The sequence below is a fragment of the Lycium ferocissimum genome, chromosome 7 (assembly GCF_029784015.1).
Source record: "Lycium ferocissimum isolate CSIRO_LF1 chromosome 7, AGI_CSIRO_Lferr_CH_V1, whole genome shotgun sequence".
Taxonomy (NCBI): domain Eukaryota; kingdom Viridiplantae; phylum Streptophyta; class Magnoliopsida; order Solanales; family Solanaceae; genus Lycium; species Lycium ferocissimum.
In genome coordinates this window covers 40,894,036-40,966,124 of record NC_081348.1, presented here as the reverse complement: position 1 = coordinate 40,966,124, position 72,089 = coordinate 40,894,036, and the positions used below count along the sequence as shown (strand labels likewise).

The window sequence follows — 72,089 nt, the reverse complement described above, 5'->3', positions numbered from 1 at the left end:
TATATAATGCCAACTGATTAACATTGGAAAATAAATATTACTAACACACTAATAAGAATAACTAAAACCCAGTACAATTTACCCAAATCAAGCAATGTAGATGAAATAAATCGAATTTAAAATGATCGAGATCAGTTAAGAATTAATATGGTAAAGAGATAAAAACAAAGAATAATGAAATTACAGAACAGAAAACACTGACACGAACTCGTCAATAAGAAAATCACAGATGGAGAGAGCGTAAAATTGTCAAAAGGACTAACCAACTTCGGCAGCCGGAGAACAAGCAACACTTTTGCTAGCACCCTTGAAACCAACATATTGTTACCTTATTAATGCTGTAAATCAAAGATGACACAAGGAAAATAAACTAAAAAAAAAAAAAAAAACAAGAATTCTACACAAGTTGCATCACAAGCACGCAAAAGAAACACATACCGAGGAAAACGAAGGGTGGCCAACGTAGGTATTTTGGTTCCTCGTCTTCTTAATTAACTTTTGGATTTTGCTTATACTATACCAAATTCACCCTACATAGGAAAAGATCTAATTCACTTTCAAAATTTCATTTTACCCAACCAAATCCAGCAAGAACTATATGACGTAGAAGAATCGAAATGTGCACCTAGAGGTTTATTTCTAAACATACAAGTGCAAAACAGAAATTATTGACATGTACGTATAATCACCGATCAGTAACCCAAAATACTATACAATTACATGCACCGAATATGGATGTGCAGATCAGATAGAGTTACTGATCTATGGAGTGAAAGAAATATGGAACCCGCTGGAAGAAGAAAAGTTTGGTCTGTTTACACGCGTCTTCACATGAGGGAACAAATAAGAACTCATAAAATTGTTATTACGGAACTGCCCTTGGTATAGTTAGACATTTACGGAACTACCCTTGATCGTACCAAGGGCTCACTCTTATTATGTACTCCCTCCGTTTAAAAGATTATCCTCTTTTGACTTGGCATAAAATTTAAGAAATAAAGGAAACTTTTGAAATGTGTGATTCAAAACAAGTCTTAGATATTTGTGTGGGTGTAAATTATCTCATAAAGTTAAATTATTTCTAAATATAAAAATAAAATAATCTTTTTGAGACAGATTAAAAAAAAAATGAGAATAATTTTTTTGGGACCGAGGGAGTAGTTAAAAACAGTTGGACATACATAATACGACCAGCCAAAGACAATATATCTTGTCAAATAAAGTCTTTGGAACTCAATAGATTCGAGTGTGGGGGAGATTCGACAATTCTGAAAGAATAAAGTTGGATACAAAAAAGACTGGTAGTTGAATATTTAACAGTCAGCTCTGACAACTTGGCACTAAAAATAGTCGATTTGTTTGACAAATAAAAGCTACAATACCCATGTCATTGCCAATACTAGAACACACATATATACACATATTGTACTGAGAACAAATTGTAGCAATCTCCTAGGAATATTTGAGTAGCAATAGTAGTCTTATATATCTATTTTGTAATGTCTGTACTCACATATAAACAGAGATAAATTAAAATCCTAAGCGAGTGAGCTTTTTTTCATTTCATGTAATTAATTATGAGTTTGGGTGCAGAGATAATTACAGCATTTATGCGATTATGGGCTGTTTTCTTGAGACCATGGTTACTCAGATTTGCAGTGGAGATGGCTGATTATGTAAGGGGATTCATAATATTCCACCCTTCTTCTCACCTCTCTGCATCGTCCATATCCATATACGGTACGCGTGCATATCTAATCCTGTCATATTAACAGTGGCATACGCAGAATCTTTCATAAGCGATGTCAATAGTTTTATTTTATGATGAAGAACATGCTCAATGGTGAGAACAGCGAAGAGAAGGTGTAGCCACTATTCATGACAAGCATTCAAGAGAGGAAAAAAAAAAAAAAAAAGCCAAGTTCTATGCATGAGTTGCCTTTTATCTATTGTTGCTTTTGAATATTTTCCTTGGAAAACATCTATCAATAAATTCAGTTTATATTGATATTCGGTCGTTACATGAAAATTCGTTTCAGTTGTTGTTCTTATTTTTAATAGACTTCTTTATAAATTGATAAACTCCCACTCCTTAAAAGTGGAGTAGTTGCCTTTACCACCAAAGGATGTGGTGGGGATGGGGTTGTTCCTCGCTTAACTAGAGGTCTCCGCTTCGAGTTTTGGGTATGGAAAAATTCTTTGTACGGAGAGCTTCTTCCAGAATTGAGCCCTCGCAGGGCGAATCCGAATATAGTTGAACTCCAATGCGGATATCTGACACCGGGTGAAACCCCACCCACCCCAAAAAAAAGAGTAGTTTGCCTTTTAATTAGGATTTAATTATATCCACAATTTGATCATTTTAAAAGAAATTGCAGTAACTATGATTAATGCATTGACTGATAATCTTGAACAAATGGCAAGTAATATCATAACAGGTTATATTTTGATATAAAAAAATTATTCTTAGTGTATACAACTTTAATCCTGTAATTTGTGCTCATTCAAGTCTTTTTCCTTTTTATATCTCAATTTTTAGTAACTAACAATTTTATTAATTATCCTTTTTATATCTCATTCCCTATTCTGGGATTGTCATTTAAAAAAAAATGATAAAACTAAATGCATTATATTTGTTTTTGAGGTGTAAACCTTAGTGTAGCCTCTAGTGTCATGACCTTTGAAAGACATTATTAACAATTGGTGTTATCCCACCTTAACCCCTTGGCGGTATCAATTTTCCCCTTCTTTATTATGGACGTATAATTGTTTCATTTTACTTGAATTTGTTTGTTATTTCTGTGAACATTTGAATAGCCAAAAAATCAAATCTTGTTCCTGGAAAAGAAGAAAAAGGAGAGCCACCATTCGGACAAATTTGCACTAATTCAAGGCCAAAATATCAAATCTTGTTCTTCTGAAAACTGACAAGAAAGAATAGAATGGAAAACTTGGAATATCATTAACTAATGTAATTAACTGAAACTTTAGCTCTTGACATAGAAAACTATTAACTGAAATTAATGTCTTAAGACGCTAGAAAGGAGAACATGAGGTTGCTTGTTAAACTTTCAAGTTTACTTGGAGAAGAATAACATGGCTAAACGTTAATATATATAGAAAGGAGTGACGATCACTTATTATAACCTCTTGCGACCATAGTACACATCTATCATGTACTATATTTATATAACCTGAGAAACGATCTTAGGTTATGCGTTGTTAACATAGTGGAGTTGTGAGGAACTTTAAGACAATTTGGTTAAGAGTTTATATATAATAGTTATTATATGGTTTAAACCTCTAATATAAATGTATGCTCGTAACTTATTGCTGTCTAGACTTATAATATACTGATTTGTGTTTATTTAATAGGACAACACAGTTCTTACCATAAACTTTATAGACCGTTATAGTTGCTATGTAACGTTGTATATATAATAACCAAATATATGGTTCATAACAGATTTGTTTATTTATATATATATATACATCACTTATTTAGTTGTGCTCACCTATGAATACAATGTTACCAAATATATAATAACCAAATATATGGTTCATGCGGGAAGCCTAGGCATTACTTATCCTAACATGCGATTGTATAATCTTCTGATGTAACGACCCATTTGGTCGTTTAGCACTTTTAGGCCTAATATCCCTAAAACACCATTTTCATGGTCTAATTTTTTTGTGTCTATAGCTTGCGATAACGGGTGATTCGATTATTTAATTGACGAGTAAATTTTAGAATATTTATGATATAATGTGTGTGAATAGTTTATTCATAGAAATAATATTTGCACACATATAAGATATAAATGGGTAAATATGGTATTTGATGACGGTGGTTTGAAATAGTATTTGATATATGTATAAATAGGCTATGGTTTAGAATTCTATCACATGATTTATGATGATGAGTATATGAAATGACCAATATTTAAGTAGATGGAGATAGGAATTAACTATGTGGACAATTAGTTAGTGGATAATTATTAATGTGGGAATCAGTACACGCGTGACAGCAGAAATGAAAAAAAAAAAAAAAGAGTTTTAGGAATGGGCAGCAGAGATAGATAATTCATTCACAAATTGACATAAAGGTTTTGTTGGAAGCAAGTGGAGGCTGCAACGTGGTTCATTATGTGGGTGAGTAGGGATTAAATAATGGTTTGTTAGTGGGAAACATGTAGTAATTAATAGTGTTAGTGGAATGTTAGTGGAAGACAATTAGTTAATTGCAAGAAGGTAGTGGTCCGTAAGGGTTTTAGAGGTGGCACATTTATATATTGGTGATAATTTATGATCAAGTCTTTTGCTAATTAAATAAGGATTAGGTGGGCCTTATAACACACTATGTAATGGCAATCCATGGGATTTCATTTCGAGTAAAAAGTCTTCTTCACAAAGTAGGAACAATATATTATGGATAAATGTACCACATCCACGTTTGGCCAAGAAAAGTGGGCGAACAACTTTTCATGGAATTTTGGTTCTTTTAAATGGAAAAGTCGTGAAACTCAGCAACTTTCCTTTGGAAACTAAATAAGTAATGAAGTGTACAGCAAATGATTACTACTTTGGAATTTTATATTCCTCAAGAGCTTGGCAGCAATATAAATTCGTTGTTGGAGCAACAACTAAGCAATTCACTTAATGGAAAGCTACAGCAACATGGATATAGTGGAGGGCCCCTCTTAAAACATTTATACCCTATTGTTGACTTCTTATCTGGAGAAAGAGAGTCATGCACGTTCTATATATGTATAGGATACTATATACATATTTCACCACATCCTAAATCAAGGAGAATTTCATTACAAAGCTGAGGGCAGCAACGTTATTTGTATGTTGAACAGCAACTTGTTCCATTATTTCTTCATAGAAACGTAAGGCTATAGGTAGAGGAATACACGCATATTCCGTTCTCAACTTGTTAACAATAGGCAGCTACGTGTGGAAGATAAAATCAGTTTCGCTGAAGCAAGAACGGGAGGGACGACATAGAGGTTATACCCACGTCGGTTTCCTCCGAATGATAGCAAATTGGAGACTTCTTTGTAGTAAAATAAGGAGGAAGATAAGGAGCTCTTGGCAAATAAGGTAAGAACTATTCTCTCCAAGATATATTTAAATTCGTCCAGGCCATAGGTAAATTGTGAGATGATAACTACCGGATTAATGGCAGGAAATCGTATAACTTGTTGTTGTTGTCATTGATTACGTGTTAAGAGTGAAGGAATCTTGATAGTTAAAGCGGTAGTTGTTTATATGAAATTGTTGAGATGTGAATTGGATTTTGTGGATTGTTATGGTGTTATGTTCTTATGGATTAGATGTGCATAAGGTTGTTGGTGGTGTTGTTGTGATTTGGAACTAATTTGGAGTTCGCATGGGGTGAAGTATTTAGAGGAGATGCCGCCCGAATTATATGATCCTTAGATAATGGGTGAAATTATTTTTCAATAAAATTCCAAATCTGCCCTTGTGGGCCCAAGGCCACTTTTTGGAGTGCGTTTTTGGGTTTTGAATATAGGTATAGCAATATGGGCGCTCTTGATTCGTATTCTAACGTAGATTATATATTTGATAGACTTTGTCCGTTCGGAAGCACTTCAGAAGGAAAAAGCTTTGGCGTGAAAGTTCGTGACACCTGTTCGGCATTGAGGTAGGTTACGGTTTACTTTATGTCTAGACTCCGGTTAGCGAAACGTATGTAAATAGTAGTGATTGACGGGGAAAGCATGATAGGTCTTCGGGCATGGTGTGGAGGTAAATTCCATCTAGGTTAGTATTGCCGAAATTTGTTATGTGGGCTTGTCGCCATTATTGTGATCTTGTTATGTGGGCTTGTCGCCATTATTGTGATCTTGTTATGTGGGCTCGTCGCCATTATTACGATATTGTTATGTGAGCTGTCATTGTATTGTGATTTCATGTATTTGATATAATTCTCTCTCTCTTGTTATCCCAATTTGGTCATATGGAAGAGGAAGGTTATTACTAAGAATTGAATATTGAATTGCAATTCCTAGTATGAATCTATGGAACCTATGATTGCGGTGATTATTGAGGTTGATTCCATGCGAGGCATGCATCCCATATTCTATGTGCTATGTGATGTAATTATCACCTAGTTGTATCTTTATCACATACTAGCTCCTCACCTTAAAAGGGAAGGGTAATATTGATGATTGAGCCGTGGGCAATAATATGACTTGTACTTGTTTATTGCATATTGGTGATATAGTTGAGGCCCGATATCATGCATGACATGCTTTCATATTACTCTTATGTTGTTATAATGGTGAGGAGAGTGATTGAGAGACTCCGAGGTTTTTGCCGGAGATTGAGAGTGACAGAGAGACTCCGAGGTTTCTGCCGGAGATTGAGAGTGACAGAGAGACTCCGTATTTTTATATTGTGTGAATACAATATGATGTATACTCTTAACTTATAATTATTCTTTCCAACTTAATGAAAACACAAGTCCAAAACAGTCCCTAACCAACAACACATCCAAAACAGTCCCTAACCGACAACATAACAATGTTCGGAATTCTTGCAAACGTTTACGAACATACTAAGCCAACCACATGCGATTTTTTATACATCATTTCATGTCTTCTTTTCATATAATTTCAGTAAGTTATGACCAGCTATCCACACGACAAGTACAACATCAATTCATACGCAACTACGGTCTATATCGTCATTTCTATAATCCTTATAACAACTCACAAATGACTTTAGTTTCAACTCCAATCATTAAACACCTTCATTTCCATCATAAATTTCATGATAATAACAATCAAAATATCAAGTAAAAATAGTTCACTAACTTCCTCACAAAAGCAGTCCTTTTCAACATGCTTCAACATCACTCACATAAAATCATAGATTCACTTTATTTTCATACTAACACAACTTCACCTTTAACCTCCCAATTCTTTTCATTCTTTTTACCTTGAGATCTATGATAGTAACAACCATAAGTACCAAAGAAAAATCAGTCCATCAATACCACCAAAACATGATAAAAACTTGTCACGACCCAAATCATGGATCATGCGGGCACCCACACTAACCCTCCATATGATAACTACCTTAATTTGATACAACATGCGGAATAAATACTTTTATTATAAGAAATTTCCAAAATCTGTCTAGACTCATACAAGAGCTTCACAGAAGTTTATATATATATAACATGTTCATTATATACGACTGTTTGGGATATAGAACAACGAAATCTAAGGAGAGACTTTTGCAATAGCTCACCCAAACGTCTTTGACGAATGCCTCGAAACGGTCGTGAGACTCAAACATCACACAAATAACTCTACACACTCCGGAAGGAGTGTAGCAAAAGTAGTATGAGCACGACACAAATGCTCGTAGGTATCATAGGCCGACAATGGTTAGTTCACGCATATAAACAAGAAGCAACTAACAAGTAATACGGATAAGTAATCAAACACGGTCACACATCTAGCACATAGAAAGTCTTGCATTAACGATAGTCAACAAGGATCTCGATATCTCGGATTATAAGCCTAGGGAGAATTCTATAAACCTCGATTCCATCCGGCCTTTAAAATAAATACTCACAAACAACAACTCATAGTAATTCACAAATATATATATATATATATATATATGACATGAATGACCATTCAAATGGAGTCTATGCAATGCAATGTCGTGCTATGTAAATGTTATGCAATGCGATGTAGTCACCTCTCACGCTCCATGGCTCAATACACACATACTATGGCAATGCCTCATAGTCATGACCCATGGGGGACCCGCAAGTCCATGTACCACTCGTGCTCTCCGATGAAACCTCGGGTCTCTCTCCACGTCACTCTCAATCTCCGGCGAAACCTCGGAGTCTCTCTGTATAATCTCCGGCAAATCCTTCTCGGAGTCTCTCTGTCACTCTCGATCTCCGGCAAAAACCTCGGAGTCTCTCGATCAACTCCTCCATTATTATGTCAACATAAAAGTAATATGCAAGCATGTCATGCATGATATCGGTCTTCAACTATATTACCAATATGCAATAAACAAGTACAAGTCATATTATTGTCCATGGCTCAATAATCAATATACAAATAATATATATATACATAAGGTGAGTGAGCTAATATGTGATAAAGATACAACTAGGTGATAATTACATCACATATTTTATAATATGGGATGCATGCCTCGCATGAAATCAACCTCAATAATCACCGCAATCATAGGTTCCATAGATTCATACTAGGAATTGCAATTCAATATTCAATTCTCGGTAATAACCTTCCTAAAATGACCGATGGGATAACAAGAGAGAGAGATTATATCAAATACATGAATTCACAATACAATGACGGGCCATAACAATATCGTAATAATGGCGACGAGCCCACATAACACATCACAATAATGGCAACAAGCCCAATTTAGATATCCAGAATGGCGACAAGCCTCTTATCACAATAATGGCGGTCAAGCCCACATAACCGTATATACCAACCTAGATGGAATTTACCTCCACGCGTGCCCGATAACAGCCTATCATGCTTTCCCCGAGTCAATCACTACTTTTACATACGTTTCGTTAACCGGATTAGACATAAAGTAAACCGTAACCTACCTCAATCAACACAACTTTCACGCCAAAGCTTTTTATAACAAGTGCTTCCGAACGGACAAAGTCTTAATTTAGTTAGGGCAGATCCTATAATCACTTGCACAAATATACATCTTAAATCCTCGATTTAAATCCTAATGTTCTTTATATTGTGGACAAATAGTTTTCCCATGGTTATTCATAATTCTTTCTCCAAATCAAGATGAAGATTAACAATTTAATTGTGTGGAGGAGGTTAGTCATGTGATCTTTCAAGAAGCGCCATGGTTGTGAGTTTAAGAGCTACCATGGCCGTGAGTTGCCATGGCTTAGGAGCTTTCTTGTCTCTTTAAAAATATTTCACATTAAATATGCTTAATCTTCTTAGGAACTAAATATATAGTCCAAGAACTAAAAGGTCATTAATATTGTAAAATAGATTCACTTGCCATAGGATTTCTTAAGTGAATGATTAATTTTTAAGAGAAGTTGCGGCAAATACATATGCTAGACGTGGAAGACTTAAAATGAAAAAGTGCTAACATATCATTATGGCTCCTTTATTTGGGCGTGGGGCCCACCACTTAAACATTCATAATAGTAAAGTTACTTTAAGATTGGCACCAAATCGTATATAATCAATTAGTCATTTCTACCTTATAGAATGGCTCCCACATGAAAAGGGGTCATTTCCCACTTATTCCATTAATTTATTAGCTAATTCCTTTTTGTCTCCCACTAACTCATACATTATTACTACAAGTTGCTTTATTCCCTTAACTCTCGTGCAAGGAGAAAAAAAAAGTTCTTCCTAAAATACCTTTTGTAAGTGAATTAGCTCACTTCTAATGAGATATGAAAAGGAATCTTCTCATAATGGAATTTGGGGTCTAATTCTTTAATTAATTTCAACAATACACCTATATTACTGAATGTGCCACCTAAATATATAATACATGAGTCAATTGTTGCTGCCATTCTAAGGATCCACGTGGGTCGACCACTATCACTTAGGTTACCCGGTTAATTCATTAATCCCACTACAAGAGCAATGTCTAGCCAATTGCACACCTAGCCACTTTATTTACTTATGGGTGTGTTGCGCGCCACCTTAATCATTAACCATAATAATTAAGGCTTATCTCCCGACATCTAGGATACCATATTTACCCATTACTTTCATATATTTCTATGAATAAACTATCACACACATTAAATACAAATTGGTATCTAGTTGATCCCAATCACCCGTTATCAGATTCTTAGACCACGAAAAGGTGTTTTACAATATTAGGCCGGATGATGGGAACTCATCCTTAAATTCTTCGTGACGGTTGTTTGATACAAATGTGGTACAAATGCATCATTGTGTTGTCTCTCCTTTAGATGCGTGACTAAGTTTCATATTTCCTAATTCAAAATGACCCGTCAGGTTTCGGCTACGTTTGTCAGTCGTGGTTAGGCTCGTTAATGTTATCGAGGTTGGTTGAAGAGATGGGAGAGACACCCATGATTGTCCATGATTTCCATACCACTTAATATCATAATTATCTCCAAATTATAGTATTGGGTTTTCTCGAAAGAAAATATATATATATATATATAATAAAGCGATTTGTTCGATGATATGATCGATTTTGTTGGAAGCGTATAGCAAAGTTTGAAGAGTTCTTATGGTATTTTGGTAATTAGTGTTATTGTGATGATGTGACAAAGGCGTAAAAATAAATATATATATATATATATATATATATTATAACAATAATATATACATTTAGTTAGATGTGCCTACGGTTCGGTATAGTTAAGTAAGGGTTGGTTATTCATATGTGAGCACCACACGAGGACTATTGAATAAGGCATGGGATTCAATGGAATTATTTACGATAACGTGAGAACTTGATGATGGTGTGATCTAGTACTAATGGTGAAATACTTTTAGATATCTCCCAAAGTGATCATGTTAAGTGAATACTTAATGGAAATAATTCCCCTTTCTCCTTAGTTCATAAGTTCACTAACATGATCCCCTTTTACCTTAAAAATTCACTAACGTGATCAACGATATCTAAAAGTATTTCACCATTAGTACTAGTCACACCATCATCATTCATTTCAACTAAATAATTCCATTGACCCATGCCTTATTCAATAGTCCTCGAAAGGTGCTCACATATGAATAACCAACCCTTACTTAACTATACCGAACCGTACACATCTAACTAACCGTGTATATATATATATATATATATATATATTTTATATATATATATATATATATATATATATATATATATATATATATATATTTACGTCACATCATCACAATAACACTCTTACCAAAATACCATAAGAACTCTTACTTTGCTATACGCTTCCCAAAACCGATCATATCATCGAACAAATCGCTCTTATTAAGCCATAAATGCATTCTTGCCTCTTTCGAGAAAACCCAATACTATAATTATGGAGATCCTATGACCCTATGAATCGCCTCTCCCATCTCTTCAACCAACCTCGCCATAACGAGCCTAACCACGACTCCGATGTGAAACCTTAGTCATATCTAGAAACCGAACTTAGTCACGCATCTAAATTAGGACAACACAATTGTAACTTGTACCATAACATGTGGAAACAACCGTTCGAAGAATTTAAGGATGAGTTCCCATCATCCGGGAGAAGGTAAAACGGAGAAGTTCTTTGGTACCAATTGGGATCAACTAGATACCAATTTGAATGAAGTAGCACGAAATAATGAAAGAATCTGAAGTTTCCTAGATGTCCCATAGCCTCCCAATTATAAGTGTGGCGCGCAACACACCCATAAGTAGGACTCTACTAGACATTGCTCTTGTACTTATAGACCGGGTAACCTAAGTGATAGGTGGCTGACCCACGTGGATCTTTTATTGCAGCGCACAATTGACTCATGTATTATATATTTAGGTGGCACATTCGGAATATATGTATTGTTGAAATTAATTAAAGAATTAGACCCCAAATTCCATTATGAGAAGATTCCTTTTCATATCTCATTAGAAATGAGCTAATTCATTACAAAAGGTATTATGCGTATGAACTTTTTTTCTCCTTGCACGTGTGGTTAAGGGAATAAAGCAACTTGTAGTAATAATGTATGAGTTAGTGAGACAAAAAGATTAGTAATAAATTAATGGAATAAGTGGGAAATGACCCCTTTTCATGTGGGAGCCATTCTATAAGGTAGAAATGACTAATTGATTATATACAGATTTGGTGCCAATCTTAAAGTAACTTTACTATTATGAATGTTTAAGTGGTGGGCCCCACGCCCAAATAAAGGAGCCATAATGATATGTTAGCACTTTGTTTTTAAGTCTGGAAAGCATATGTATTTGCTTAAGTCTCTTAAAAAATTAATCATTCACTTAAGAAATCCTGGATGGGCTGTTCTATTTTACAATATTAATGACCTTTTAGTTCTTGGACTATATATTTAGTTCCTAAGAAGATTCGAAGAGTATGTGAATCGTTATATTTTTAAAGAGACAAGTTGTTTAGAAGCCATGGCAACTCACGGCCATGGTAGCTCATAAACCTCATGTTGTATTGGTAGTATGTGGTTGATTTAGATCCAAGAGCCCTCCTCCACACAATTAAATTGTTAATCTTCATCTTGATTTGGAGAAAGAATTATGAATAACCATGGCGACCAAGCTTAACGGCCAGTTGTTGGGGCAGCAACATTAGGATTTAAATCGAGGAAGAAGATGTGGGGCAATTGGTGCAAGTGATTATAGGATCTGCCCTAACTAAATTAAGACTTTGTCCGTTCGGAAGCACTTCAGAAGGAAAAAGCTTTGGCGTGAAAGTTCGTGACACCTGTTCGGCATTGAGGTAGGTTACGGTTTACTTTATGTCTAGACTCCGGTTAGCGAAACGTATGTAAATAGTAGTGTTTGACGGGGAAAGCATTATAGGCCTTCGGGCATGGTGTGGAGGTAAATTCCATGTAGGTTGGTATTGCCGTGGGCTTGTCGCCATTATGTGGGTGGGCTTGTCGCCATTATTGTGATATCTTGTTATGTGGGCTTGTCGCCATTATTGTGATCTTGTTATGTGGGCTCGTCGCCATTATTACGATATTGTTATGTGAGCTGTCATTGTATTGTGATTTCATGTATTTGATATAATTCTCTCTCTCTTGTTATCCCACTGGGTCATATGGAAGAGGAAGGTTATTGCGAGAATTGAATATTGAATTGCAATTCCTAGTATGAATCTATGGAACCTATGATTGCGGTGATTATTGAGGTTGATTTCATGCGAGGCATGCATCCCATATTATATGTGCTATGTGATGTAATTATCACCTAGTTGTATCTTTATCACATATTAGCTCACTCACCTTATGAAAGGGAAGAGAGAGAGAGAGAGAGAGGAGAGAGAGAGAGAAGAGAGAGAGAGAGAGAGAGAGAGAGAGAGAGAGAGAGAGAGAGAGAGAGAGAGAGAGAGAGAGAGAGAGAGAGAGAGAGAGAGAGAGAGAGAGAGAGAGAGAGAGAGAGAGAGAGAGAGAGAGAGAGAGAGAGAGAGAGAGAGAGAGAGAGAGAGAGAGAGAGAGAGAGAGAGAGAGAGAGAGAGAGAGAGAGAGAGAGAGAGAGAGGGGGAAGGGTATTGATTATTGAGCCATGGACAATAATATGACTTGTACTTGTTTATTGCATATTGGTAATATAGTTGAGGCGATATCATGCATGACATGCTTGCATATTACTTTTATGTTGTTATAATGGTGAGGAGAGTGATTGAGAGACTCCGAGGTTTTTGCGGAGAGAGTGAGTGTGAGAGAGACTCGAGGTTTCTGCGGGAGATTGAGAGTGACAGAGAGACTCCGAGGTTTCTGCCGGAGATTGAGAGTGATTGAGAGACTCCGAGGTTTCGGAGATCGAGAGTGATTGATAGCCTCCGAGGGTTTAAGAGAAGCACGAGTGGTACATGGACTTCGCGGGTCCCCCATGGGTCATGACTATGAGGCATTGCCATAGCATGTGTGTACGGGAGTGGAGCGTGAGAGGTGACTACTTTGCGTATTGCATAACATTTACATAGCACGACATTGCATTGCATAGCACTCCATTTGAATGGTCATTCATGTCATTGCATGGCACATTCTCGATTGATTCTTGATTTGTGAATTCCGAGTTGTTGTTTGTGAGTATTTATTTTAAAGGTTTGGATGGAATCGAGGTTTATAGAATTCTCCCTAAGCTTATAATGCGAGATATTGAGATCCCTTGTGACTATCGTTAATGCAAGACTTTCTCATGTGCTAGATGTGTGATTTGTTTGATTACTTATCCGCTTACTTGTTAGTTGCTTCTTGTTTATATGCGTGAACTAACCATTGTCGGCCTATGATACCTACGAGCCTTGTGTTGTGCTCATACTACTCTTGCTACACTCATTTTCAGGTGTAGAGTTATTTTCGAGGTGATGTTCGGAGTCTCACGACCGTTTCGAGGCATTCGTCAAAGACGTTTGGGTGAGCTATTGCAACCCGAGTCTCTCCTTATATTTATGTTGTTCTCTATCCTTAAACAGAAGTCGTATCCAGTTTGAGTCTGTTATCTATTCAAATTGTAAACTTCTTAGAAGCTCTTGTATGAGTCTAGACCAGATTTTGGAAATTTCTTATAATAAAAGTATTTATTCCGCATGTTATATCAAATTAAGGTAGTTATCGGAAGGGTTCGCCCACCAGGGAGGGTTAGTGTGGGTGCCCGCATGATCCATGATTTGGGTCGTGACAAAACTATTAACTGAAATTAATGTCTTAAGACGCTAGAAAGGAGAACATGAGGTTGCTTGTTAAACTTTCAAGTTTACTTGGAGAAGAATAACATGGCTAAACGTTAATATATGATCGACAAAGAAGCTTGGAAATAGTTGGTCCACCTGTTCCAATTTATCTGACATAGTTTGACTGGACAAATTTCCTCTGTCCCATTTTAAGTCTCTTAGTTTGACTAGGCATGGAATCTAAGAAATAAAGAGAAACTTTTGAATCCCGTGGTCTTAAATTAAACGTGTATATAATGTACAAAAATGTCCTTTAATCTTGTGGTTATAAATTTGACATATAGAATGTTTGAATTGTCAACTTACCAAATATAGAAATATACACTTTTTTTGGGACAAACAAAAAGGAAAGTAAGACACTTAAATTGAGACTGGGGGAGTAGAATTTATGGAAGTAAATTGAACTTTTGAAACTTATGTCGTAAAACAAGCTTTAAATATTGTGCGGCTATAAATTATCTTGTTAAGAAGAAAATGAAAATTTTAAAAGTAAATTATTTGTAAAATAAAAAAATTATATTCTTTTTCGAAATACCAAAAAAAAAAAATATATATATATATATATATATATATATATATATATATATATATATATATATATGTGTGTGTGTGTGTGTGTGTGTGTGGGCGCGCGCACTACATAACTTTAGAAGTTCATTATGGATACAAAGAAAATGGAACATCCGTGGCTGTAGTTTAGTGGTGAGAATTCCACGTTGTGGCCGTGGAGACCTGGGCTCGAATCCCAGCAGCCACACATCCTTTTTATTGCAATACGAATTAATCTTTTGACATCTACATAGTATTATCTTTCTCTCTTTTTTCTTTTTTCCTATATATTTTGTTTCATTCACGAATATTTTTCTGTCCTTTCTTCTCTAACTCCTTGTATTAAGATTCACACAACTAAGTTCCCAAATCAAATGAATCTAGGAGAGAGGACATTACAAATTCAGTCACCTAACCAATAACTTGTGTTTTAATAAATTAATTAATAATCCAATAAATTATCTATCAATTAGGTATTTATGGAATGAATAACAATAATAATTATTCAAACCAAAGAAAAGAAACGGAACCGAAAGCACAATCTCTGAAATATACCATAATGTTATCTTCTTTCCCTTTTTATAATTTTCTGACTAAATACATTTTTACTTTTCTCAAGTATCATGTGGTTGGGACTTGGGATCCATCCACCTTTTAACTAAAGGTATTAGATTGAATATGTATGAATGAAGAATTCCTTAGTAGCTAGGGAGCCTTCACTCCTTTAGCGAGCTTATTCAACACACGTTCAAATTAGTCTGGCTAATGGTCTTGAGACTCATTTGTATAGTTTTTGAAAAACATTTCGATATGTTTACTCGAGGAAAAACTTTATGATATTGTTTTAATTTTGTTTGAAGGTTTATGTCTGGTTTATGAATGGAAGAAGAGCTTCTTAGTTCAATAATTACTTAAATGGTTAGAATCAAACATTTATTATCATGTTAACAATTATTGTTGTGAGTAATAGAACAATTTTATTCTTAACCAAATCTATCAAATTGTTGAGTAGGTCCCTCAGACATGTGGGGCCCACCAGAGTTGAATAGTAAATACGCGTGGTACTGTTCACGCGTATAAAACGCGGTTTACTGTTTGCAACTGTTCACGCGGTGATACTGTTCACGCGGTTTACTGTTCACGCAGTGTTACTGTTCACGCGTTTTCTGAAGCTTATAAATAGAATTCGAAGCTTCATTTGGAAGAGACACCTAGAAAATCTCAGACAATACATCTGAGTGAAAGCAAAGTGAGGTATTCCATAGACTGTAAGAAAATAGTCTGTGAAGAAAAATAGAGTGTGAGTGATATTGTAGTAAGGTGGGAAAAATCAAAGAGTGTTTTTCTTTTGTGGGTGTAGTGGTCTTAGGAGTATTTATACTCGTTACTACACAAAAGGTAAAATTCCTTGCTATAGTGATATCACCGCTCCTCTTGGCGTGGTTTTTTCCTTATTCGGAAAGGGTTTCCACGTAAAACCTTGGTGTCATTATTGTTGCATTTTATTCTTGCTAATTTAACCATAAATTAGTGTTCCGCGTTTATCACTAATACCGTGAATATTATTTTTGCGGGTCTATTTTATTCCCAACAAGTGGTATCAGAGCCAAGGTTCGTCGTCTCGAGTATGCTCGTGGTTGCGACATAGTCTCGAACTTCCACATCAGAAAAGAATTACTTTGGTCTTCGAATAAAATAGTATTTGTATTTGTGATAAACGATGGAAGCCAACACTAGTAAAATGGTTACTTTAAATGGCGTAAATTATGCCATTTGGAAGGGCAAAATGGAAGATTTGCTCTATGTCAAGAATTTTCATGAACCTGTCTTTGCAAATAAAAAGCCTGATAATAAATCAGATGAAGAGTGGAATTTGTTGCATCGGCAGGTTGCGGCTTTATTAGACAAAATGGGTTGACGATAATGTGTTGAACCATATTTCGGGAGACACATGCTGGACCCTATGGGAGCATCTTGAAAGTTTGTATGCTCGGAAAACTCGGTAACAACAAGATGTTTTTGATAAAGCAAATCTTTAGGGTTTAAAATACCACGATGGTTCCGCAATGACGATCATCCGAATATTTTTCGGGGATCATGAACCGCTTATTCGCTATGGGCATTAACTTTGATGAAGAAATTCAAGGCTTGTTTCTACTTGGTTCCCTACCGCATTCTTGGGAAATTATTAGAACTTCATTATCAAATTCGCTCCGATGGTGTGATCTCTATGGATCTTGCCAAGAGCGATCTTTTAAATGAAGAGATGAGAAGAAAATCTCAAGGTTCCTCCTCATCGATGTCTTGGTGATCGACACTAGGGAGAGGCAAGAATCGTGGTTCTCAAAATAGAGAGCATCATAGAAGCAAATCCGATGACTTAAAGATATTGAGTGCTATCACCAAGGCGGAAAAAAGGGCACACAAAGAAGTTCGCCGGATTTTGAAAAAGAGAATAGAGATAAGGAGGAAAAGAAAGAAGATGGCAATCGTGTTGCCACCGTCACTCTGAAGATCTTGTTACTTGTCCTTGATGCGGATCTCGATAAATATTGCTTGTGATGAGTCAAGGCGGGTTGTGGACAAGGGTGCCGCATCTCATGTGACATCAAGGAAGGAATTTTTCTCATCCTATACTCCGGTTGACTTTGGAACTTTGAGTATGGGTAATGAGACTGCATCTAGGGTGGCTGGTGTTGGAATGATTTGTTTGGAAACTAGTATTGGAACTAAACTAGTTTTAAACAATGTAAAGCATGCACCTGATGTTCGTTTGCACTTGATCTCTGTCGGTGTTTTGGATGATGAGGGATATGTCGGTACCAATGGTCTTCGGGAAAGTGGAAGCTCACTAAGGGTTCCATGATTGCGGCTCGGGGCTAAAAGCGTCGTGGTCTATACTGGACTACGGCCTCTACCTGTGTTGATATAGTGAATACAATTGAGAGCAATAGCTCTTCAACGTTATGGCATAAGAGGCTTAGCCACATTAGTGAGAAAGGACTAAATGTTCTAGCCAAAAAGAAATTATTGTCAAATTTCGACAGTGCTAAATTAGAAAAGTGTGAGCACTGCTTGGCTGGAAAACAAAATAGAGTTTCTTTCAAGTCTCATCCTCCTTCAAGAAAGACAGAGTTGCTTGAGTTGGTTCATTCAGATTTATGTGGTCCAATGAAGACAAGGACTTTGGGTGGTGCACTTTACTTCGCTACCTTTATTGATGATTGGTCAAGGAAACTTTGGGTCACGTCTTAAAGACTAAAGACCAAGTGTTGGGTGTCTTTAAGCGCTTTCGTGCCCTCGGTTGAAAGAGAAACCGGAAAGAAGGCGAAGTGTATTCGTACCGATAACGGTGGTGAATATTGTGGCCGTTTGACGAATACTTGCAAGCAACGGGTATCGTACACCGAAGACTCCTCGGACTTAATGGTTTAGCGAGAGGATGAACAGGACCTTGATGGAAAGAGTTAGATGTTTGCTTTCCAAGCAAAGTTGCCGAATTCCTTTTGGGGTGAGGCATTGTTGACCGCCGCACATGTTATTAATCTATCCCCTATGTTGCTTTGCAAAGTGATGTTCCAAACAGAGTTTGGTATGGCAAGGATGTTTCCTATGACCACTTGAAAGTGTTTGGTTGCAAAGCTTTTGTACATGTGCCTAAAGATGAGAGGTCAAAATTAATCGCAAGACAAGGCAGGCATCTTCATTGGTTATGGCCTTGATGAGTTTGGTTACGGGCTATATGATCCAATTGATAATAAGCTCATAAGAAGTCATGATGTTATCTTCATGGAGGATCAAACCATCAAGATATTAACAAAGCGAGAAGATAAAATCTTCAAGTTAAGGCTAAGTTAATCTTGATCAAGTTCCTCAAACAAATATTGATGAAGTTGGTGGGCTCGATGACGATGGTGATGCCCGCATGATGTTCCGATCAGCATGTTGATGATGATAACGATGTCGCTATTGATGAGGTAGATGCTTCTACTTATGAAGTCGTGGATGAGCGGATATTCCACTTAGAAGGTCTACTAGACAAGATGTTCCTTCTTCCCGTTATTCACCTAACGAGTATGTATTACTCAATCGATGGAGGAGAACTCGAATGTTATAAGGAGGCCATGGAAGATGAGCACAAGGATCAATGGATTGAAGCCATGCAAGATGAGATGAAATCTCTGACGAGAACCATACTTATGAGTTGGTGAAATTGCCTAAGGGCATGAGAGCTTTGAAGAACAAGTGGGTGTTCAAAGTTAAAACCGAAGAACACAGCTTGAAGCCCGTATACAAAGCTAGATTGGTTGTTAAGGGATTTGGTCAAAGGAAAGGTATTGACTTTGACGAAATATTTTCTCCTGTCGTGAAAATGTCCTCCATTCGGACAGTTCTTGGTTTGACTGCTAGTCTTGATTTGGAGATTGAGCGGATGGATGTGAAGACTGCGCTTTTCTTCATGGTGATTTAGAAGAGATTTATATATGGAACAACTTTGAGGGCTTCAAGGAAAAAGGTAAAGAAAATTTTGTATGCAAACTTAAGAAGAGTCTATATGGATTGAAGCAAGCTCCCGTACGATTGGTACAAGAGTTTGAGTCCGTTATATGAGCAAGGCTACAAGAAGACTTCTTCAGATCACTGTGTGTTTGTACAAAGATTTTCTCATGATGACTTTATCATCCTTCTGCTATATGTGGATGATATGTTGATTGTAGGCAAGAATGCTTCCAGGATTGACGAGTTGAAGAAACAGTTGAGTAAGTCTTTTGCAATGAAAGACTTGGGTCATGCTAAGCGAGATTTTGGGCATACGAGAATTACTCGTTCAAGAGATGAAAGAAAGCTTTATTTGTCACAAGAAAAGGTACATAGAACGTGTACTAGAGCGCTTCAATATGAAGAATGCTAAGTGGGTTAGCACACCTCTCCCCGGTCATCCGAAACCGAGCAAAGAGATGTGTCCTACAACAACGGAGGAAAAGAGAGAATGGCCAAGATTCCTTATTCCTCTCGCCGTCGGAATTTTGATGTATGCAATGGTATGCACTCGACCGATATTGCTCACGCAATTGTTGTTAGCAATTTCTCGAAAATCCGTGGAAAAAGCATTGGGAAGCTTTTAAGTGGATACTCGGTATCTAAGAGGAAGCTCGGATGAATGCTTGTGTTTTGGAGGATCAAATCCAACTTTGAAGGGCTATACTATTCGATATGGCAGGTGACCTTGATAACGAGAAAATCCACTCATGGATATTTGTTTACTTTTTCGGGGGAGCTATATCATGGCAAAAGTTGCGTAAGGTGTGTGTACCGTCTACAACGGAAGCGGAGTATATTGCGGCTACTGAAGCTGGCAAAGAAATGATATGGCTCAAGAGATTCCTTCAAGAACTTGGATTGCAGCAAATGGAGTATATTGTCTATTGCGACAGTCAGAGTGCAATAGACTTGAGCAAGAACTCGATGTACCATGCGAGAACAAAACACATTGATGTCGATATCATTTGGATTCGTGATGCTACGGAGACAAAAAGATTCCCGAAGAAAATCCACACGAGATGGAAATACGGCATATATAACAAAGGCGGTCTCAAGGCAAAAGCTTGAAGTTTGTTCCAAGCTAGTACGACTCTCGGTGATTCACAAGAACATTCTTCCCCATGTCGTCGGGAGGAGAATTGTCGAGTAGGTCCCTCGGTTATGTGGGGCCCACCGTAGTTGAATAGTAAATACGCGTGGTCATTTTCACGCGTATAAAACGCGGTTTACTTTGTTTGCAACCTTCACGCGATTTCATTCACGCGGTTTACTGTTCACGCGGTGATACTGTTCACGCAGTGTTACTGTTCACGCGTTTTCTGAAGCTTATAAATAGAGTTCTAAGCTTCATTTGGAAGAGACACCAAGAAAATCTCAGACAATACATCTGAGTGAGAGCAAAGTGAGGTATTCCATAGACTGTAAGAAAATAGTCGAAGAAAAATAGAGTGTGAGTGATATTGTAGTAAGGTGGGAAAAATCAAAAGAGTGTTTTTCTTTTGTGGGTGTAGTGGTCTTAGGAGTATTTATACTCGTTACTACACAATGTAAAATTCCTTGCTATAGTGATATCAGCTGCTCCTCTTGGCCGTGGTTTTTTCCCTTATTCAGAAGGGTTTTCACGTAAAACCTTGGTGTCATTATTGCGTATTTTATTCTTGCTAATTTAACCATAAATTAGTGTTCCGCGTTTATCACTAATACCGTGAATATTATTTTTGCGGGTCTATTTTATTCCCAACACAAATAAGTATTGTATTTGATCATGACTCCGACCCAAGCCATCCCCATCCATCACCTGGGTCTGGCCATAAACAGGAAGTTGGCGTTACCTAACACACCTCTTCAACCAAATAAATTTTCTCTGAGGAAAATACTCTCAAGGAGTTGGGAAAACTCATTACCTTCCCACTCTATTTTTTCTATGCTCTTTTTTCTATTTTGTACGTACGTATACTTCGATCATGAAGGCATCATGGCTTTGGATTTTGTAGAAGGACCAAATGAACATAACTCTTTACCAAAGAACACCATTAATCTCTAATGGCTTTATCTTTTTTCTACTCACTGTCAAAGAATCAGTTAACGCTCCCAACTAATAATGAAACTAGAAAAGTTTTGGAGTTTTTACAATTTGTTGTTCAGTTTCTTTCGGTTAAATATTGCTTAATTAAATACTAGTGAGGCAATTGTAAATATAGTACTATGAAAATATTTCTCCACTTCCCTTCATCTCAGTATCACTTTACCTTTTCTTATATTATTCGCTCTCTCAAGTCCTTTTCTTTACTTTATTTAAAGATATATAAAAGAAATTGATGATAAAAATTAGATTCCGGTCAATGATTCTCCATAACCTCAAGTAAACCTTCTGTGAATCAAGAAACATAGCTTTATATATCTTATTCTATTCTCAATATTACTGATCGAAGTTATTGTCATCAGTGTTTTAAAAGGCGTTTTCGGGGCGAGCCCTGGGGCGGGGCGTACCAAAAATGACTTGGGGCGATGGGTCGGGGCGAAAGTCTCCAAAGGCGTACGCCCAGCAATTCGGGGCGTACGTCCGAACGTTTGGGGCGAGTTTTTTTGGTTGGGGCGTGTTCAGAAAACTTCTTCAAACTAAAACGAAATTTGTTAAATAAGTCCTTAATATAATGCCCAAATTCTCAAAAGTCAACATGTAATTACTCAAATGTTTTAAAAAGGAACTGAAACATTAAATTTAAAAGTCAAGACCTTTTTTTATAACTAGAATGCCTAATATATATTCTTTTCCAATTATTTATCTTGTCTTCTACTATCTCAAAAAAGTAATGAGCAGTCACTTGTACTTGTAAGTAGCGTATAATAGATTGTTCTAATTAATTTTTTTGTGGGGGTGGAGCATATATATATCACTTATTTATAGTTTTCATCAATTTTTTACGCTATTTCACCTATTTAAAAGTATTTATTACAATTATATCGTTTTATAAAATACTAAAAATTAAAACCCCATGGGGCTTACGCCCCGTGCCTCGGGGCTTACGCCTCACTGAGATAGACGTAAAACGCCCCGCCTTATGCCCTGGCCTTTTTAAAACATTGATTGTCATTTAAAGGAAAACAGAACCAAGGGAGAATATTTTTTGGTTGATATGAATGTCAGAAAAAATGTTTTGTTTAGAGTGTTTTTGATACGAAAGAAACTAATTTTTCATGAAAAATGTGTTTTCTTAAATAATATTTTCTTTGAAAGTAAGTGATTTTTCTCCTAGTGTTTCATAAGTAAATAAAAAAAATAAAGAGTTTAACTAATATACACCAACGGTATAAGCTTTTTCTTACCCTGGTAATTTTAAAGCCTATTATAGGTAAACTCTCAAGTATTTTAAATGTTTCACTAGTTAAGTTATAAATAAGGTAAATAACGGTAGAAGATAATTTGGACTCTACAATCTGCCTTATTATGCGCTTGTTTACCAAAAATAAAAAGAATTCCCGTTTTCTTGGTTTTACCCATTCCTCTTAAACATATTTTATTTCCTCAACATCATTGAAGCAATGAACAACATGTATACACCATTGAACTAATCCAAAGCTATGTAACATGTGAAAACTCCTTTTATATTTGAGTTTTTTCTTTTCCAGATTTTAGAGATATATGGAGAAGTAATAAAAGTATCAACATGTTTCTTTATTTTGATAACTAGGCCAAAAAAATTATTTCATCTCACTTTTCAAATTGATGGTCAGATGTTTAATATGATCAACTCGATAGCCGTTAAAATTATATCAAAACTTCAAGGCAAGTATGGGCCAAATTTCATCAGATAAGTGATACAGTTTTCTTCAAATTGAAAAAGATTAAATTACAATTTCTCAATGCAAAACTTCTGATTTTCTTAATTGCCCTTAAAATTGCATCAAAAGTTTTAAAATTCTTACACTAAGCTTCTAGAGTTTAAAAATAACTTGAATCTGTTGTGAACTTAGGGGGGCGGCGTAGAGAGGACTAGGATGGAGGAGGTCGAAGAATTAGAACGGAAGAGAGAAAGGGAGGAGCAAATAATGAGGCTTGTTAAGAAAATAAAAAGAGAAATTGCATATTAACTAGGATGGTAGCTGACTATCACCAGTTAATAATATCTGACCGTGTAAAAAATTACTTACACTGTCGGTGTATATTAAGTTAAACTCAAAAAATATTGCCCCAAGAACATTCATATGCAATCTCGAAATACATTAAGGGGTTCGATCCTAAAAGTTAGTTCACATATTTTGAAATAATTTCCTTTTCCATTTTCAAATTTATCCTTCAATTTTCTGAGAAGGACGTTGAAGAATTTCCGTGTACAAAATGGATACTGATGGAATCAAATTACAAACAAAAAAAAAAAATAATAAGTTGGATGAAAAAGAAAGGATAAAAATTATGAAATGGAGAGAGTATCAAATTCGAGGTAGATGAATGAGGTTATCAGCTCAGTCACTCCCTCCGTCCAGTTTTACTTGTCCATTATACTACAAATAAATGTCCAATTTTACTTGTTCATTTTAGCAAATCAAGAAATAATTTACCACTTTTTTCATATTTTACCTTGAGTATTAACAAGTCAAAATTTTCAATTCCTTTTTCCAACACTTTGAAATATACTAGTCAAACTTGGCTTAATATGAAAATTTTGGCTCCAAAACTAACTTTTTATGGGGAATATATGAATATTTGGAACCCATTACTTAATTAGTTGGTTGCACATTTTTTTTTGTAAGCTATAATTGATTTCAATCATTAGTGATTAGCAATAATTAGGGGTAATATGGTAAACTTTCCATTCTATTTTTGGCTTAGACGTGTCAAGTCAATATGTGAGAAGTAAAATTGGACGGAGGGAGTAGATAGTAGCATTAAGTACTGGCTATTGGATTTTTCTAAATAAATTATTTGGTATTCAAAATTCTCTAATTTGAATTCAAGTTTATAGTGGATTTTAATTATTTTAATGATGAAAATAATTTTATAATTTTACCAATATAAATAATTAAATGTGTCACAAAACTGTCCTCCGGTCACAAGTACTGGTGCTCTCATAGATTATAACAAAATTGATATTTTCAATTTCTATGCAACTTCAGTTCATTGAGGGAGGTGACATTAAATATGAAAGCATGACGGTTGAGGATTAGGGTGCTCTCTCCGGTTCAAAATAAGTGCCTACTTAATCTCTTTCACATCTTTAAGAAAACATTAACTCCTATAAGAAAACACTAACTCCGAGAAGGAAAAAAAAAGGTAGTTTGACTAAACTACTCTTAATTAATAAGACTTTTGCTTCTTTATTGCCTTGAGTAAATAGTGACAAATCTGAAAAATAAAGTTAATTCCTTCTTGATTATGTAAGTGGACAATTATTTTGAACCAAAATAATAAGGATATGTGAACACTTATTATAAACCGAAGAGAGTAGAAGATTGGTAGAAAATCGAGTGATTTCTTTCTTTTTGGTGAGGGGCATGGGTCTAGTTTAAAATAATTTAGCTACTCTCTCTTCTACTAACCAATATTAATATTACTATTCAACCACTGCCTTTTTTCTTCCGAGGCCCCACCGTCTTAGGGATTGTAAGGATAATATCACGTAGGAATTTGAGCGAAAGTCGGTTTGTATATATTCGTTTATTATTAGGAATCGACTTAAAAAAGTTGTGTAATTGTTATAACATTAGGAGTCCTTAGCAATGACAACTTTGGAGTCTTACTCTCTAAGAAACTCATGTATATATTTATGATGTATTCACGTAATGTACAACAAGAGTTGAGAAGTATTTTTCACACGGTATCAGAGCTTCTCCTTCGAGAAATTGGATGCTTCACCACCTCTCTTCCCGCTGTCTGGTGTGATAATCATAGTGCCACCTACTTAAATGCTAATCCCATTTTTTATTCCTGAACGAAACATATAAAAATCGATTTTCATTTTGTCTGTGACAAGGTTCGTGCGAATTCCTTATCAGTCATGTGAGTTCCCATGATCAAGTGGCTGATACTCTTAACAAGCCTTTGTCCAATGTCTGATTTCTAGATTTGAAGCGCAAGTTAACAGTTGTTCCACTCCCTACTCAAATTGAGGGTGTGTGGAAGGATTATGTCACGTAGGAGTTTTAGTGAAAGTCGGTCTGTATATATTCGTTGATTGTTAGGAATCGACTTTAAAAAATTGTGTAATTGTTATCACATTAGGAGTCCTCAGCAAGTGACAACTTTGAAGTCTTATTCTTCAAGAAACTCATGTATATATTTATGATGCATTCACGTAATGTACAACAAGAGTTGAGAAGTGCTTTTCATAACTTTGGCTGCATTGCAACATTCGGTTAACAATGACGATCTGATAGAATTTGTTCTTGTGGGACTAAGAACTTCCTATTGTCATTTTACCAGGTCACTTGAATCACGTCAAGAGGAAATTACTCTTGATGTATTTTATGGATTGTTGTTGAATGAAGAACGACAATTAAAATGGATGAAACTCTTACTGTCGTTCCACCTAAAACACAGTATACTCAAAGTTCTTATTCTACCACCCATGGACGTGGTAGAGGTCGAGGAGGTCTTGTGGGTGCTCCTCCAATCAAAGATTTATCCAATTGTCTCAAATCGTGGGTTTCAGAACTCTGCTCATGCCAATTCTGCTTCATCTCCAGCTTCAAATTTGTCTAGAATCATTTGCCATAATTGTGAAGGTAAAGGTCATATTGCACGTGTGTGTCCATCTCCTAGGATTAACAATGGCAACAAAGTTTCTGGACCACCTGTTTCCAATTTAGCAAGAACTCCATATCTATAAAATTGGCTAATGAACAATGGCATGATAACGTCCAAATCTACTCCTCAAAGAGAAAGTGTACACGGTCGTCGCAATATAATTTATCCAACTATGAGTCAGGGTCGAATTCACAGGGAACAATATAAAGGCGATTTAAACAAGTAAGGAATTATCACTTTCTACGCTAAGGCAATTTTTTTTTTTTTCAATATTTGGGTTTTTGATTTAACAACTAACAAAGATAAAACTCTAACAAAGATAAAACTAACTAGAAAGCAAGTAAAATGATCAGTGGCCACAAGCATGGATACAAGGGAATTTACTCTCAAGTAACTGTAACGCCCCAAAACCCACCCTAGACGTGACCGGCATCCGACGTCATGAACAACATCGGAAGAACCTAAAAGATGCAATAACAATATTTGAACCCGCCAGGTTCAATATTCACCTCCAACAGTTTATAAAATAAATGTAACAAATCATGAATATATGAATTAAATCAGCGGAAGTCTTTATTCATCAAATACTTAGTCAAACGTAATAACGTGCCCAAAAGTTAATCAATAACTCAACAACTACCCACAAGAATGTATCCTAAGGAGCTTCTAAGATAATGAGCAATGTCTAAATCATCGGGACGCAGCCCGAAACTAAAAGACGAAAATTAAAGATAGAATGGTGCCCTACGAAAAATCATGTGGGCTCACCGAATAGTCTCGAAAGCAGCAAGTTCTCTTAAGTCGTAGGCGTATCACGAACCTGCTCCTCAATGATACCTAACATACCATAAAAAACGACAATGGTATGCCTGAGTACTAGGTACTCAGTGAGTATCTAAGGGGAAATAAAATAAAATCAATAAAATCATATCAATGAAAATAACAATTCAAATCCAGGAATAAAGTGAGTCAACAACAATAAAGAGTCATCAAAGAATCCAACAATGACAGACACATTAACTTAACTCCTTACCATTTACCAAGCCAAGTATTTCACTGATGAATTCAAATCACCACAAGCCACCTGGTGTGCAACAAGATATGAAACAAGCCACTCACAGGCAGATCAATCAATCGATACTCCGGGTTAGGAAATCGCGGAGGCTAATCGTCCTCTGGACTAGCGCAACAATAGATACTCCGGGCTTGGAAGCAACGGAGGCTAATCGTCCTCTGGACTAGCACAACCATATATACTCCGGTCTAGGAAGATACGGAGGCTAATCGTCCTCTGGACTAGCACAGCAATAGATACTCCGCGCTAGGAAGCAACGGAGGTCAATCGTCCTCGGACCGACACGGCGAATACTCGTATCGATACGTTAGGATCCATAACGGCTAATCGTCCTCTCGGATTAGCACGAATGCCCATACAGGCCCAAACACCAACAAAATACAAATCATGGCATATTACCGAATCATCAATCATGGCTTAAAGCTGAATCTCACTTCTCAAGTCATCATCTGAAAATAGAGACATTTCAAGTCATAACCGATTTAGAATCTTATTCAAATCTCTTATTCAATGTCAAGTTCAAGAAACCCATTCAACAACAAAACAAGTTTAAGGTCCAACCTTTAGAAGATTAAGTTCAATCATCCAATAATGGGAAAAGCGAGTTTCACAAAGTAGTATAGTTCGTATAAGGTTCGATGCGGGCTTGACCCTACACACACATGACCTTCTCTAAAAGAAATCATCTTTAATTCCACAATAAATTCCACCAAACAAGAGTTATAACTTATACAAACAATTAAGGAAGGATTCTCAAATACGATTCATGCTTTCACAATATAAGCGTACTTCACAAGTAGACATAGTTGAAAAGATGATTTTTGGAATATTGACATACTTCAAGAAAGATTTTGGGAAAATCTAGACATACATGAAAAGACGAATTTTGAAATATAGACATACAAATCACCTTCATAGTCAAAAAGGATTTTTAAAATAGGCATACAAATCATCTTTATAGTCAACTTGTCATTACGGTTCATTATGCCATATTGAAAGAATAAGTCATTCCAACCAATGTTTTTGAAAACGTATAACTTCTTTACGAAAGATTTCCATGTCCTAATTCATCAATGAGAATATCATTACCAACCCTTAACAATCATTATTAAGCATCTCTTATGGAGAAAAACATCCATAATATCACATACATATATAGGGTTTTTGCAATCTAGGTTTAATGTGGGTTTGTCCCCTCACACACATTAAAACCCATTTAGATATGAATTGGAGTTCAAGAAACATAAAAAAAAAATTACTTTTCCTTTCATTCATTAAAGAATCTTGAATAAAATTATTCTTCCAACAATAGTTTCAAAAGTGATTTTCATTCAAAATAAGTTTTCAAAAGAGAGACATACCTTAATACGTTAAACAAAGTTTAACAATTCACTTTCGTGATGAAGAACACCCAAATCACTTTAGGAAGAATTATGCTGCAAACCCTAGGTTTTGGTCACAAGAATCATGTTAAGAATCATGGGTTTGATGTTAAAATGGATTAGTAATGTTAAGGGGTTCTTACCTTTGATTTGAAGACTTGGAGGAATGATTTTTTCGTCCTGTGGTTTGGGAGGATGAAAAAAATGGGAACAAAATAAGACCATACCCATTTTAAACCCAATTTTCTCAGAAAACGGAAGAAGTACGTCCTAAAAGGACGTTCCGTACTTTTCCGGCGTACTTTGGCGAAATCTCCAAAATTTTTGTGCCCTTCAAGAAACGGATTATAACTTTTTGGACATAACTTTGCTCGGGCTGGGCGACCTACCATTGGAAATCTATTTCAAAGATATACAACTGTCATCGAGGAAGTTTTTCCAAATTCGCAACACATTTTCATGAAAATCGCTCAGAAGACAGACCTACCAAAACTTAGGCAAATTTAAGAGCCCTTAAGAACTTCAATTGTTGGTTTAACTTCAAAACGACCATCTTCCACCCGAATTCATCAAGAATGGATTCGTATAGGTATAATATCATCTTAACACTAGATTTTTACATATTCAGACCTAACCCGAATTTACGGAGTGCTACAGTAACGATCCAATGTATTTCACGATTTCACAACTAAGAGCGGATTTATGTTAATAGATAATGATTTCTAAAATCTCATCGAAAGTCTTTTAACCAAATCAATGAATTTCACTCTAAGCTTTTTCAAGCCTTAGAGTGTGATATTAAGCACAATCAATTTAACCTCAAGTTAACTTTCCTATCTCTAGCTCAAGCTATTAGATGAGATTTAATTACCCAAATCCTTGCTATCTAACTCTTTTCCTAACTTTCACTTTCTTTTTCAAGCAATGTAAAAGTACTTAGGCACAAGTAATGTTTGCAATCATTAAGACACATTAAAGCATGAAGTGTTAATCGAAAAACATTGACCCACTTCATTAGAAATAAAATCATTCAATACATAAGCATAACAAGAGATTTAATCCAACTTTGCAAATGAATATTTCCATAAACAAGATTGTGATGGAATAAAATTCTACACACTTAGATCTACAATACAAGGCAAGGAATTGAAGAAAGGGTTAAGAAATTTCTCATTAAAGTGCTCCAATTTTCTCCTCCAATGGTGTGGTTGATGAACCCTAGCTTCCAACTCTTGTAAAAATGGCCAAAGCTGAAAAATGATGTCTTCAAGTCTTGCCTTTGTAGTAACCCATTTTTCCAAGTCAAAATATGACAAAATAAACCCACAGTTTCAGTTTTGCAACTCTGTCCCGTTTTTGCAGTTTTAGCCACTTTTTTGTTTTCTTCAATTTGATCTTTTTTTAACGTGTTTTTCAACGGTTTCTTCCAAAGCTCTTCTCAATCATATAAACCTATAAAATGGAAGTAAACGACATTAAATGCACTATTTTCTCAATCAAAACATAACAAAAATCTAAGATTAAAGAAGAAATAAATTGGTAAAATACCAACTTATCATGGCACCGCACATCATCTTACATCTGATCTTGATAACTTGGGTATTCATTCTGAATACCAAGGCCCCAAGGAAGTTACGATGGGTGACGTTTCCAAATTTCCTATTTCCAATGTTAGTAAAAGTTCGTTGGTTATATCTGATTCAATCTTGATGATATCCTACATGGTCCAACTGCAACTCAAAATTTATTGTTTATTAGTTCCTTTGCAACTCTAACCAAGTTTCAATTGAATTCTCTCCTTACCATTTTTCGATTAAGGACTCCTAATGTGAAAATAATTACACAACTTCTTTAAATCGATTCGTAACAATAAGCGAATATATACAAACCGACTCTCACTCAAACTCCTACCTGACATCCTTACGGGGATCACACTTGGTATATTTTTGTTGCATAAACAATTTTCAGTTCACAAAATGGAATATTGGAAAAGATGAAACGGTGGACACCACCACATCATATATGTCATTTGAAACGGAAAGTAGCTGACATCCTCGTTTTATATTCTATGCATCTTATTCTGTTCTTCTCCTGTCGTTATCTTCATATTGACACTTCGACTAACACACCAACCGTTAGATCAAACTGGTGTCACGTTAGAACTTTGCAATGTGTCAATAATTTTTATTTAACAAGCAAATAAGTTTTTTATTCTATTTTTCAGATTAACAAATTACGCTTACTAATTACTATACAATACTATCTTAGTTCCTACTAGTATAAAGAGGTTATACTCCTTTTCTAAAATAAGTATCGTTTTAGCTCATTTCACATTATTTAAAAAATTGATAAATACAATGTATATTTTACTATATTAACCTTCTTTGATAAAAATAAATTATTTTTTCCCACTTGAATATTATGCATCTTATCAATCATTTTTGCCATTCTTCACATATTCCAACAATACCAAATTGAATAAATAATCGAATATTGAAAAAAATCCTTATAGTGTGAATGGCATTGTATCTTCAATAATTGTTGTAATTCTAATATTTTAATTATTAAATGTTTCTTGAGAATTGAACACTAGTAAGAAGAAGAAGAGGTTCTTCAATAGTACTCAATCCGGTCCAAAATAATTGAGGAAAAATGTTATGCAATTTTCCTTTTTAATTTTAATTATCATCCTCCTTTTTATTCTTTTCTAACGAGTACTTTTACCATGTCGAATAGAATTTGAGGCTATAACTGGGTAAACATCCCTAAATGATGTGTGATTAAGGTTTAACTTTTTTTTGCATATTCAATAGAATATGAAAATTTTAACTGGAAAATTTTGTAATTGCATTTACACGTGATTTGTTATGTAAATATTTTTTGGAACGTCAATACGTAGAACTGTCCTATACCTTTTTTAGAAATTGTTAAGCCTTTTAGAAAATTATAATAAGTAGAACATATAACTTCTAGTAGTACTTTAATTCATTTTTACTATTATTTTTATTTTATATAATATTATCTATGGATTCATATAGCGTATCGAACTTGCCAAAAATGACTCAAATATAAATTTTGTTTGTCATTGTTGTCCATACATACATAGTACTAGCAGAAAAATAGAAAATTAAATCATTTGTCATACTCAATTCGTATTTAATTAACTCACTAAACTTTTTTTAAAAAAAAAAAAAAAAGTTGAAAGAAAATGAGAAGAATTTTACGGTAGTTACAGAAAGTTGAGACGTCGTTACATTTGTTGGTGTGTTCCTTCACTTTTAATTCTCTCGAATAATACTTTTCATCTTTATTACTTACTCTTCTTCTTCATTACTCAAAGGCTTTTATTACATGTATATAGGCAGAAAGTGAAACTGAAACAACATAATATAACAGAGAGAAACATAGAAATCTTCTTGTGTTTTATTTTTCTGGGAATAAAATTCTTTCAATTTGATTCTCTATGGCTTCGAAGTTGTTAATGATCACTGTCTTCGTTTTGGATTTAATTGCTTTTGCTTTGGCTGTTGCTGCAGAGCAGAGAAGGAGCACCGTATGTACCTATTTTCCTCTGTTATTTTCATTTTCACATGCTCACTCTTTGTATGTTTTAGATCCATTATAGATTACATATGTCACTTGCGTTTTGGTTTTGATCTGTTCAATTCTTGAATATTTGATTTTGTTAGAAAGCAATTGCTTTGAGAAAGATTTTCTCCAACGCTCTTCTCTCTAAATTTAGCCATCTGTTGGCCCAAAGTACGTAATTAATATAATATTATCTTAGATGTTAAAAAATGGGGTGTAAGCGAAACCAAAAATTTTAGTTTAAGGATTCTACATCAATTTTTTTTATTTTTTTTTGTCTAAGTTCTGAATAGATTATTTGTACAAATAAATGAGTTTGAGTCAAAAGTACGGAAACTTTGCCGAACTTATAGCTACTACTGTGGCTCTGCTAGTGCAAAAGTGGAGTTAGGATATTTAATTTATGAGTTCGGAACTTGTCATTGAATCCATTACACATTTTAGTTATTTGATTTAAAATTAAATATTTATACATAACTAATGAATTTTCTAATACATGATCTAAGCAAAAGCTTATTAGCTAGGTTTGTCCAAATCGTACATGATGCTGTAGCTCCGCTCCTGTCTTTTGCTACATAAACATCTATTTGATTACCGATACCCAGGTGTAGGTTCCCACTGCCAGAGAATTATAATTTAAGTGAGCCTTCAGTATGATGATTTCATGAGTAGGCAGGACACATGTTCTTAGCATTTATTTGATTTGTGATATTTGAAAGTCATACCATATTTCTTTAATTATGATTTTCTAAAGACATGCTTTTAATAGTTTTGACTATATATATATATGTGTGTGTAACTCCCAAATACATAAAGTTTCTTTAAAAAGTTGAGCAATTAAATGTCCAAACACAAAAAGTTGACTACCTGTGAACTAATAGAGGGAGTATATTTTGTCTCTGTTTCTATGGAAGAAGCAAATTACTAAAATTTCAAAAGTGAAAGAATCCACTACTTTGCTGGAGAATAACATAAGAGACACCATTGATCATGGTTCCATGTATCTTAATTGATCTCGACAAATTTCAGTTCCTGGAAAGAGGGCCCTTTCTGCTGAATATAGATACTTTAAATTTACAATTTTCCATGTCCAACTGGTGCAAAAAATCTGTTATTAATGTGGAGATTGGTACAAAGGCAGGTTCATTATCCACTGAGTTTCAAAGCTGGAAAACAGAAACAATAGGTCTTTTAGTTTCTCAAAGATATGTTATATACAATTGTCGTATAGCTCAACTAATCGGGGAGTACGTTGTAGTAGTTGTTGTACAATTTTCTATGGCTATTCAAACTTCAATTTTAGGTGCAGGTTTGCCTGCTAATTATGTTTCCCTCGGCTAAAGTGCCCTACTTTATTACACACATCGCCAATTGATAAGCATTGTTGCTGCATTGGATAGTCACAATATGTAGGTGGAACATGAGAGAAGGATTTTTGTTAATGTCTTGTGCTTGCTTAGCTTTTTGAAGTATGAAGATCTCTTGATTGCTGAACCAGTTTTGCGCGCTTTTTTGTTGGCTTTTCTCCAATATATGAATTTTATGATCAACAAGTATTTCAGACTCTTTGAATTATATTCAAGTTTTACTAGTATATATGTGTTTCACTTTGATCTAAAAAGTCTTTGTTTCATTGATAGGCCACAATAAAAACAGATAATGAGCAGGTTTATAGCTATTGTGTCTATGACTCCGACATTTCAACTGGATTTGGCGTTGGTGCCTTCTTATTTCTCATGGTCAGTCAAATCCTTATAATGGTGGCAAGCCGTTGCTTCTGTTGTGGAAATGCTTTGAGCCCCGGTAGTTCAAGGGGTTGTGCTGTTCTTTTATTTATCATATGCTGGTAAATATAAGCTAACACACATATATTACTATACTACAAAAAATTTGTCAGACTCGAAGTTTAGGCAACATGGTAATTAAGCTATCGACTTTTGTTTCAGGGTTACATTTTTCATTGCTGAGGTGTGCTTGTTGGCCGGTTCTGTTACTAACGCGTACCACACCAAATATAGATCATCACTCTTGTTTAATGATAAGCCTCTATCTTGTGAGACCGTGAGAAAGGGAGTTTTTGCAGCTGGAGCGGCTTTCATTTTCTTCACCAGCATAATCTCCAAGTTCTACTATGTGTCTTACTCCAAGGCCAAGGGTAGCCCTGGACCATTTGGTGGAGAAGCCGGTGTGGGGATGACAGCCTACAAATGAGTGTGATCAATCATGTCATGAATTTCTCTATGAATACAAACTTTTCCATTTCTTAATTAGTTCCACTTGACTCCATGTTTTGTTGGAAAGAGCTTCTACTACCATAGTGTTCCAAAGATTTTGATTCTTTTATGTTGCCGCAACAAAAGTTTTCAGTATGTATTATATTAACGCACATTATATGAACCTTTTGTCTCCTATCATTTGCAAGGACAACTTAGTAAAATTAGTGAACCAACTAACTTTTAATCAGAGGTCTTATATATTATAGAGTTAAGGGTCAAAAACACATCTCAAGTATCATTTTTTTTTTAATTTCCTACCTGAACTATCAGGGTGTAAGTGTATGATTTCCATAGTATAGGGGTATAAGTGTTTATTTTTAAAATACATCAAAAGTGAGACATATTATAGGGAAGTTTTGTATAATTAACCCTTAAGTTATTAACATAAAACCCAAATATATCAACCCAAACAAATAAAACACACGATCCATACCCGATTGTCATTATCACAAATTATCCTGATCTAAAGATTTTAGGCTATTATAGCGAAATAGTGTTATAGAAAACATTTATGTTAACATAAAATGAAAACGGTGTCAAAGAAAACTTGACATCCGGTTTCGCGATTCATCGTGGTGATTGGAGAAGACAAATTTTCTTTCCCATTTCTCTTTTCCCTTTATTCCCCATCTTTCTCGACCTCTTGTTGCAAGACAACATATCACCAATTCGATATAATTTACTAGCATCCAATGTTTACTTAAATTAATAAATGCATGATGTGTGTTTTCATATCGACTAGTTCTTACATTAATATATATTTTTACCAATTCAATATAGTGACGCACGGATTCAGTAGTGGGCTGGCGATTTCGGAAGAACTCATTACTTTACGGTCAAATCATTCATATATATATATATATATATATATATATATATATACATTCACAACATTCAAATTCAGAATATCCCATAACATGTCAACAACCCTTGTTCTTGATTAGTACCCAGCCAACGGCATTGCTTGTAGTAATCTAGACGTTATTTGAACGGATTTGTCAATATGTAAATTCACATTAATCTATATAGTGATATTGACATGGTAGAAAGAATGAGTACTCACTTGAAGGGTTAAAATGCACAGCTGCTAAAACTTGTGGCGTCATTTGGAAGGAAAAGCTGCATTACTATTCCGCACGCTTCCATAATTTTGTTTGCATATGTCATATGACACGCAAGAAACAAGCAACCTTTCAATAAATCTATAAGGATATTCACATTTGGGGTGTTTAGTAGGATGAAAAATATTTTTTTGAGAAAAATAGTATTTTCCTATTTTTTTTTAATATTTAGTAAATAAATAAGAAGAATTTGTCCCCAGAGCATTTATATATAATTTTGATAATAAGCACTATATATGTGGAATGGGGTGGGGAGTAGGAGGTCGGGGTGGCAGACTGATGCTGATCTAGGATTTCAAGCTTATGGGTTCCAACGATCTCAAACTAAAAAAGAAAAAAGAGACAAGTAAAGCCTTGCGTGATTTTTGTAAACCAAAATAAAAAAAAGCAAGTCAATTAAGGTGGTCAAGGGATTCAAACCCCTGTCAAGGAGGGTGCAACAATGCTTAATTAGGTTCCATACACCTTTGTCACTGAGCTAACAACTCACTTTTATACCGGGTTGCCAACTAAAAATTTGTTAAATGTTTAATGGATTCTCAATATAAATATAAGATCTAAACAAAAGTTACTAGATTCTTGGGAACCCTACTACCTTACAAAATATCCTAAATATCCGCCCCTGGTGGCAGGGGATGGAGTGGTCAAGGGGTAGGGTTGAGGTCATTAAGGGGTGCGAATATGACAATGAGCTTGAAATGCTACTTGTGAAACTTGTTTTTCTTATCTTGACTAAGGAAGTCGTTTTCCTCATTTTTGATGACTTATTTCCTAGAGTAAATATTTTGCAAATTTTGATCAACCAAATATGAAAAAATAGGAAAATATTTTACCTCCATACCAAAACACACTATTCGCGGAGAAACCCAATTAAGAAGCATTCAAATCTAAAGCACGCTTGTTCTCGTTTGACTCTGCACCATTTTTGTGCTTTTGACTTTGACTTCTTACTAACTTCATTTTTTACTTTTATTTTCTTGTTCAAAGTCCTTGCAAAAGTGATGCTATATAATTGATGGAGACCTCTATATATACTAACCAACTTAATGCTGAAGCACGCCTGCTAATTTTACTATAGGTATTAATTGCAACATGGCCAATAGTTGTAACTTTTGGATATAACCTGCAGGTAATTATGACTTATAGGAAACAAAGCCATGGGTCTAATTAATTCATAAAGTTAAATGAAAAACTCGGTTAAGGCCAAGTAGAAACCTCTCCTTTTCCTCTCTATCAATTTCATGTTATGTGACTCATTTTGATGGGCTAGGAATAAAATAAATAATAACTTTTGAACTTGATGTCATTGGTATAGTTATGAGACTTTTCAACTTGTGATTTTAAACATGTCATAAAGCATATTATTTTTCTTAATAATAAACCTATTTAACAACCATTTAAGTAAAATTATTGTAGAATAGGAAATTATTTAAAAATTAAGGAAGTATTAAATATTGCCAAACTTATACTCTCTTCGTCTCAAAATATTTATCGCATTTTTCATTTACACGCCCATTAGAAAACATTTATAAGGGTAATATTTTTGACTATTTTACCCTCTTAACATATTTCATCTTGTTCTCTTTGCTCAATAAATATTTACTCCATTAATGATGAAACTTCTTAAATGTTGGTATGTGAACTCATAAAATTAACCTATTGATGTAATTAATACTAGGGTAAAATGAGAAAAAGCTACTTAATTTTATCTTGTGTAAATAAAACGACAAATATTTTGAAACAAGTATCTTAGTAAGGACGAGAAATATTTTGAGACGGAGGGAGTATTTGAATATGACTATCATGATCTAGGCAATTTAACATGCCTTAATTAGCAAGTAATATGATGATTCTCTGATTTTTTTTTTCCACTTCTAGTTCCAAATGTGTGCATAATGCCAATCTCAATAACCAATCTTCAAAACAAATTCTCATCTCTAGCATTTGTTCAAGGAATTGTGAGTAAAATAAAAAATAAAAATATTAATTACTGATCACAGAATGTTAAAAGAAATAGATTAAGTCTAACTCAACCCCAAAAGTTAGTTTAAGAGGTGAGAATCACCCAAGTCATATAAAGAGACCTCTCATCCTGTAGGCTAGAATAAAATACGGGACTCTAACCGCACCCCCTCGCCTCCTCCACCGACGTTCACACACGTCCTGGACTAGACATATGGAGTGTAGACAATATAAGATAAGAGCTTACAAATGTGTAAATAATAAATTTGGACGTGACTGATTTTGATATCATATTAAAGAAATTGATCTCGTACCTAATTATCGAGTGGCGACTATTTTACCTTCTCTCTCTCTCAATAAGATTTGTGGCTTAAAGCCAACTTTAAAAGTCCTTATTTTTACAAAATCAACTCATTTTTTTAAAAGAAAAATTAACCTATAAATCTATTATAGGTAAAATTAGGCCTCATCTTCCATTAAATATTTTGATGTCTTATATTTGAGAATATGACTATCATGATCTGGAAAAAAAAAAAAAAAAAAAAAAAAATCTTGTTAGGGAATGCTTCCCCTTTTAATTAGCTCATCTGCATTTGTTCAAGAAACTGATTTAATCAAAAATAAAAATATTAATTACTGATCAGTATCAAACAGATGATTCAAAAAAGGTGGTCTCAAAAGATTTCATATAAAAAACCACTCAATTTAAGAGCCCGATGGGGACTCTAACCCTCCCCCACCTCTGGCCCTTTCTAATTATAGCAGTTAGTTCACGAAATAAGGACTATCCAAATTATATAAAGAGACCTTCCATCCAGTAAAAGAAATCCGTCTCTTAACCCGGAGGCAAGGTTGGATTGGCTTCTACTAAAATGCAAGAGTCATGCCTTTCTATGTTACTGAAGACGTGCTCGCATGCACACACAAATGACTTTTTCTGTCTTTTTGGTTTTGCGAAAAAATATCTTTTTTTTTTTTTTTTTTTTTTTTTTTGTCTTTTAGTTTAAAGAGAAGGCTTCAAATGAATGTCAGCATCCATATTTCTTGTCCTCTTTACCAAATAAACCTAAGCTCCGTCGTCATCTTTCTATCGTATTGCTCTAATGCCCTTTTCCTCCCTCCTCATGTTGATGTTTGTCATACAAATTCAAATTTTCATTAAGACATACTTCAAGAAACCCACCTCGTACGAGCACATGAAAAATGGAATATGTCGAATCAATTGGCAATATTCAAGCCACTACGTCAATGGATAGACCTGTTAAGAAACTCAAATTAAGCCCATCATCACAACAAAAGAACCTTATAAGAGCACCCTTTTTCAATCTATCGTATGATCCAAAACAGTCGAACAGATTCAGTGAAGACGGGGTGGGACCTGTAGCTCGGAGGATTAGAACACGTGGCTACGAACCACGGTTTTGTTATACTCCTCATAATTCAAGATTTCGTTTTCCTTTTGCTCTTGATGATCCCCCATCAACAAATGATTGTCACCTTAATTGGCAATCACTTGATCAGAATCAAACTATGATTTCTTTTGCACCTCAGAATTGCTTTGATCTTGACTATGAGCCGCACCATCACGCAAAGATTCAGTGTCGAAGCACTTACAATGGAACGTTAACAACTTCATCAACGACAATGATGAATGATTATGGCACTGTCTCCTCCCCTTCCCCTAAACGGTACAGGGGAGTGAGACAACGCCACTGGGGGAAATGGGTAGCGGAGATTCGTCTTCCTCGTAAAAGAACTAGACTCTGGTTAGGCACGTTTGACACCGCTGAGGAAGCTGCTTTTGCTTATGATGTCAAGGCCTTTAGTCTCAGAGGAACAGATGCACGACTTAATTTCCCGCATCTGTTCCTCGGGGATGTAGACCCGTCCAGTAATAACATAGACGAGACCTCGTCACCAGCTTCAAGTACTACGTCATTCTTGAAAAGTCGTCGTTCTCAAATCCAACACAAGAAACGGCACATCAGTCCCGTGGGACAGAGTACCTCTGTTTTAGACAAGGAAATAAGGATGTTCGAAGGGAGCGATATACATGAATCAACGTCCAAATATACTACTAATATACTACAAGAAAATAGTGATTATTATCAGGCTTATACTGATGTAATCCAATTAAAAGAAGGACTATTTGATAGTATATCAGATAAAAGGTGGGATAGCATGGCTGATCTGTGGAATTACAGCATTTGCTCTGATGATAATTTGCAGCAACAGCAGTGTGATTTCACCGTTAATGATCCAGGCTTCGGGGACGATCTTTTAAGTACCACCAGCAACCTACTGCAACAGGATAATTCAACTTTTCCAGGGACGGATACAGGGCGAGTTCTGGGGTTGAAGTGAACCTATTGTTTTCAACTCAGAACTCTGTATACATATTATAGGATGAGACGATTCTAAGATTTAAATTTTATAGGTTTCAGCCTTTAAAATTCTTAGTGCTAAACTGACTGTATTTTTAAATTATGGGTTTAGAGTCTCATTTTTATTTCTTTTTATTTTTTGACTTTTACATATATATCATTGTTTTGTGACAATTATATTGGGGTCGATTGAATCCATAGGTGAACTATTAAAATCACACTCATTTTAAATTCACTTTATATTTTAGATTCGGCTATGACTACTTTCTTAAGGCCTCCAGAACAATCAACATAAAAGCTTTTATCCTAGGTTTGGTCCTATATACAAATGGGCTAGGGAAGAAACAGGGGCGGAATTATGATTGAAATTACGGTGTCCGTGAACTCCTAGTCTCTCCGTAAAACTAGATATTTTATACGGAAAAGGGGCAAAATTACCCCTAAACTTTGGGAAATAGTTCATCCATACCCTTCGTTATATTTTATATACATATTTCCTAATTATACATTTATGTCTAGCTATTGGTCCAATATTTTTCCCTCAAATAATTTTTTACCCACTAAAATAACCCAACCCACCCGATTTTTTTTTCCAATGATGCGGATCCAACCGATTACCCCGATTGAATGTTTTTTTTTTTTTTTGAGTTATTGTTTTAGTGGGTAAAATTATTTTGAGAAGATCAATGATCCACGTGGCGGCCGTTAGACATAAGGTAATACTTTTTTTAATTAACCCTAAAGTGGTGCACTTATGATCTTTTTCGTATTTTATATACATATTTCCTAGAATTGGTCCAATATTATTTGCTAGTAAGAAACATTTAATGTTGAGTTATTTACCTAGAGTACTACGGATCAAATCCCACTTAATACTTTTTTTAAGTGGTGCACCCATGATCTAAAAATCCTAGATCCACCTCTGGTAAGAAACATTTAGTCCCGATGTCTCAATTTATGTGACATACTTTCCTGTTTAGTAAGTACCAAAAGGAATGTCACATTTACTAAAAAAAGTCATATTTCTATGTTCAGAAACAATTTACCTTAATGAGCTGAGTTATAACCACATAAATGTCTAAAGTTTATTTTTAGACCACAAATTTCAAAAAACAATCTTTCTTTCTTAAAAATTGTGCCCAGTTGAATGGTAACACATAAATTAGGATAGTTTATGCATGATCTTGGGTCTCCCACTATAATAGCAGCAACTAATGTACGATAAGTACTATTCATTCTTGAAGTATTTTGATGATAAACGGAAAAAAAAATGTGGCCAATTTGCACGATTGCCCTTATTCGGGGTGGTCTTTAATTTTTGTCCCTCAAATTGCTGGTCTTTAATTTTTGGCCTTCGCCTAAAATTATCTAGGTTCCGTTTTCGAACTCCCGCGCAATCAAAAATTAAAAAAAATTCTCAAGGAAGTGTTTGCCTGCAAAACTCTACCTTAAGGCTAATTTTGCCCGCAAACTCTACCTTATAAGACAAAGTTTTCCTCAAGGTTGCAGACTCTGCCTTAATATGAAACTCTACCTTAATTATAAGACAGAGTTTGCCTACAAACTCTACCTTATAAGGTAGAGTACCTTAAGGCAGAGTTTGTCTTCAGGCATAAGGCAAACTCTCCTTAAGGTAGAGTTTGTAGGTAAACTCTGCCTTGAGAATTCAAAACTTTGCCTCCCGATTTTTTTTTTCTAATTTTTGACTGTGCGGGATTGGAACTCGGAACCTCAATTTTTTTCGATCACTTTTTAAGCGAAGGGCAAAAATTAAAGACCAATGCCTTTGAAGGACAATCCGCGCAAAAACAAAAAAAAATTGAAAAAATGTGGACCTCTGTGAGTTTGTATTTGTTTAGAGTCCAAAATGTACTTTTAAGTGTAAATGGGCTAACATATTGTTGGGCTAAATCTAAGGAGGGTCATTTGCACGATTGTCCCTCAAAGGCACTGATTTTTAGTTTTTGTCCCTCAAATTGTTGGTCTTTGATTTTTGGCCTTCGCTTAATACCCTGAGATTTTGGTTCGAACCCTGGTTCAATAAAAAAAAAATCGCAAGACAGAGATTTGTAGCAAAATTAGGCTTATTCAAGCAAAAATTAGGCCTTAAGACAAACTTTTACTCAAAATTAGGGGTTAAGGCAAACCTTTGCCTTTAGGCCTAATTTTTGCCCAAAATTAGGCCTATTCTAGCAAAATTTAGGCCTTAAGGCAAACTTTTGCCCAAACTCTGCCTTATAAGGTGCAAACTCTGCATAAAGGAGAGTTTGAATCCAAAACTCTGCTTGCGATTTTTTTTAAAAAAATTTTGATTGAGCGGGGGTTCGAACCCGGAACCTTGAGTTTTTAGGCGAAGGACAAAAATTAAAGACAAACAAATTGAGGGCAAAAATTAAAGACCACTGCCTTTGAAGGGAATTCCGCGCAAAGAGTTTATCCGGTATATTACCTTTTTTTTTCCGCAGATTTCCATTCATTTGGGGTGGTCTTTAATTTTTTCCCTTCAAATTGGTGGTCTTTAAGTTTTGCCTTTCGCCTAATACCCCGAGGTTGTGAGTTCAAACCCAGCTCAGTAAAAAAATAATAATAACAAAGCAGAATTTGGGCCTTAAAGCAGAATTTGCATAGGTAGAATTCTACCTTAAGGCAGAAATTTACAAATTCTGACCATGTGCAAATTCTGCCTTTAAGGCCCAAATTCTACCTGAAAGGTAAAAGTTAAAGACCACCATTTTGTGGGACAAAAATTAAATACCACCCCAGCGAAGAGCAATCCTGCCCTATATTACTATCAAATGCTAACCCAATGTGTTAGCGGAAAATCTAATTTACTTTTTCAAACTGTCTTTACTTGAGTACACGTTTCCATCTAGTATTGATCAAACCTTAAAATCCAACCAATGTTTCCATATTTTTCCTTTTCTTTTATTATTTTTCTTTTCCCCCATAAATTCTTTCAACAGACCTGTATTTCTATCTTAACCAAATAACTGCCTTCCTCTTCCATCAACATCCCATGCTAACTTTTAAGAATAACATATTTTCAGGTAAATCTACTAAATTTCAATATCCATCAACTACGAAAGTCTTCTTAGTTCCTACAAGTTTTGCTATTTTTAGTAAATTTCCTTATCTTCAACTCACTATAAAAGCCCATAATAGGTGGTGACCTCTAACATATCACATATCTTCTATTCACTATTAGAAATTAAACATTAAAATGTCTTTTACAAGAATGAATTGTATTTCCGGGTTCTTGCTCTTGGTCCTAACTCTCTCATGTGAAGCTAGGGTTCCAAGAGATGAGAATAATGCAGAGTTTATAACAGTTAAGGATGCCCATTTTGAACTCAATGGATCCCCTTTTCTATTCAATGGTTTCAACTCCTATTGGTTGATGCATGTTGCTGCTGAGCCTAATGAGAGGCATAAAGTCACCGATGTTCTTAAAGATGCATCTGCTGCTGGCCTTTCTGTTTGTCGCACGTGGGCTTTCAGTGATGGAGGTTACGGAGCATTACAAATTTCACCGGGCGTTTACGATGAACGTGTTTTTCAGGTAAAGGTTTATGCTCTATGCACTAAAAATGTTTATAATTTTTACATAATCGAGTTGAATTGATCTACAACAAGAAGTTACTATACATATCTAGTCTAACAAGTTATTATCGTTGTGTATTTTCTGGATTAGGGTTTGGATTTTGTGATCTCGGAAGCTAAAAAATACGGTGTTCGCTTAATCTTGAGTTTTGTAAACCAATGGAATGACTTTGGAGGAAAAGCTCAATATGTTCAGTGGGCGCGAAATGCAGGAGCTTATATTAATGGGGACGATGATTTCTATACAAATCCAATGCTAAAAAGTTATTACAAGAACCATATTGAGGTATATGCATAAAAACATATTTTCTTTTTTCACTTAAACAACAAACTATTTGACAAGCATGCAATCTTTTTTTTTTGGGCCTACTTAATGTCTTCATTATTAAGTAAAATTAAAAAGAAGCTAGTATGGCAGTTAATAAATTTTTGTTCTCGTGAAATCGCTACAGAAAATCGTCACAAGGGTCAATACCATTACTAGAGTTGCTTACAGAGATGATCCAACAATTATGGCATGGGAACTCATGAATGAGCCACGTGACCAAGCTGACTATTCCGGGAAAACTGTAAATGTGAGCCTCAATAAGAAGTGCATTTTAATTCATTTCTAAATTAGTTGAATTTTAGAAATATTAGTGACTAATATTGCTCCAGGCTTGGGTTCAAGAAATGGCAAGTTTTGTGAAGTCATTAGACAACAAACACTTATTGGAGGTTGGAATGGAGGGATTTTATGGTGATTCAATTCCAGAAAGGAAGCAAGTTAATCCTGGTTATCAAGTCGGAACAGATTTCATAAGTAATCATCTTATTAATGAGATTGATTTTGCCACTATCCATGCATACACTGACCAATGGTAATTTTACATCTTTTCTCTACTCACAAATTCACATGTTTCCATTATAATATTCTATGAAAAGGGAAGAACTTTATATACTGCTGAAAAAAGAAAATTACTATCCTCTATCTTATTTTCTGTGGTGTAACATATTTCATCACAATTTTCTTTGATAACTTGTGTTTCTGAATCACCTTGCTGGTAACAACATGGGGTAAAAGGCAAAATTTTGAACACATTTATATTGCTCAATTATCGGTTAGATTAATTATCGGTTAGATTTGCGTGTAACATATACAACCAAACAACATTAGACATGTTTTGGAGTCACTATTTGTAGTTATACAAATTACGAAAGAGACTACAAAAGTATATGTGTACCAAAAATAAACTTGTCAAAAAATGTTATATATATTTAGAGGTGATGTCAATATATTATGTGAAAGACAATCATAACTGGATAATTACCAAAAACATGCTTTAATTTGTACGTAGTATGATCTCATAGACTCGTGAATATTTTTACTTATAGAAAAATTATATTTAAGTTTAAATCTAAGTTATATACATTGACAGTTTAGAAATATCGTACATGATTAATGTAGTTTAACTTATAATTATAGTAGTCATCATTTTATCAAGTTACGAAAGCTAATTATAAAAATGTAGTTGTAATATACCTTATAAGTTACATGGTTTTATAAATATTTCTTTGCACGTTAGTGAATAAAACTTAAATTCTTTACATTTATTTATAGGGTATCTGGACAAAGCGATGAGGCACAATTGGTATGGATGGAAAGATGGATAACAAGCCATTGGCAAGATGCAAGAACCATACTAAAGAAACCTCTTGTGCTTGCTGAATTTGGAAAGTCTAGCAGAGGTCAAGGATCAAGAGACATATTCATGAGCAGTGTATATAGAAATGTCTATAATTTGGCAAAAGAAGGGGGAACCATGGCAGGAAGCTTAGTATGGCAACTCATGGCACAAGGGATGGAGAATTATGACGATGGTTATTGCATTGTTTTGGGACAAAACCCTTCAACTGCAGGAATTATTTCAGGTCAATCTCATGCCATGACGACTTTGTCTCATTTGGTTCAGTGAGTGAAGACATGAAGATCACCATTATGGAGGATACGAAAGAAAATAGGTTTCATAATAGGTTATCCGACTGTATTGTTTTCCTGATTATACAATAATCAATTTATAAATGGATTTGAGTGATCTTAAGTCCATCATTTTTAGTATTAATTGAACATCATAATACCAAACATGGGAAGTTGATTAAACTCAAAGAATGTAATTGCATAAACTATTTCAAGAAAAAAGGAACGTTATGTTTTCTGTCCTCTTGTTTTTTAGTTTAAGTACGAATTTATTACATATGCTGAAGGAATAACTAATTGGAGACTTATTAGATTAAAAACTTTTTTCCTCTAAGAACGGTTGTGTTTTACCAATAACAATTATTGTAGCGAATTCTTACACTTTTTTAAAGGCGAATTGCCCTTCTTTTGGGGTGGTCTTTAAATTTTGCCCCTCATATTTGAAATCTTTAAATTTTGCCCTTTAAAAACCCATGGGTTAGGGTTCGAACCCCCACACAGTCAAAATTTTTAAAAAAAAAATCGCAAGGCAGAGTTTAAATTTCGCTATGCCCCCACCGGCATACACTTGTGAAGGAATTACCAAAGTTATGTCGGACCCGGCATACTTATGCCTTATGGGCAGACTTGGCATAAGTATGTCGGGTCGATAACTTTGGTATTCCCTCACAAGTTTATGCCGATCCGCATATAAAGTTAGCCCATTAAAAGTATGCCCCCACCGGCATAAACTTGTAAAGAATTACCAAATTTACGCGGACCGATATATATATGCCAAGTACGCCCATAAGGCATGAGTATGCGGTCCGGCATAAATTTGTAATTCCTTAACAAGTGTATGCGGGTCCGGCTGCACGCGACAAAAACCTTGCCTTGCAATTTTTTTTTTTAATTTATGCTTGAGCGGGGTTCGAACTCGGAACCTCATGATTTGCGTGAGCGCTCGAGTTGCAATGCGAAGGGCAAAAATTAAAGACCAGCAATATGAGGGGCATAATTTAAAGACCACAAATATGAGGGGCAAAATTTAAAGACCACCGCAAAAGAAGGGCAATCCGCGCAAAAAAATGTTTTTAAAGGACACCATCGTAATGGTGAAGGGTTAGGCATAAACCCTTACCTGTGTATATCAAGAAAGAATAATACATGGAGGAGGACATAAACCCCTGCCTCCAATATAACAGATGAAATGAGAGTTATCATGCATATAGCAAATATCTAGCTCATAAAAATTGTAAAAGAGGAGTCCTTGTAGCAAATTCTTACAAAATCACTTGTGAAGTGTTATAAATTTTTAATAGCAAACACACTCTCTTTAAACTATAAAAAATCTCACTCTCAAATGCGGTCTGTAAAATTACTTCAAGTCATTCGTCTAGTGCGATTCGATACTTTTTTGTAACTTATTATAGAGTTTGTTAACTCTTCTTTTAATTAAGAAGTTATGGATCGCCTTATATATCATTGGTGTACCATATTCTATCTTTTACTTACATGTGATGGATGAATTACAGATATTCCATTCTTCTTACTTCCTTTGTTTCCTTATTAATGTGTACACCGTCTTGCAAAATCATATACGGAAGAAAAAGGTTCTGTGCGCTCTTGAACAGCATTTAGAAAATGTGAATGAACTCATCTCATTATTAAGAATTGAGAAAGAAAATTGACTCGTTCAGTACAACATTGCACATTATATACATGGAATGAAAATGAAAAAAATGTCTAACTAACTGACAGCTCACTAACAACTAAGCTATAACTAACTAAGTGTGACTAATTACAAACTGCCACTGTGTTTATACAAATAAGATACCAGATAATCTCAACAAAACGTTACGTTTTATATATGTCCTCTCATTTTTTAGTTTGAGTACAAATTTATGGCATATGTTGAAGGATAACTAATGGGAGACTTTTCAGAATTAAATCATTTTTTTCTTCTCAGAATGGTTGTCTTTTACCACTAACAATTACTATAGCTAATTCTTACAAGATCACTTGCGGAGAGTTATAAATATCTAATGGCAGACACACTCTTTAAGAATTTGGAGCCTAAAGGGCACGTTGTGGAAGCCAATAAACAAAAAGAGATTGCCAAAAAATGACATAGCAAAAGGGTTGGTTGGGAACTGTGCTAACATTATAGTTTATACTGAAATCCCCTAACATTCGTTTACTACATTTTTTTTTTTTTAAAAGAAAAATTAATTCTAGTTTGCAAATTAATATGCGAACTGAAAGATTGTTTTGTGTTAGTTTCTTAGTACAACTCATCCGTAGGAAATCCAAAAGATTTTTCTTTTCATGCTATTTCACAAGAAAGTTGGAGTCATACTTTTAGGATATACCAGATAGAGGTGCCCGTGCACAGCATGGGCCTGCCTATATATGCCTGTCCTTGCTGTTTGTATTATTGCACAGCGACAAAATTATCACAAACTTGCATCAACATTTAGCATGATCAATTAAAAAAATGAGGAGATATTATCAAAATAATTAATAATCAAAACAAATTTCTTCATAGTATATACATCTAGTGAGGAACAAACTTGTACAAGATATCCAAGAGAGTATATGTACTGTTTTGCTTCCTGAATACATTTCTCAACTTGGACAAAAGAAGATTGCATCCCTTTCCGCAAAAGTTCACTGTTATAAGCCTTCTCTTGCAAGTAAGCATTCGACAAAAGTACAGGTAGCATCCAGCAAAAATATTTGAACCTGCAATTATAGAACTTAAGAACCTGTAATTATAGAACTTAAGGAACAATGAACAAGCAAATGCATAATGCTTCCAATAGACAAATCATTAAGTACGGCCAGCAGCGTACTAACTCAACTTTTTATCAAATTTAGAATTCCCAAAAGTAACATAATTGCACAACATGCGGCTACATCACTCACAAGGAAGGGGGTAGAAGAACATGAACTCACCAGTTCATAGCAAATTGAACGATAAAAAACAACAATAATCTCTACGTGCCTGTTTTCACATTTTTACCCAAAAATCACTCAAAAAAATTCAACATTTTTCCAAGTTCTATTCATGTCCAAACACAACTCTAATTCCCAAATACTATTTATCAACTTTCTTTCAAATTTCACATTTTTTATGTCCAAACGCTCACTAATTAATTCACTTCTATCATTCACATCAAAATATTACTGCTCTCCCTCCCAATGACAAATCAATAAGATGTCCATAGTATTCCGAAGATCAGTTTACAAACAAATATGTACAAGGAATATAAAAGAAAAATATAGAACGATAGAGAGAGCAGATCTTGTAGGCTTAGCATTTAATTTAGTTGTTTTGCAAGTGTTAATATCGCTGGTCGTAGACCTTTAAAATGAGTAAAATAAAATATTCCTTTGCTTCCCTACATTTTTGTTATACATAAAGCACTTCATTGGGAACTAAAAGCAACACCACAATAAGTGTTCAGGAAGTGTAGGGAATGAAAAACCTAAATAGACTCCATTGAACAATAAGTTCAGGGAAACAGAAGAACTAAATTACAGGACTACGAATGCATCTAACTTCTTGGATCTGTTTCTTCCAATGATTTTTACTCTTAACTTTTGTCACCAGATTTCCAGGAGACATCCTCTTGTACCCTCTCCCAATACAAAAAAAAAGAACATCTCAAATAGTAAACAAATGAGAGAACAATATTAACACCAAAACATACATTTTAATTGGCTACACAATCACCACAAGGAAAATTGCACATCATTGAAATCTACACATGCATTTCTAGATCTTTCTTCTTTTATCCGCCTATTCCAAGGTGAACCCATATTAGCGTTAAAGCGATATTAATTTGAAAAGAATGAAAAAAGTTTTCTCAACTACATCTTGAAAGAAAAACAAAAACTTAAACCTCCACAAAGTTGATGCAAAATGCAAATGATACAGGACATTAATATGATGTTTCACAAATGCAGAAAAAAGTTGCAGAATCAATGAATCAAAAATGAGAATGTGGATGGCAAAGCATTCAGCAGTTCTTTTAATATTTAGATTGAAATGTGTTTCCCATCTAAGATATGCGTATAAGCGATGACCATGTATAAGAACCACATAAAAGGAAGGTTCTCTATGACAACTGATTCACCACCTTATTTTTACAGAGATATTTCTAAAATATACATGTCGATTTTCACACAATTTACCCGAAGAAAAGAAGCATACTCTGATCATGGTGCTGCAATACAATGAGCTCAACGAAAAACTTAATCATGACATCACTTTAATCAAGAAATCAAATATTACCCAGCTATAATGGAAGAATAACCCATTTTTATAATTTTATAACCTTTCAACACTTCATAATTAAGAAACAAATGTTTTTGAAGTGGATGAACCGAAAGATATTATACTGCCCAAACCATTCAGTGAGATATATTACAAGGTATGCATTGTTGGATCATCAGCTTATAAAAGGGACGTAAAGCTCAAACCTTCCTGCAAGCAAGCTGGAGAAGGAGAAAGGTGACCCATTATACCTTTTGATGGGTCAAGATAAATTCTTGAGTTGAACAGCTTTGCTTCCAATTTAATTTTAACATCAAGAGGCAAAGAAGTCGGCTCTGTTGCTACGACTCTGTCCTGCTGAAGAATATGAGAAAATTAGATAGCAACTGTTGAATGCTCAGCCATGAACAGATCAGAAACAGAAATAGGAAGAAGAATAAGGAGTTCTAGAGAGGCTGGAGAGGAAGAGAACACTTTTATTCATATTGACCCATTTACAGAAAATTATTAAGTGTTCTATCTCATACAAAAATATATCCCACTCTATATATCAACTACACTGATTTAAGAAAACAGATCTCACTAACTAATTACAGCTGTCTAACTACTTTTCTAACTGCCTCACTAACTCCCTAACAACCTTTAAGTTATATCCACATTGGACCTGTGGGACCCCTCTTCTTCACTCCCCCTCAAGCTGAAGAATGAAAACAGGTTTTTCATTCCCAGCTTGGTAACTAAGTAGTCATGTTGGGGTCTGCAGAGTCCCTTTGTCAGCAGATCTGCAAGTTGTTCTTTTGTGCCGATGTGATGTGTGGTAATAAGGCCTGCTTGGATTTTCTCCCTTACAAAGTGACAGTCAATATCTATGTGTTTAGTTCTTTCATGAAAGATGGGGTGAGCTGCTATTTGTATGGCAGCTTTGCTGTCACAAAACAACTGAACTGGTGTTGCAACAGTGATTCCTAACTCTGAAAACAATCCAGTTAACCAAGTGATCTCAGCAACAGTTGATGCCATGCTTCTGAACTCAGCCTCAGCAGAACTTCTAGACACAGTCTCTTGTTTCTTTGACTTCCATGAGACTAAGGCATCACCAAATTTTACAACATAGCCTGTTACTGACTTTCTTGATTCTACACAAGATCCCCAGTCTGAATCACAATATGCTGTTAGTTTGTTTCCCCCTGAAGATGGCATAAACAACCCAAGGCCAGGTGTGCCTTTTATGTATTTAACTACTCTCAAGGCAGCTTCTAGATGAGATTGTTTTGGATTATGCATATACTGACTCAGGATCTGTACTACAAAGGCCAGGTCTGGCCTGGTCATGGTCAGATATAGCAACCTTCCAACAATCCTTTGATAGCACCCTTTGTCTTCAAGCTGCCTGTCATTTGCAGAGGTGGTTGGTTGTTGCTGATCATTCTCTGATGCATTTTTACTGATGATAGAGTCATATTCCACCGATGTGAGCTTGTGGTTGAACTCTAAGGGTGTAATAGCTGGTTTACTTCCTGACAGTCCCAACTCAGATACTAGCTCTAAGGAGTATTTCCTTTGACACATGTGGATTCCCTTCTCTGATCTAGAGAATTCTATGCCAAGAAAGTATTTCAATTCACCCAAGTCCTTCATTTTAAACTTGGTTTGAAGATCCAACCTGACCTTCTTAATCAGAGATAGGTTGCTACCAGTGACCAGTAAGTCATCAACATATACTAATACTAGCAAGATCTCAGTGCCAACTTTTTGAGTAAATAAGGAATAGTCATAATGAGATTGTTTAAATCCCAGATCCACCAGTGCCTGTGTAAGCTTAAGATTCCATTGCCTAGGTGCTTGTTTTAGGCCATATAAGGATTTATGAAGTTTGCATACCAGTTTACTGCACTCCCCCTGGCTGGAAAAGCCATCCGGCACCTTCATGTAGACATCTTCCACCAGATCTCCTTGCAAAAAAGCATTGTGTACATCCATCTGAAATATGTACCAGTGAGATGCAGCAGCCAAAGCAACCACTGACCTTACAGTAACCATTTTAGCAACAGGACTGAAAGTCTCCTTGTAATCTAGGCCTTCTTGTTGAGAATAACCTTTTGCCACAAGCCTGGCTTTAAATCTTTCTACTTCACCTGAGGATTTGTACTTGACTCTATACACCCATTTGCACCCAATAGGGACCTTGCCAGCAGGCAACTCAACTAGAGACCAAGTATGATTGTCCTGTAGGGCAGCTATCTCAGCCTTCATGGCATCAACCCATTGGGGTTGGGAACAAGCCTCAGCATAGGATTTGGGCTCTAGTACAGCAGAGTAGGCAGAGAGGGAACATCTATATGCAGGAGTCAAATGTACATAAGAGACAAAGTTAGATAGAGGATAAGTACAGGAGGCAGAAGAAGAGGGATGACTTATGTAATCAGCCATCCAGATGGGAGGTTTAGTTGATCTAGATGATTTTCTGAGTGTAACTGAAGGAGCAGGATTAGGAGAAGGTAAAGAAATAGATGGAGTACTAGGGGGACTTGCTGAGGAAGTAGAAGTAGGAATAGGATCAGTGTGATCAGGCATAGGAGCAGCAGAAGGCTCATCAGATAAGAGTGTGTTTGACAGATGAGATGGATGAGAGGATGATGGGGAAGATGGTGAGGTGAGAGTTGGAGATGGCATAGAGGAATAAGGCTCAGTAGGTAGAGGCAAGACTGGAAACAAAGGAGACAGGTTAGAATGAGAGGAAATGTCTTTGAAAGGAAAAACATGCTCTTGAAACACAGCATCTCTGCTGACAAAGAGCACTTTGGAGATAAGATCATATAGGACATAACCCTTTTGAGTAGAAGAATAGCCTAAGTGGACAGCTGGTATAGCCCTGGCACAGAATTTGTCAGATTTGTTGACATTTGTAGCAAAACACAGACTCCCAAAAACTCTGAGGTGGTGTAAGGAAGGAACTCTGTGAAATAATCTTTCAAAAGGTGACATACCATTTAATAGCACAGTAGGCAGTCTGTTAAGAAGGTACACTGCAGTTTCAACACATTTACCCCAAAACTTTAAGGGTACATAGGCTTGAAACCTGATAGCTCTAGCCATATCAAGAATATATCTGTGTCTCCTCTCAACAACTCCATTTTGTTGAGGAGTGTAGACACAGGAACTTTGATGAATTATACCTAAATCTGTGAATAATCTAGTGACTTGATCATTGAAGAACTCAGTGCCATTGTCAGACCTGAGGCATTTAATACCACACTTGAACTGATTCTTCACAAATGACACAAAATTTCTCAACACTACAATAGAATCAGCTTTGGTATGCATGAGGAATATCCAAGTATACCTAGAGTAGTCATCTACTAATGTCATAAAATATCTTTTATCATCATGAGATGGTACCCTATAGGGGCCCCAAACATCAGCATGTATAAGGTCAAAAGCATGAGAGGATGAAGAAGAGCTAATAGGAAAAGGCAGTCTAGTCTGCTTGGCAATAGGACACACAGTGCATATGTGATCTTTTGAGAAAGTACATTTCAAACTGTCAATTTTCTTAAGAACAGATAAAGGAGCATGTCCTAGTCTCCTATGCCATATAGACAAGTCACTGCAGGACTTAGTTTCAACAGAGTTACAAGTCAAAATGTTACCAGTAGAGTATTCAGTTTCCACAGCACTAAAACTATTTTTTGTCTTGTTATGTCTACAAGTACTATGAAGTACAGAAGATGGAACAGGTGGAATAGCATCCTGGACATGATCAGCATCAAAACCAGCCTTTAGAATGTATAAACCTTGATCTTCCTTACCAATCCCTATCACCTTCCCATTTGAGAGTGCCTGGAAAATGCAAAAGTCAGGAAGGAATGCCACAAGACATTGCAGCTCTTTTGTTATTTTGGACACAGATAGGAGGTTGAATTTGAAGTCTGGGATATATAGAACATCTTTTATGGTTTTATCCTTAAAAATAGAGGCAACTCCTGTATGGGTGATAGAAACTTGGCCACCATTTGGTAAGTTGACTTTATTTTTATGCATATCTGATAGTTTTTCCCAAGTACTTAGTAGATTTAGATTGTGTACCATATGGTTTGAGGCCCCAGTATCCACAATCCATGTACTGTTTACAGTTTTAGACAAGCAGGCAACAATATTACCTGTTGCTCCAACTGAGGCCGAGTGAGCTGAGTGCACAGTAGAGTCCACTTCTGCGTCCTTGTTCAGCATCTGTAGGATTTGGTTATACTGATCCTGAGTAAAGAATGGTGCCAAGATTTGTGTGGAAGAACTTGCTTTATCCTGCATAGCAGATGATGATGATTGGCCTGCACTTGCCACATTGTTAGCATAGGAATGAACATTAGCTCCTTTCTTCTTGTACTTAGAATCAGATGGATAACCATGCAGCTTGTAGCATGTGTCCCTTGTATGTCCTTTAAAGTTGCAAAAATCACAGATGAGTGGAGGCTTGTTGTGATAACTCTGATTGTTTTGATAGTTTTGGTTTCCAAAATTATTTCTAGGCCTGTAACCACCACTAGTTTGCCCATTTTGAGATCTGTTATAACCTCCAGTATTCACACTACCAGAAATTCTTTGATTGTTATTCATATGAACCTGGTTCCTGTTACTCATAAGAGCAATTGACTCATGTTGCTCAGAGTGAACAGCAGAGTTGCTAACACTGTTTCTCCTTTGGCTTTCAACATTAACTATCATTGCATATGCCTGGTTTACATTTGGTAGAGGTACAGTCATCAACACTTGGCTCTTAGCATGATCATAGGATTCATTTAATCCCATTAGGAACTGCCACAGTCTTTGTAGGTGAAAATGCTCTTTGTATTGTTTTGACTCAGGGCAAGGACATGAAGGTGGTGGAATTAAGGCTTGAAACTCATCCCAGAGTTCTCTGAGCCTTGAAAAATACACAGATACAGATGATGTTCCCTGAGTTAAGGTAGTAATTTCCTTGTGTAGGTAAAAGGCTCGAGAAGCATTTACTTTATCAAATCTTTCCCTAAAATCTTCCCAAAGTTTGTGAGCACTAGAAGAGTGAATCACAGTGCTGATTAGGTCTTTTGACACTGTATTCATAATCCAAGCTAGAACTATAGCATTACATCTATCCCACAAATCATGCAAATTTGACTCATAGTTTTCTTTTATACATGTACCTAACACAAATCCTAATTTGTTTTTGCCACGCAGAACAAGCATCCATGATTTACTCCATAGAGAATAGTTTTCTGTACCTTGAAGCTGTACTGAAATGAGTACTGAACCTTGTGTATCTGAAGGATGAATGTAGAGAGGATGATTGTGGTGAACTTCATCAATTCGTTGTGAGTTTCCATTTGTGTGAGTTGCATTTACTGTCTCCGTAGCAGTTTGTTCACCATTGAGAGAAGATTCAGTCCTTGCTGGATTTGTCATGTTGAATCTGATTCAATTTGAAAACCTAGATTTTGCGATAACTTCAGCTGAATGATTTTTTCACCTCAATCACCTATAATTTCACTTCCAACCTTGAATACACACACAGATACAGCTGAATTGACAGTTTGATTGCTCGAGAATGGTAAATTTCGAATTTGGGCAATTTGATAAATTGAGGAACCAGATTAGATTGAATTGAGAAGTTTGAATTAGCTGAGCTTTAGGATCTATAAGCAAGGCTCTGATACCATGTTGAATGCTCAGCCATGAACAGATCAGAAACAGAAATAGGAAGAAGAATAAGGAGTTCTAGAGAGGCTGGAGAGGAAGAGAACACTTTTATTCATATTGACCCATTTACAGAAAATTATTAAGTGTTCTATCTCATACAAAAATATATCCCACTCTATATATCAACTACACTGATTTAAGAAAACAGATCTCACTAACTAATTACAGCTGTCTAACTACTTTTCTAACTGCCTAACTAACTCCCTAACAACCTTTAAGTTATATCCACATTGGACCTGTGGGACCCCTCTTCTTCATAATACAAAGTTCTAAAATATTTAGCAAAATTTCACTGTATAAAAACTTAAAAATATGTAGAGAAGATTTATTACATTCCTAATGTAATAAGCATACAAAGAAATAATGATTATTTTTTTCATTGATTGAAAATGTTAAATAATGAACACAAGGAAATAATGAAGTTTTTAAAAAATAATTATATTTCTTTTCAATAACGATCTTATTTTCCTGTGGTAAATACTTTGGTATTAAGTAAAAAGGTCAAATAATGAACATAAGAAAACTATGGAAGTTTTTTATTTTTATTTTTTATTTTTATGGGTAATTGTAAATATAATTTATCCAACATGTAATGCACTAGGATAGACTCATAGACCAGTCGGTCAAAATTTTGCCTTAAAGTTTCTTGCTTTATATAACAGTATTGATAACATAATTTTTTTTATAATTATCATAAATAAAAGGTTTCAATTTCTTTTAAATTTGATTGAGATTGTTCAAAAGAGCGAGCAAATTAAGTTATGTTTCTACCTCTTGTCAATTTGTACATATACCTGCCCCGTTGATTCTGGTTTTCCTTCTTCATGTACATTCATTTTCTTACTTTTTGGTGTTGTTTATGACCATTTAATATTTCATTTTAACTCAATTTTTCTGAATAAACTATTTCTATCTTTCGTTAAAAGATATACTTGAAGGAATTAATTTTAAGAAGATTGATCTATATATGTACTTTATTACAGAATTTATGGTATCTTATTAGATTTTGGCTTTAGGCCATCAATTTTGTGGTGCTGCCCCTGCACATAAAATATATGTTTTCTTGGAAATAAAATTATGGGGTCTGGAGAATGACTTCCCTTGGCTGGGAAGTTATTTTCTAGCTTTTAAGGAAAATGGCTTCTTTGGGAAGATGTTTTCCTTGACATATTTGCCAACCAAACACACCCTAAAAGCTTTATCAATAGGGAAAAGGGTCAAAATACCCTCTCTTTTGGAAAAAGGAAATTTAAAAATATCTCTGAACTTATTTTGGGTCAAAAATCATAAATCCTTAAAGTTTTCAAATGTACCCACATCTTGTGAAATTATCCCAAAATAACTTAAAATTATTTTTTAAACCCGCTTCATCATTTAAAAAACTACAACTAAATAATAACCCATAAGATCCCTTATTCCCCAATTCCCTCAAACTTCAAACCTACGTATTGGGGGTATAAGGGGATCTTATGGATTATTATTTAGTTGGGCGGAAATAAATGATGGAAGCGGGTTAAAAACGATTTCGGTTATTTTGGGGATAATTTACCGAGACAGGCTATATTTGAAAACTTTAAGGAGGGGAGGTATTTTGACCCAAAATGTTTCGGAGTGATATTTTTAACCCTTTTTCCAAAGTAGAGGGGTATTTTTGACCCTTTTCCCTTATCAATATGTATTTGATTTAACGGATTTGACTGTTTCTTAGCTATATAGAAAATCAAGATTCGGAGCAAGAAAATGATAGGGTTGTTGAAGTGTAGTAGGGGAACCAGTAGGTGTACCCAAGACAGTCAATTGTCCCTCAACTGATGAATTTTTTGGTCAATAGTAGCATAATTCTTGTATTTGTGAAGTTTTGAATTGATTACTATAATTCAAAAAAAGGAAAGAATAATTAATACTCCCTCTCCGTCCGGTTTTCACTTGTCATGTTTATTGAAATAGTTTTCCAATTGTTGCACGTGTGTCCCAAATTAATGAGTATAAAGCTTTTGAATAACCTCATAAAAATTTTCAAACATGTTCTTGAGAACCAAAACATAAATTAAAGAATAAAATACAATTTCTAAAACGATGCACATGCTAATTGGCCAACTAAAGTCTTGGGTTTTAAAAGAATATCCTTGCCTTGGTTCAATTGTATTAAATTCCTTTCTTCTTGAGAGGCCTAATGATAGTTCCCACAGATGGTGACAGTATGTCAAACAGAAAATCGACACCATTCTTTTCATCATCAGCAAATAGAACTCATTGAATCTTGGTGTCAATCAATAGCTTCAACTTCAATTTGTATTCAGAAGTCGCTATTTTGGTTGTTTGCAAAAGAAGATCATAGTTTTAGTATTTTAAAACATTCGATAGATTCTTTCAGATTTTCTGGATATTGATCTGGACCGACGCTTATAGTTTCACTTGATTCATCATCATATATACTTCGAATATAGTAATCTAACGGTCGACAATTGTATATAGACAATACAGTACACTAAGGAAGCATCCCTTCGTTGATCTCTAACATGTGTGGTATGCAATAAATTGTATATTAAAAGGATTGAACTTTCTTTCAGAATTGTAACAGGCGGATAAAGGAATTGAAAAGGCAATTAATGAATGTTATTCCAATTGAAAGTTGTAATGACTAATGACTAAGGAGTACCATTAAATGAAATTTGTATAGTTGCACCGTGATATAGAAATGCTCCATTTCTCAATTATCCGTTCAATGTTCTATGCATTTATCATTTAACAGAATGTGAATTTACTTTTTGGAGAAGGCTAAAATGACCACTTAACTTTTAATGAACATTAAGAGCCCGTTTGGATTGGCTTATAAGTTGCTTATAAAATTTGTTTTACTTTTTGAGTGTTTGGGTACTAACTTAAAGTCATTTTGTCTTAAAATAAAGCTCAAAAAAATAATTGGCCCATTTGACTTAGCTATTTATCTAAAAAGCGAACATAATTTAAATAAGCGAAAAAAATAAGTTAGACTACTCCAACTTATTTTTTTTAGCTTCATAAGCCCATCCAAACAGGCTCTAAGTAATTTAATTTTTAACTTTGGGACTTTTCACTATAGAATAGTATGATATGATATGATATATCATTTAACAGAATGTGAATTTACTTTTTGGAGAAGGCTAAAATGACCACTTAACTTTTAAGGCAAAATACATCAAAACCCCCCTCGAACTATACCGAAAAATCATTTTCACACTTAAAACTATCATGCGTCCATTACACACTTAATATATGAAAAAGTGATTTTTTTTGCTGAAAAGTTCGATGTGGCATAAAATGTAAAAATAATTTAAAAATAGGCGTTTTAATTTAAATTAATTCATTTTTTCTTTTTTTTTAATACCAATATATTTTTTAATCCCACCCCCCCCACGCGTCCCTTTCTTCTTCATTTCCCCACCCCTCCCCCACCGTCCCTTTCTTCTTCATTTCCCCACCCCTCCCCCCACCCGTCTCTTTCTTCTCTTCCCCACCCCTCCCCCCACCCGTCCCTTTCTTCTTCATTTCCCCAATTTCTCCCTTTCTTCTGCACTCAACTTCTGCAAATCATGAATGTCATAACAAAGATGAAGAGGAGAAGAAGAATGTAACCATGTTTTGAAGAGAAGAAGAAATCAAATTTTGATGTATTTTGCCAATATCTAAAAGGTAACATAAATTGTCAGGATCAGAAAACCAAAAAGTGAAGAATATTGCTCCCAGTGACACTGCTCCAAATTTGAAAATCTTTGTTCTATTGATTGGTAATTTATTCAACTGGAAGCAATGGTACTGACCAACTTCAATGGAACCAGTGTCGGTTTTGGTATGCATAAATTTTCATTCTTGTCTTTTGAATAAAAAGCTTCTTTTTGTTCTTTTTTTTTTTTTTGGCTTGTTTTCATATACTGATGCAAAAAAATTGAAATTGGATATTTTGTTTAGGTGCTAGCATTGGTTGTGGATTTGGGGTAGGATGGGGTTTTGGAGGTTTGCTTCTTTCTTTTTTGAACTTTCCATTTTTGGTGGACAATTCTGGTGGATTTCGTTCCAACCAGTGCTTTTGCATTTGAGCTGAAAATGTGAAAAAGAAAGGGAGTAGGGATAAAGAAGAAAGGGAGGGTGGGGGAGGAGGGGAAAGGAAAAAAAATATAAAATTGAAAATTAGTGGATTTTTTGACGTGGCGAGCGACCGTGGACGACGTGGCGATGTGGGGAGAGAGTGTGTACACTCTCCCTTAGTTAAATGTGGTCATATTATATGAGGGAGTAAAAAATATATCACTTTTTCATATATTAGGTGTGTAATGGATCGCCAGGGATAGTTTAAGTGTGAAAATGACTTTTAGCATATAGTTCGAGATTTTGATGTATTTTGCCTAACTTTTAATGAACATTAAGTAATTTAATTTTTAACTTTGGGACTTTTCACTATAGAATAGTATGATATGATATGATATGCATATAAGGAGAAAAAGAACAAGAACCCTTTCTAGTTATTGGCATTAATTTTTCAAACTACGTCATTACCGTGAAAAAAAATGAGATCATAATTTTTGAGCAGGCCAAGGCATTCCAATAGGAAAAGAAAAAACGTAGTACTCCTAATAAACGCATTGACTTACAATTAGACAAAGCCAAAGCCAAAGCCTAAGTTGTTCATTTTAACCTATATATGCACATAAAAGATTGGATCTTTGATAAATGTATAAGGGCGCATATTTCTTTCAATCAGAGCTGTGACTAACATACTAGATAACCAAATCACTACTAAATTGTAAATTTTCTTTCATTTCATGGTGGAATGGAGAGTTGTTTTTCATTTTTCGGGTTGGGCCACAATTCTAGTGGGCTCAACAAAGAATTGGGTCCTGCTAAAAAGAATACTGAGTTCCACCTGGCATGTACTTGGATCAATGCACCCTCAACAAGGCACAATAAATGTTTATTTCCTATAAGACTTTTGGCTCTAAAAAAGACATGCAACACATAAAAATGTATTTTCTTAAGGGCTTTAATTTTTGTCCTTCGCTTAAAAAAATGACCAAAAATGCTCTGAGGTTCCGGGTTTGAACCCTTTCTCAATCAAATTTTTTTTAAAAACAGCAAGGCAAAGTTCATTCTGCCTTGCGAATCCAAACTCTGCCTTGCATTTTTTTTTTTTTTTACTAAGCGGGGATTCGAACCCAGAGACAAAAATTAAATACCAAAGAATTTGAGGGAAAAAAATTAAATACCACCCCCGAATAACAAATTTCCCTTTTTGTTATAAGTGCTTTACACGAGGAGATAAAACTAATTACGGGATGTCGTTCAACAGTCTATTGAATTTGAATTCATTCATTCATGATAGGACGCTTTTAATACTTCCTCCATTTTAATTTATGTAGCATTGTTTGACTGATTACAGAGTTTTAAGAAAATACAGATTTTAGAAACTTGTAATTTAAAGTAGTCCTAGTAACTTTTATAGCTATAAAATATCTCATTAATGACAAAATTTGAAGTTTTACATTAGTAATTTGAATCATCCTGCACTTGATTATCATGTTTTGGATAAAATACCGAAACTCGAATTATCGAATCGAATCGAGAATTTTAGTAATTTGGTATTCGATATTTCGGTATTCGGGAGTAAAATTTCAGAATTACGGTATTCGGGTTCAGATTTGGTATGAGATATTAATATCGTCGACATTTGGTATTTACTGAATATCGAGTTGCTTGTTGAATAAAGGTTTACCCTAATTATAACTCATATATCTAATAGTACCATCAATAGAAAGAATTCTTAGTCCCTATGTGCCATCACCGATCATGTATGACTCTGAGTATCTGAGTGACTCAAAACAAAGTAGCAAAATAGGGGCATGTAACTAGTGCTATTGCTATCTGCAGTTTTTGGATGATCCATTTAGTAGCATTTGGATTATCTTCTAGCCTTTTCTAATTTAATATCCTAGAGGTCTTTTAGCTGTGTCAATTAGCTTTTCTTGATGTCTTCTTAGTTGTTGATCTTTTATTTTATCGTGCCTCCACATCGAAAAACATAAATCATTGAAGGAACGGTATTAAATTTATAATTCAATCGCTTCCAGCCTCAATACCGTATTACCGAATACCATACCGAACCGAAGTTTGATTTACCGATTACCACATTACTGAACCGAACTTTTTCGGTTCGGTATTTGATATCTACTTTCAATGATCAATTGCCAAATCCGATCTTTAAAAATACCGAACCGAATACCGAATGCCACCCTAGTTCTCATTAGTTGAACGGAAAATTATGCAATGTGGGGAGCTAAAGCCTCGCACACATAGTGGGGAATTAGTCCCTTTGAGAAGTTGTACTTCAATAGGTTGTTCATTTAGTTATGGATTAGACAGAGATGTTTTCCCAATTATAATATCTTGAAAAAGAAAAAAATAGAGAGGGAAAAAATGAAAGAATATATGATCAAAGGAAAGTGGCATCCAACTCAAAATACTCTAAATCTACCGTGTGATATATCATGTGCATCTAGCTAGAATCAACATATATAATATTGCTTATTATATCAAGTTAATTAATTATGTCATATACGATTACCCAGTTATTACTACAGTTAATTTCTCAAAAATTAATCAGCATCATTCTAGAACAAACACATAGAACCAGTATCCTCACATAGAATCAGTATCCTCGTGTCAACAAATCTTCTATGCCCTGTCTAAAAGTTAAAGAAATAAAGCATTTTGCTGCATGGGTTGGATAATTAATTAGTAGTAGTACTTATTTTTTTTTCCTTTTAAAGTCTACGAGTTGGATTTAATAAACGAACTTAGGTCTTAGTTAGTTCATACTATCCTTATCTCTTCCTAAAAAGGCCTTTCAGAAGCATAAAGTTTGCACTTAAAGATGTAGACAGAATGTTATAGTAGCATTTAGACATGATTTAGTATAGTTAAACAATATTAGGCCGAGTAAGAGAATAATTTTGTCTTGTATCCTCTTGTATAATACTGATTCATTTAAAATTTTAATACGTTTGGAGGATGCTAAAGAAACCTGTAATGCACCCTGTGGATTTTATTTATGCTTGCACCCACTTATTAGTATGTCACAAAGAGAATGATATTTGTGGTAGTAATTAAAGTATCTTTTCTTATGAGTTCATATATCGATTTATTAATTTATTAAAATTCTATTTACTAATTTAGAGTCCATCAAAATTGTTAGATTGTGATTTAGCAGGGGTTCAAACTGCACAAATTAGGATTGATTGATGCGATGCTAAACGATGGATGTTTCCCACTAATCCATCAAACAGTATAATAATGTACTATTTTAATTAAATAAAATAGAGTCTTTTGGAGAAAAGTACAGTAATGATTTTTTTTTTTTTTTAAAAGCAGCAAATGGAGCCCAGAGATCCGGGCTTCTAAGCCGCCTTCAAGCCCAATCATTCATTAGATTGGCCCACCCTACTTTAATGAATTTTGCGAACAACTTTTACAAACTAAACCAAACTTTGTAAGGTCCAACTTTAATTTCTAAGGTAAGATTGTTGCATTAACTAATAATCTAACTAGGCGTTTGGCCATAGAAATCAAAAACAAATTAACTTTTTTTATAATTTTGAAGTTGTAGTTGTGTTTGGCTATACTATTTGAAAATAATATTTTGTTGTTGCAATGTACTTTTTCAACAACTGGTTGTGAAAAAAGTGAAAAACAAGGTTTTGGTTGTTTTTCCAAAGTGTATTTGAAATTTTCATGACCAAACATTGATTTTTGAAAAAAGTGAAAAAATATTCCGAAAAAAGGTGAATAATTCTTATGGCTAAACGGGTCCTTACATGACCACTATTTGCCATTTATATCCATCCAAACATAAGTTTAATGGATGGCAATTTATGAGTATATAACATTATTGATCTACCTACTTCCATTAACTATTTTAGGAAGTGGCAAAAATAAATTTGTCGTATATATAATTGCCCTAACTCCTATTTTTTTTAATACCGAGGGGACAATTTCTAACTAGGGGTGTTCAAATGAGACCGAAAAATCGGTAAATTGAGTCAAACCGACTTAATGAACCAAAAATTGGCTCGGTTTGGTTTGATTTGGTTTTAAATTTTTTTAAAAAAAGGGTTAACATTTGATTTGGTTTGGTGTTACACAAAAAAAATCAAACTGATAAATATATACATATTTAAAATATTGTGTTGTGTGTGTGTGTCTATACATATATATATCATGCATATTAATTAAAAAAAAATCTATCTTCTTTATAATTTTGGTTATTTCAAGTCCAATACTAATTCAAATAATTAGAAAGAAAAGTCTAGCCCATTTTCTTGGGTGGTGTTCTTATTCTGTTTCCCCCACTTTCTTAGGGGAATGAAGCTAAGAGCTTTTTTTTTTTTTTTTTAACAAAAAGATGGTGAGACAAATTTGTGTAGTATTTGCTTGTATTTTTGGTTATGTCTCTGCTGCTCTTGGGAGAAAGAATAAAAACAAAATGGTTCCATAAGTGTAGGAGTACATTTAAATATTTGATCCAATTTGGAGTTACTAGTCCCTCAAACCTAGGGTCATATCTAATTCATGACTATCCAGTAATTCAAGGTTAACAACAAAATCTTTATACGTAACTTGAAGTCTTTAAACAAAAGAAGAAGTCCTTAAAGAAAAATGTTAGGGAATGAATGTTTTAGCATTGATGGGAATGTGATATTGTTTTCAACATAGTTGTTGTATCTCATTGTCATATTTTGCACTTTGTATCAATTTCTTTGCATTATAAAATACTTCCTTAAAAACTGCAAAATCTGAACCAACCCGATAAAACCGACAAAATCGAAACAGATTGAATTTATACTATAATTGTTTGGTTTGATTTGAATATAAAAAAAAAAAACTGATTTAATTGGTTTGGTTTGGTTTTAACCAAAAATCGAGTCAAACCGGAACATGAACACCCCTATTTGTCATGACCCAATTTACGAGTCGTGGTGGCACCTACACTATCCCCGATAGGCGAACCACATTCCCCGATAACAAGTTAAATAAGCGAAAAATTAAAGAAGAATGAAGCTATCAAGTCTTAAGTACTTATCATCACTAAAATGTCACGACATCCCCAAAAATTCAAAGGGTACAAGCGTTAACGTAGTACGGAATACAAGTCCGAAAATACCCGAAGGCTACATATTGTTCAATCGAATACAAAAAAACAAATAAATAAAGGAGGTCCTTCGGGGGCCACGGATGACCAAGTAGCTCCAAAAAAGATGTCACCGCGTATTCCACGGGGTTTAAATTGGAGTCGAATGTCTTTCTGCACTCAACAAAAGTGCGATGAGTAATGTATCGCACAACACTAGTACCGGTAAATCATAGGCCGACAATGATTAGATAACGCATGGAAAGAAGTTTGAAACTAACAAGTAGCACATAAAGCAAAAGTGTCACGTATCATATACAAGTAAAGTTAAAGAATCATGAAATCAACTAAGACGGATATAGTCCACAAATGATCAAGTCAAAATATATGGTGGATGAATCGATGCAATGCAAAATCAAAAACGTGCTATTAAAAATGACCCATGGGGGGACCGCCAAGTCCATGTACCATTTGTGCCTCCGGGTAGAAACCTGTGTTTATCAATCACTCTTAATCTCCAAGAGTGTGTGTTAATCACTCTCATCTCCCACAAATATCTCTCAATCACTCACCTCACCATCAGGACAACGTAAGAATAATATGAAAAGCATGCCAATATCGCCTCAACAATATCACCAATATACAATTAACCAATACAAGTCATGTTATTATTCCCAGTTCAATTATCAATATAACACTTCCCTTCTATGTAATGAGTGAACTAGTATATGACAGAGATACCAATAGGTGACAATTACATAAAATAACACATTTGGCGACAAGCCCACATAACAACTAACGGAACCAGCCTAATTGGAATTCACCTCCTCTTCATACCCGAAGGCCTATCATGCTATGCCGTCACTTTCTACAACTACATACGATTCTCTAATCCCGTAACCTACCTCACGTGCGAGCACGAACAATCAAACTAATGCCTTCCGCTTTGCGTAGAGCTCGAACGATCAAAATCTATAAAATATGCGATCTACGTTAGAATATGAATCTACGGACACCCATATTGCTATATTTATATTTGAAACCCAAAAACGCATCCCAAAAAGTGGTCTTGGGCCCACAAGGGAAAAATTGGAATTTTATTGACAAATAATTTCACCCATTATCTAAGGATCATATATTTTTAAAATTGGTCAATTTCATCCATAAATGGACTCTCAAATCATTAATTCTCCTTTCTTAGGACTAGGACTCGAAACCTTTAATTACTCCAATATCTTAATTGTCATGAATTTGAAGGTGTACATATAATCTGATACCAAAATATTCAATTACATATACCCTATATATTAGACTTAAAGTTGAACATGATAAACATAAGAGAATTACAAACCCAAAAGAAAAATACGGACACTGTGCTTCCAATTGAACAAGAAAACGTACAGGGACCATTTATCCAACAACAATTCTATCATTATTTTATTATTAACCCTCAATCATTGAGTTATCATTATGCTTCCACTAAATTTCATTTGATTCTAGCTAAGCATTTATCATATCCAATCCTGGCATGCACAAGTCATCACGTGAATATGGTATTTTGTTTAACAAATTAATTTCTCACCTTTTTCAACACTTTACAATTCAGGGGACTTTGGGTTACTAATATTTTTAAACGTGAGAAAATACCGAGAATCGTGCAAAACCCATAAACAAAGTGGAGGAGTTTTTCGGTGCAGCACCCATCAGAATTGAGCCAACATGGCACATTATGCAATGTAGAGACACCATAGCAACACACAGCAAACGTAAAAGTTGGTTTCTTGACCCTTAATTTCATCCCAGCCCTACATAATTATAGATATAATACTATGAAGAAAGCAGTTCAACACTCTAACCTGAAGCTTAGAATTTGATGTTTCAACGCACGACCTATTCTTCCAACGTGAGCAGCCTCTTTCTTTCTTTTTTCTTTTTCTTGCTAAAGGTAAATGAATTATTTGATACCCTATGCCACTAAGATATATGGGTCATGAGAAGATATAAGCCCAATAACCTATCTCAATAGTTTCTACAATTTACTTATTCACTTAATCATTTGTATAAAATATAGTCACCCCGTCAAATATTTTATTCTACCAAACTTAGACCTTTATATGTGTGAAACTCATATTCCTATAAATAAACTATTCACACATATTAAATAAATATATTTCAAAGAAAATATCCGCCAATTAAATCAAAATTTTAATTCGCATGTCGAAATACCCTTTAAAACTACGAAAAGGGTATCTTAGCGAAAACGAGTTCAAAATGCTACATGACCAAACGGGTCGTTACACTATTCCTAACAAATTATACCTTAACTCTCTGAATCAAGTATTTTTCTTTTTAAAAAATAAACACTTTTGACTTTTTAAAAACTTGGCCAAATAGACTATAAATTACGAAACAAATCAAAAGGTAAGATATGGGTTCCAAACTCAATTATTTTGGCCATCTGGTGGTGAGATGTTAAATTGGGAATTGTGTGTGGTTTCTTTTTAGTGAAAGAAAGAAGTGGTGTTTTTCACTTCCTTTTGCTTTATCAACCAAAAGTTCAAATTATTTGATATCTCCATCACGGTCTCAAATATTAAAAATGACTTTTTTTTTAATCTCCAGTTAATGTTTGTACCACATCAAAGAATGCAAGATATGTGAACGCAAGATATGTGTTTTGTCTTTCATTTTTCATAGGTAATGATAACTAAATAATATACATTTCTCATTTTAATTTGTAATGCTTAAGCTTAAAATTTAAAATGTTTACATCGTTGTGAACATCGTGGGTGTATAAAATATTTTAATTCCCATAACAAAGGAGAGGTGTTAATTTAAAAATTGCTAACTTTCCTGGGAAGGCCTTTATCAAAAACAAAGAACAACGTTATTTTATTTATTAAATTGTCACCATCACGAGCCCACCATAATCAAAAGAGAGATATTTTCGTGTGTGAGTTTATAAGAAAAAGAAAAGGTAGGAAACCTTTGTGTGACAAATGACAATTTCTTAGTTTGTAAGGAAGGAGGTGGGACATACAATAAAAATTGTACACTTGGACATAAGTTTGCCCCTTAGAAACACATTAACTAATACATATATTATTGGAAGTGTCCAGGTGTCAAGTAAGTTCATTAAAGAAAGAAAATAGCAAAGTAACCAAATAATGGAACGAAAATGAACACAGAACAATATCAATATAAGTAGAGGAAGTTCATTATTGAGTGAGTGTTAAATGGATAAGCTTACAGCCTCACAGTTTGCAATATTCGTAGAAGTTCGATCCAAGATTATTTGTGCAAGTCACGTTTATATATATACTCATAGCGTAATTTTTCACACTATAACATATCCAATCGATTATAGCATGTTAGTTTATATTTTATTTATTAAATTACCACATTATGCTTACAATGCATGCTAACCGATTTTGCATGTCGCTTTAGCCTGATAACATAACGTATATGTACATTGTTAGTTACAGAAATTAAACTATTGTTGGATAATTCATAAAGGACTTTCTCAGATATGTCTGATTAGAACCAAGGATAACTCCTTATCCAAATAATTGAGTTGGAGATGCTTATACGATATTCGAAATTATTATATCCACTTGTACCAAATAGTATAACTTAGAAACCAGCAATTGAGTTGTTCTGTCCAACTACACAGATACAATGGAATAATTAAAAATTTGAAATAAGATACTGTTACATACCAAAAGCACTAGTGTTATTCTATACATAGCCCGAAAAATCTCCTAATCGATAAAGCGAAAAAACAAAGATCACAAATTGGAACTGTTGAGTCTAGCCTGCTTCATAATTTCCAGGATACGAAACAAATTTATATGAGCAAGCAAATGATAATTAATACTAAAAAATATTATTGAAAATTTTCTCAGCCAAATCTGTTTGGTCTCTTTTTTGCACGTAAAAGATGATATACTGGAAGTGCTACTTTTGGAGGGATCTTCAGGAATGATTAAAGAAAATGGTGGTTGTGATATTCAAGCAAGAAAGTGCCTATAATAAATCTCATTACGGAACTATGAAACATCAAATACCGTCTTAAATTAAAAAAAAAAAAAAAAAAAAAGTAATACAAAGAATTAGAAGCACAAAGTGGCTATTTGCTAGATGTGAATAACGTGACTACTGTTAAACACATTTAGAAGGAGTGCACGTGACAATATTTTTTCTGACAAATAAAGGTTATGGACAAAGAAAAAATTTACTTCACCTGTTTCAATTTATGTGATACATTTTTCTTTTTAGTTTATCAAAAGAAAAAAGCCTTTTGAGAAAAAAAGAAAAATGTGTCACATAAACTTGATGCCTAGTAGACCGAGGGAGTATTATTTTGAGAAAAAAGCGCTCACCTTGATTCTCATCCAAGATTTTAGCCAGGTAACTTGTGAAAAAAAAAATAATCAGAAATTTATTATAATCTCTTTCAATATACTCCAAAAAAAAAAAAGAAAAAAAAAAGAAAAAGAAAACCACGAAAAAGATAAAGTGAGAACGACAAGCATCTATTTCAACAATTAACTCAAATGAGAAAGAAGAAAGAATAAATAATTTCTACTTCTATAGCCTATATATACTGCACGCAACGTTTCCTCTAAAATCCCAACAATTTCAATAGCAAACATAAAAAATAAAAACAAAGGAGGACTCATTTCTTCACCCACCCAAAACTTTTCTCTTCAACACGAATGTTGTCACAAACAACTTCTCCTTAATCAAAACTTCATCCAAAATCATTTGTGTTTCGAGTGAAAACCAACTCCCCCCCAAATAAAATCCTTATTAGGAAAGTGAATAAACATGGAATCCCGAAGTTTCCGCAACATCAAATTAGAGAAAGCAAACGCTATGTTAAGGTACAAAAAACGTCAAAGAGTAACAACTTTGTTCCGTTACATCGAATTCTGCATATCTTTCGTCGTAATTTCAAGATTTTCCACAGAGTATTTCAGGGGACTTAGTGTCACTCTTATTAGTCCTCGATTCGTCTTTGTTCTTGTAAATGCAATTGTCATCATCCTCTTCTTTAAATCAGGACAGTCATCTACTAAAGATGGTTCCACAAACAACAGTAAAATCGATATGTACGATGAGTACAAGCAAAAATGTTCGATGAACAAAGAGACTTATTGTGAACAGAGCATTTTGGTAGAAGAGGCTTATTGTAAACAAATCAAGAAACAAAGGAAACAAAGCATTCTGGTAGAAAAGAGAATTCGTCGTATCCATTCGGACAATTCTATAAGTTTGTCCCATGATGAGAAAAAACCTAGAAAAAAAATGATCAGGTCGGCCACAGTAGGATGCCTGAAAGTTATAAACACTGACAGTGTAAAACCAACAACGACGACGATGACAACAAACTCATATCCAGAGGATGGGATGAGTAGTGAAGAATTCAAGAACACTGTTGAAGCCTTTATTGCAAGAAAACAAAGACTTTTGAGGGAAGAAGAATTTTCAGCTGTTGTTTCATCATAAACAGACATATTGGAAGAAATATCAGAGTTTTAACTAGCACATTAGGTGATCATAGAGAAAATAAATGTATGTTTATGAACAAAGATAAATCGTGGGTCGGGGCGCTTGTATAGTCTACAAACAGATCCATCAAACATTCACAATAATAATATCAACTTGTTACCAGTTACCACCATATCGGCAACACTATTGTAGCATATATTATTGTCATTGCAATTAGGGGTGTCAACTGAATGGATTGTATTGAATTTGAACGACTTAAAATGGGTTGAGTTAATAAACAGACAAGTCATTTTGAACGAGTTGTGCGGGCCAAATATTCATGGGCTGATTTTGCCACCCATAATCACTACTTAGAGTTTCATCAGGCTAGTTAGATGGTTAACAATTGAAGCGAGCTCTTGTGCTAAGTCGTACACTGCTTCAACTTTCTAACTCATCGGCAATTCAAAGATATGTTGGACCCGTTTGGCCACAAGAGTTTTTCATTTTTTTTTCAATAAACGTTTTCACTGTATTTGGAAATCAACGTTTGGTCATGGAAGTTCCAAATATAACTTGGAATTGTATTTGGAATTTGAAAAACATTAAAAAAGCTGTTTTCTCTTTTTTTTTTCATTTTTTTCACTTTCAGTATATTCAAATAACCAAATATTCTTTGCAAAAACTATAACCAAACACAAATCCACCTTCAAAATTACCAAAAAAGTGAAAAATATTTGATTTTCATGGCCAAATGCCTACTTTATATACACTGGTATTACAAATGATCCCCTTTGTGTAACAAATGGTAAAAACAGAATTTCTGTTACACCGAACAGAATGACAATTGATAAGTGATAACTTACAATTATACGTGTGGAGTTAGGGGAATTTCTTTGAGAACTTGTACTTCAAGTGGCTGTTCATTTACTTATGGATTAAACTAGAATGCTTTATAATTGTAATATACTTGAAAAAAGCAAAATAGAGAAGGAAAATAAAGAAGAAGGAATGAGCAACAGAACGTTATGTGATTGAGTTAACATTAGTTACATGTAACATTAATCAATTTAATTCATTAAGTTTTGAATTTAATCAGCATCATACACCAGAAGAAACTCAGAGAATAAGTACAAATGAGCAAATCATCCATGCCTGCCTAAAAGCTAGAACGGGTGAAAAGTAATGAAGCAACTTGTTGGGTTGAATAATTATTAATACTAATAAAATTAGTTAAAGACTACGAGGTTGATTTAATAAACTACCTAGGTCTTAGTTAATTGATGATATCCTTATCTCTTCCTAAAAGGGCCTTTTAGTAGCATAAAGTTTGCACTAGAAAGAATAATATATTAGCACTTACACATGATTTTGTAGTTAAAACTATTATTAGGATAGAATAACAAGATAATAATCTTGCCTTTTGTCTCGAATCTTTTTAATCCATATAAAATTTCGATCGATTTGGAGCCTAAAAAAGATTTCAATGTTTCCCACTAACCCATCAAACAGTTTGATAGTGTAAATAATTAACCAAATTGAGTCCATTGGATAAAAAAGAAATAATTTTGAATTAAAAGAAGTAAATGGAGCCAAGAAATAGGGGCGGCCAAAAATTAAAGACCAGCCCATTTGAAGTACAAACCATGCAATTTCTTCCGGGTCATTTGCTCGATGGCCCTTCAAAGGCACTTGTCTTTAATTTATGTCCCTCAAATTGTTGGTATTTAATTTTTGTCATTCGCCTAATACTTCGAGGTTGTGGGTTCGAACCCCAGCTCAATAAAAAAAAATAATAAA

General features: G+C 34.7%; 4 protein-coding genes, 1 long non-coding RNA gene and 1 other non-coding gene across 6 annotated transcripts in view; 5 read left to right on the top strand and 1 right to left on the bottom strand.

Annotated features, from left to right (window-relative positions):
* The window catches only part of LOC132065055 (uncharacterized), an 8,794-nt gene extending 8,113 nt beyond the window's left edge, over positions 1 to 681 (bottom strand). Inside the window, exons 1-2 of the long non-coding RNA XR_009416681.1 lie at positions 439 to 681; positions 264 to 338 (exon numbers count right to left, since the gene is read on the bottom strand). This is a non-coding gene — a long non-coding RNA (uncharacterized LOC132065055). The remainder of the gene's footprint in view (positions 1 to 263; positions 339 to 438) is intronic.
* Positions 682 to 15,149: 14,468 nt separating this feature from the next.
* Positions 15,150 to 15,221, top strand: TRNAH-GUG (transfer RNA histidin (anticodon GUG)). Its single transcript has one exon. It is a non-coding gene; the product is annotated as a tRNA-His (tRNA).
* A 16,860-nt stretch (positions 15,222 to 32,081) lies between these two features.
* Positions 32,082 to 34,615, top strand: LOC132065054 (uncharacterized). Its single transcript, XM_059458280.1, has 3 exons — positions 32,082 to 32,310; positions 33,986 to 34,191; positions 34,292 to 34,615. The coding sequence occupies exons 1-3, from the start codon at positions 32,221 to 32,223 to the stop codon at positions 34,554 to 34,556; spliced, it is 561 nt and encodes a 186-aa protein (XP_059314263.1). The 5' UTR covers positions 32,082 to 32,220; the 3' UTR covers positions 34,557 to 34,615.
* Positions 34,616 to 38,567: 3,952 nt separating this feature from the next.
* LOC132062845 (ethylene-responsive transcription factor CRF2-like) lies at positions 38,568 to 40,332 on the top strand. Its single transcript, XM_059455322.1, has one exon. It carries the CDS (start codon positions 38,908 to 38,910, stop codon positions 40,066 to 40,068), a length of 1,161 nt encoding a protein of 386 aa, XP_059311305.1. The 5' UTR covers positions 38,568 to 38,907; the 3' UTR covers positions 40,069 to 40,332.
* Positions 40,333 to 43,308: 2,976 nt separating this feature from the next.
* LOC132062844 (mannan endo-1,4-beta-mannosidase 1-like) lies at positions 43,309 to 45,643 on the top strand. The gene is made up of 5 exons (XM_059455321.1): positions 43,309 to 43,647; positions 43,780 to 43,974; positions 44,141 to 44,263; positions 44,346 to 44,548; positions 45,289 to 45,643. Exons 1-5 carry the CDS (start codon positions 43,309 to 43,311, stop codon positions 45,641 to 45,643), a joined length of 1,215 nt encoding a protein of 404 aa, XP_059311304.1.
* Positions 45,644 to 69,626: 23,983 nt separating this feature from the next.
* On the top strand, positions 69,627 to 70,307 carry LOC132062212 (uncharacterized). Its single transcript, XM_059454828.1, has one exon. The coding sequence runs from the start codon at positions 69,627 to 69,629 to the stop codon at positions 70,305 to 70,307; it is 681 nt and encodes a 226-aa protein (XP_059310811.1).
* Positions 70,308 to 72,089: the final 1,782 nt, after the last annotated feature.

What these genes read in the sequence shown, in the direction of transcription:
- LOC132062844 (XM_059455321.1), top strand. Translation starts at nt 43,309, where the DNA reads ATGTCTTTTACAAGAATGAATTGTATTTCCGGGTTCTTGCTCTTGGTC. An exon ending in ACGATGAACGTGTTTTTCAG is followed by an intron (nt 43,648 to 43,779) that starts GTAAAGGTTTAT and finishes TTTCTGGATTAG; the next exon opens with GGTTTGGATTTTGTGATCTC. An exon ending in CATGCATACACTGACCAATG is followed by an intron (nt 44,549 to 45,288) that starts GTAATTTTACAT and finishes ATTTATTTATAG; the next exon opens with GGTATCTGGACAAAGCGATG.
- LOC132062845 (XM_059455322.1), top strand. Translation starts at nt 38,908, where the DNA reads ATGGAATATGTCGAATCAATTGGCAATATTCAAGCCACTACGTCAATG.
- LOC132065054 (XM_059458280.1), top strand. Translation starts at nt 32,221, where the DNA reads ATGGCTTCGAAGTTGTTAATGATCACTGTCTTCGTTTTGGATTTAATT. An exon ending in CAGAGCAGAGAAGGAGCACC is followed by an intron (nt 32,311 to 33,985) that starts GTATGTACCTAT and finishes TTTCATTGATAG; the next exon opens with GCCACAATAAAAACAGATAA. An exon ending in CTTTTATTTATCATATGCTG is followed by an intron (nt 34,192 to 34,291) that starts GTAAATATAAGC and finishes CTTTTGTTTCAG; the next exon opens with GGTTACATTTTTCATTGCTG.
- LOC132062212 (XM_059454828.1), top strand. Translation starts at nt 69,627, where the DNA reads ATGGAATCCCGAAGTTTCCGCAACATCAAATTAGAGAAAGCAAACGCT.